Here is a 72,089-nt window from a genome sequence, read left to right on the forward strand (position 1 = left end):
AAAATGAACCAAATTTCCGCTTTTTGAAGCAGCTCTGACTTTCTGAGCACCTGTCATGTTTCCTGAGGTTCTACAATGCCCAGACAGTACAAACACCCCACAAGTGACCCCATTTCGGAAAGTAGACACCCTAAGGTATTCGCTGATGGGCATAGTGAGTTATTTTTTGTCACAAGTTAGTGGAAAATGATGATTTTTTTTTGGATTTTTTTTTTTTTACAAAGTCTCATATTCCACTAACTTGTGACAAAAAAATAAAAACTTCCATGAACTCACTATGCCCATCAGCGAATACCTTGGGGTGTCTTCTTTCCAAAATGGGGTCACTTGTGGGGTAGTTATACTGCCCTGGCATTCTAGGGGCCCAAATGTGTGGTAAGTTGTTTGAAATCAAAATCTGTAAAAATTGGCCGGTGAAATCCGAAAGGTGCTCTTTGGAATATGGGCCCCTTTGCCCACCTAGGCTGCAAAAAAGTGTCACACATGTGGTATCTCCGTACTCAGGAGAAGTTGGGGAATGTGTTTTGGGGTGTCATTTTACATATACCCATGCTGGGTGAGATAAATATCTTGGTCAAATGCCAACTTTGTATAAAAAAAAAAAGGGAAAAGTTGTCTTTTGCCAAGATATTTCTCTCACCCAGCATGGGTATATGTAAAATGACACCCCAAAACACATTCCCCAACTTCTCCTGAGTACGGAGATACCACATGTGTGACACTTTTTTGCAGCCTAGGTGGGCAAAGGGGCCCATATTCCAAAGAGCACCTTTCGGATTTCACCGGCCAATTTTTACAGATTTTGATTTCAAACAACTTACCACACATTTGGGCCCCTAGAATGCCAGGGCAGTATAACTACCCCACAAGTGACCCCATTTTGGAAAGAAGACACCCCAAGGTATTCGCTGATGGGCATAGTGAGTTCATGGAAGTTTTTATTTTTTGTCACAAGTTAGTGGAATATGAGCCTTTGTAAGAAAAAAAAAAATCATCATTTTCCGCTAACTTGTGACAAAAAATAAAAAATTCTAGGAACTCGCCATGCCCCTCACGGAATACCTTGGGGTGTCTTCTTTCCAAAATGGGGTCACTTGTGGGGTAGTTATACTGCCCTGGCATTTTCCAGGGGCCCTAATGTGTGGTAAGTAGGTAAATGACCTGTGAAATCCGAAAGGTGCTCTTTGGAATGTGGGCCCCTTTGCCCACCTAGGCTGCAAACAAGTGTCACACATGTGGTATCGCCGTATTCAGGAGAAGTTGGGCAATGTGTTTTGGGGTGTCTTTTTACATATACTCATGCTGGGTGAGAGAAATATCTCGACAAAAGACAACTTTTCCCATTTTGTTATACAAAGTTGGCATTTGACCAAGATATTTATCTCACCCAGCATGGGTATATGTAAAATGACACCCCAAAACACATTGCCCAACTTCTCCTGAGTACGGCGATACCAGATGTGTGACACTTTTTTGCAGCCTAGATGCGCAAAGGGGCCCACATTCCTTTTATGAGGGCATTTTTAGACATTTGGATCCCAGACTTCTTCTCACGCTTTAGGGCCCCTAGAATGCCAGGGCAGTATAAATACCCCACATGTGACCCCATTTTGGAAAGAAGACACCCCAAGGTATTCAATGAGGGGCATGGCGAGTTCATAGAATTTTTTTTTTTTTTGGCACACGTTAGCGGAAATTGATATATATTTTTTTTTTTACAAAGTCTCCCTTTCCGCTAACTTGGGACAAAAATTTCAATCTTTCATGGACTCAATATGCCCCTCACGGAATACCTTGGGGTGTCTTCTTTCCGAAATGGGGTCACATGTGGGGTATTTATACTGCCATGGCATTCTAGGGGCCCTAAAGTGTGAGAAGAAGTCTGGAATATAAATGTCTAAAAATTTTTACGCATTTGGATTCCGTGAGGGGTATGGTGAGTTCATGTGAGATTTTATTTTTTGACACAAGTTAGTGGAATATGAGACTTTGTAAGAAAAAAAAAATAATTTACGCTAACTTGGGCCAAAAAAATGTCTGAATGGAGCCTTACAGGGGGGTGATCAATGACAGGGGGGTGATCAATGACAGGGGGGTGATCAGGGAGTCTATATGGGGTGATCACCACAGTCATTGATCACCCCCCTGTCATTGATCACCCCCCTATAAGGCTCCATTCAGACGTCCGTATGTGTTTTGCGGATCCGATCCATGTATCAGTGGATCCGTAAAAATCATACGGACATCTGAATGCAGCCTTACAGGGGGGTGATCAATGACAGGGGGGTGATCAATGACAGGGGGGTGACCAGGGAGTCTATATGGGGTGATCACCCCCCTGTCATTGATCACCCCCCTATAAGGCTCCATTCAGATGTCCGTATGTGTTTTGCGGATCCGATCCATGTATCAGTGGATCCGTAAAAATCATACGGACATCTGAATGCAGCCTTACAGGGGGGTGATCAATGACAGAGGGGTGATCAGGGAGTCTATATGGGGTGATCACCTCAGTCATTGATCACTCCCCTGTAAGGCTCCATTCAGACGTCCGTATGTGTTTTGCGGATCCGATCCATCTATCAGTGGATCCGTAAAATTCATACGGACGTCTGAATGGAGCCTTACAGGGGGGTGATCAATGACAGAGGGGTGATCAGGGAGTCTATATGGGGTGATCACCACAGTCATTGATCACGCCCCTGTAAGGCTCCATTCAGACGTCCGTATGTGTTTTGCGGATCCGATCCATCTATCAGTGGATCCGTAAAATTCATACGGACCTCTGAATGGAGCTTTACAGGGGGGTGATCAATGACAGGGGGGTAATCAATGACAGGGGGGTGATCAGGGAGTCTATATAGGGTGATCAGGGGTGATCAAGGGTGAATAAGGGGTTAATAAGTGACAGGGGGGGGTGTAGTGTAGTGGTGCTTGGTGCAACATATTACTGAGCTACCTGTGTCCTCTGGTGGTCGATCGAAACAAAGGGGACCACCAGAGGACCAGGTAGCAGGTATATTAGACGCTGTTATCAAAACAGCGTCTAATATACCTGTTAGGGGTTAAAAAAATCACATCTCCAGCCTGCCAGCGAACGATCGCCGCTGGCAGGCTGGAGATCCACTCGCTTACCTTCCATTCCTGTGAGCGCGCGCTCCTGTGTGCGCGCGTTCACAGGAAATCTCGCGTCTCGCGAGAGGACGCGTATATGCGTCCAGGCGGAATGAATCAACCACCTCCAGGACGCGTCGCTGCGTTCGGCGGTCCGGAGGTGGTTAAAGGCCCTAGGCCCCCTAGAGGTGGCTGTAGAAGCTTCCCCTTGATCAACATCCTGGTCCCTTGACCTGATGGATCTTATTAGTCGCTGAACTTTTTCCACCGGGAATATCTGGGTGGTAGTGTCCTCATCTTACTCACTATATGAAGCAGAGGAATGGGCTTCATCAACAATCAGGTCTTCTCCAAAAGACGAATATCTCCTAGGACAGTGATGGCGAACCTTTTACAGACCGAGTGCCCAAACTGCAACATAAACCCACTTATTTATACGCAAAGTGCCAACACAGCAATTTACCTTGAAGACTACAGTCCAATATAGAATATCTTCCATGTACTTTATCATTTATTTACAATATCCTGCCTACATTCAGTGCGCTGCCTGTGCTGTTCATAGTGCGCCCTGCGCTACTGAATGGCAGGAAAAGTCTAAGGCATATTGGTACAACACAGACTTTCTCCAGGGTGCGGGGGCCCACAGAAAGGGCTCTGAGTGCCGCCTCTGGCACCCGTGCCATAGGTTCGCCATCACTGTCCTAGGAGAACTATGTCTAGGCCTTTTCTGGGCTAATGCGTCAGACATGGACTTGCCCACAAATTCTTTTACCCAGGTTATCATGTCCAGAGACTGGGGCTCAGGATCTGGAGGGGGGTGACAACTCTGACATTTGTTATAGATATAGTCGTCAGGCAGCAAGGCGCTACAGCCCCAACACGTTAGATGTCTGCGTTTGGAAGAGGACTTCCGTCTGGAAGAGAGCACCACCCCCGATCCTGGAGAAGACATTTAAATAATCCAGAAAAAATATTGAAGAAATAATGAATAGCAGCAGCAGCCGAGGCGGCTGGAGAATTAGCAGGTACTGTCGGCTCAGTCTCGTGCCTGAGCACAACAATGTCAGCACTAAGGCATCAGCAACTCTCCCAACAAGGAGTGAACGGAGAGACTGCTGAAGGAAAAATTAGCTACTTAAATAGCCAAGGTGGGAGTAGACAGTCCTCCCCTCTGATGTCAGAGCCTTACACCACCGGAAAGTGACACAGAGATAATAATTTTAAACCAGCACTTCCGGTACGGATCCGGACCAGAAGTTCGGCAGTTCCCTGATCCCCCTGCCGACCGAAGCGAGGTAAAGACGCCAAGACCACAGGCGGCGGTGGTGCAGGGTAGGTAAGAAAAACACTACCTCAACTCTCTACCCACAGGTAACCTAAACCCCTGTCTCACAAGGGGAACGTAGCCCAGAGAAACCGAACGCCGGACCTCACGGGCGACTGCAGGAAAAGAAAATAGAGAAATTGGTCTCCAAGAGACCACCACATTTCCCTTCTGTCCGCAGGACAGAAAAAAATCGCACGGTGTGTGTGTTTGGGGAGGTCTTTCTAGGGGCCTAATTGGTTAATTATCACTTTATTTTGATTTAATTAATAAAAGTTCCACATGTCCTGATAGTCCACAGGGGCAGTAATACCCCAGTTGTGCTGCTGTTGGGACGTAAGGGAACCTTTAATTCTTGATGTTAACCAAGTAGAACCTGTATTTCTAGTTGTCACATATGTAACCACTGGCGAAGCTATAGGGGTCGCAGTTGCGACCGGGCCCCTAAGCCAGAGGGGCCTACAGGGCCCCCCTTGCCAGTGGCGCTTTACTTTTCCCCTTTATAAAATGCAGTGCATAAAGGGAATACCAGTGAGCGCTTCCATTATTTAAGCTTTCACTAGTCTGCAGGAGGTGGTGGAGTGAAGCGCTGTGAGCTCTGTACTTACCCCTCCTCCCTGCTTGCTCTTCTCGGGGGCTGGACTGCTGGGTCTTGGCTGCCTACAGTGTTAGGACATACAGAGCGCACTATGACCTGACACTGCAGGCAGTCAGGTGACTGTGCAATTCGGGCTCCGAGGAGAGAAGAGAGCAGGGAGGTAAGTTACTTTATTTATTTTAAGGTCTGATATGGGGGGGTCTGAGAAGTCTAATGTGGGTGTGGTCTGAGGTCTGAGAAGTCTAATGGGGGTGTGGTCTGAGGTCTGATATGGGGGGTCTGAGAAGTCTAATGGGGGTCTGGTCTGAGGTCTGATATGGTGGGTCTGAGAAGTCTAATGGGGGTCTGGTCTGAGGTCTGATATGGGGGGATCTGACTTGGAGGTCTGATCTAAAGTTTGATAATGGGGGGTCTGATATTGGGGGGTCTGAGAGGTCTAATGGGGTCTGGTCAGAGGTCTGATATGGTGGGGATTTGAAGGTCTAATGGGGGTCTGATCTGAGGTCTCATATGGGCGAATCTGAGAGGTCTAATGGGGTCTAGTCTGAGGTCTTATATGGGGGATCTGACATGCAGGTCTAATGGGGTTCTAATCTGAGATTTGATATTGAGGGTGGTCTGACATGGAGGTCTATTGGGGGTTTGACCTGAGGTCTGATACATGGGGAGTCTGAGAGGTCTAATGGGGGTCTGGTCTGAGGTCTGATAATGGGGTTTCTTACATGGAGGTCTAATGGGGGTCTGATCTGAGATGGGGGGTCTCATCAGAGGTGTGATAAGGGATCTGATCTGAAGATCTGTTATGAGGGTCTGATCTGAAAGGTAAGGGGGTATATATATATTTTTTTTTACTGGGCCACATTATAAGGGGGTAGTTTTCGTACTGGCACACATTAGGGGCATTAAAATTTTTACATCAGGCAGTAGAAAGGCTAGGTGCACCCCTGCCCCTTGCTACAAAGGGAAGGGTGGCCCAAGCTGAACTCTTGCACCACGGCCCATGAACCTTTAGCTACGCCCTTGTATGTAACCGTCCAAGCACGTGTCATGGATGCGACTGCAAGGGGTTAATTTATTCCATTTCCTCAATCTTGAACTCATCTTCCACGCTGGTTGGGCATTGAGCATAAACTACACCCCCCAATACACTCCACACATCCCAGAACACCCTGCCACCATCTATTGTATTATGGGACAGAAGGTACCCCAACAACTCCTTGCTCTCAAGCATGCACATGGTAACACAAACCACGCACCCCAGATACAAAGCTCTCCCTGCTCTCAAGCAGGCACACTGTAACACAAGCCACATTTAAACTCTATAGACATACTGTTTTGGGAGAAGAATTAAGCGGGACCAGGAAGCGGTGAATGTTTTACTCTCTGGACGCTGTATTCACCACTTCTTGGTCCACTGCCACCGGCTGTGACTGCGCACAGTGTGAGGACGGTCTGTGACCTCACGCTGTACGCGTCAGGCAGGGCCGGTGCTACCATAAGGCAGACCAAGCGGCTGCCTTAGGACGCACCCTGGGGGAGGGCGGAAAAATTAACCTTCTTTTTTAAATTTATTTTTTATCACTTTCTTGTGAGTTGCGCCGCAGCGCCGCCGGCTGCCCCACCCTAGCCTGCGTGCGCCGTGCGGCCCCGGTCCGCACTCAGAGTGGCACGAGCACGGCAACACGGTCACGAGCTCAGGCCATGGGGGTGTGACCGGCGAGTGGCGTAGCAGCGGCTGGACTGGAGCTGATTGTATCTGTAAGGCTACATGCACACGAACGCTGTCTGTTTCCGTGTCCGTTCCATTTTTTTTTGCGGATAGGATGTGGACCCTTTCATTTCAATGGGTCCGCAAAAAACACGGATCCGCAAAAACAACGGATGCCATATGGAACGTCATCAATTTTTTTTTGCAGACCGCAAAACACATACGGTTGTGTGCATGAGGCCTAAGTCTGACTCACACACAGCCAAATTGCCGTAGCAGCAGGACAGGTGGGTAGGTGATCACTGATGAGCGCACTAGCGCCAGAGCGCACGGCATAAATGTGTTTTAAAAAATTTATTACACAAACAACAATCATAAATGGAGGGGGGGTGGTGACCGTGACATGATAGGAGGAGGGACAATGTCTGTAGTGTGTGACATGGGGCCGGGGGGGGGGATGATGTGCCATGGGGGAGATTGAAATGTGACACAATAGGGGGTAATGATGCGATCATGATATGACACAAAGGGGGTGATGTGACATGGTTTGGAGGGGGAGAAATGTGACATGGATGGAGGGGGAGAAATGTGACATGGAGGGCTGATGTGACATAGGGGGGTGATTTGACATGGAGGGGAGAAATGTGACATGGGGGCTGATGGCTTACATGGGGGCTGATGGCTGACATGGGGGTCTGATCTGAGGCATGGGGGCTGATCTGAGGCATTGGGGCTGATCTGAGGCATGGGGGCTGATCTGTGGCATTGGGGCTGATCTGAGGCATGGGGGCTGATCTGTGGCATGGGGTCTGATCTGTGGCATTGGGTCTGATCTGAGGCATGGGGGCTGATCTGAGGCACGGGGGCTGATCTGAGGCATTGGGTCTGATCTGTGGCATGGGGGCTGATCTGAGGCATTGGGTCTGATCTGAGGCATGGGGGCTGATCTGAGGCATTGGGTCTGATCTGTGGCATGGGGGCTGATCTGAGGCATTGGGTCTGATCTGTGGCATGGGTGCTGATCTGTGGCATGGGGGCTGATCTGAGGCATGGGTGCTGATCTGAAGCATTGGGGTCTCATCTGAAGTTTGGGGGTCTCATCTGGAGTCTGAACGGGTCTTATTTATATTGCAGCTTTTATCTGAGGTCTGATTGAGGGTCTTATTAACATTGGGGGTCTGATTGGGGCTGTGAGCTGAGGTCTGATTAACATTGGGGGTCTGATTGCTGGTCTGATCTGAGCTCTAATGAAGAATTTTTTTTTCTTATTGTCCTCCTCTAAAACCGTCTTGGAGGGTGAAAAATACGGTACTTTTTATTTGGAGGAAAATTCTATCACCAAACCAAACGAACTGCGATTTATGCAAATAGTTTTTTATTATGTAGCAAGTATTGTTGGAATAATTCATGGAGAGGGATATGGGACAGTTTCTATGTTTATACTATCAGCAATCACATAGACTAGTATCACTGTGTACATAGTGAGAGTAGATGTGCGTTTGTAGCTTAGTATCATATATAAACATGGGCAGGTATCTTCCCCCAATACGCCATCATTTTTGGTTCATTTTTAATTTTAAAGATAAAAACAAATCCATCAGTCCAATGTGTTTTTTTGAAAATGTTTTATGTTAACACGTCGACCAGGTTTACCCATAGCCGACATGTACCTGTCACTCTGACATCACTAATGCTGTCTTGGCATTAAAGTGCTTGACGGGGATTGGATGAAGTCCTAGGGCAATCTGAGCACTCTTGATTCAGGTTTAATTTATTTGTACTTGAATCAAATCTTCCCACTAATTTGTTACAATTGTTATGCGATGGGGTGTGGGCGGGAAGTTTGGAGTCAAATGCGGTTTCCAGCGGACCAGTACCTCGTATTCTGGGAAATTACGTGACCTGATAAATGAAACCAAGCTTCATCCATCATGAAGTCCAGCAATGGGTCCTAATGTCCTTCAGTAATCATAGTTACATAGTTAATATGGTTGAAAAAACACATAAGTCCATCAAGTTTAACCAAGGGATAGGTGTGTAGCTTCCATTCCTGGTTTTGGCTCACAGTCGCTGATGATAATCATTGATCAAAACACAGGTGTAAAAGCAGGCTTACAGAAGATGCACAAATACCCTGTGTGGGATTGACATGCTTTAAAATCTGCATTGCAGGTCATTTTACGCATTTGTGTTTTACATGACGGACGATAATCAACGATCACTAAAATCATATGCCTTTTAAAAAAATGCATTTGTGAAATCTTTTCCTGGCATTTTTGCATTGTATTTTTGGTGATTTCGCAGCATTTTCTGGTGTTTTCATAGGACTTGAAAAATACCAAAGGTGTTGAAAAGTGCCACAAAACATACCATAAAAAGTGTGACACATTTTGGCCTTTTTGAGGGTTTTTTGCAATTTTTGGTTATTTTTTTTTAATGCTTTAAGTGATTTTTATGCAAAAAGTACTTTTTAGTAGTGCTGGAAGAAATGTCAGGGAACAATACTGCTGCCAATGGGGGGGGGGGGGGGGGGGGGGTTATCTGAGGACAACACTGCCAGTGGGGGAGAGGTTGTCTGGGGACAAAACTGCTGCCAGTGGGGGAGGGGTTGTCTGGGGACAACACTGCTGCCTGTGGGGGAGTGGTTGTCAGGGGTTAATACTGCTGCCAGTGGGGGAGGGGCTGTCAGGAGACAATAATTCTTCCAGTGGAGGTGGGGTTGTCATGGACAATACTGCCAATGGGGGAGGGGTTATTAGGGGACAATAATGCTTGGTGTTTTGTACTTCTTGGGGGTATTTATTTTAGGCTATTGGGGAGATATATTTATGTTGCATGGTGGTGTTTATTTTGCACTGCTGACAGGTGTTATGTGCTGCACGGTGTTATCAGATGCTGCTGGGAGGTATTTGAATTTAACACAGCCCGTCAACTGGAATTTTATTCTTTCTGCGGTCCATATATCTGCCCGAGTTTGAGACCCCTAATGTACATGTACAGTAGAAAAGGTTTCTGCAGGTCTTTTGCTCATGTCTCAGTGTACACCCTGTCTGAAGATTTGTATTGTAGGCACATTTGGTATTTGCAAATAGGCACAAGTTTGGGACATTGTGTTGAAATTTGAAAGGTGATGTATGCCAATTCCTCTGGAGATTCACCCATGAGGATTCCACTGAGGAGATGAAAAGCCCACTCTACAATGGCCTTGATGACCAATGTAGAAGCCAAAGAGAGGGTAGTGAGCTGACCCAACGGCTTTAAATGAAGACTTAGCAAGTTGGAGTCTTTTTTTATCTCTTTGGTCGGAGCAGGAAGTTGCACCCGCCATGGGAAGAATGGTTTGTTTAGCCAATCAAGACACTGGATGATCTACAATGGGAGAATCACTTTTTAACAAGTTCTTGAGGAAAGGGGTATAAAAGGTCCAGAAGTTTGGCACAGCAAAGCATTGGTCTGGGAAATCCCACTCCTTGGACAGACAGGAATCAGAATTTGTATGGTTTGGAAAAACCTATGGAGAACGCCAGAATGAAAACCTGTTCCAATCAGTTGGTGTGGAACTACTGTGTCAACTAACCAGTTTGACTTTGGGCTAAACCTGAGGCCATTATCCTAGCAGTCCCTTGGTATTCACCCTCTAAACTTTATACAGGGATCAAGACTTTGCTTCAGGGGAGCCATCAGGCCACTAAATCCTGGAGTAGTGGTCAGAGCCAAAGGTGCAGGGCACAGAGAGATCAGAAAAAGCAATAGTCAATAACAGGCCAAAGTCCGGGCAGGCAGAGTTTTATTTGACTCCATGAAACAGGACAGACAGTACAGTATGGTGATCAGGTAGTGGTCAGGTCAAACAGCAGAGGTCAGTACACAGGCAGATAAGCAGATTATAGCACACCTTCGAAGGATCTAGCTAGCTAGTAAACCTATTGCTCAGGCAGAGAATGAGATAAACAGCATGGCATATATAGCAGAAGCTGATTACACATTAGAAACAGCCTAGTCGCTACACACAGAACCAAAGAAGGGTTAACCCTTGCAATACTGCAGAATGAGGTGAGGTTCAATGAAGAATATTCCCAGTAGACAAACAGGACACAGATGCCCAGGCCTGCTGCCAGAACGCTGACCTGTGACAGACACATGGAGCAGCATCCATGCCAGTCTGGAGTAACAAGGCAGCAGTAGGTACAAGCCACCAACATAACAAACCCCTTCTTGGGCAGAAAAAAATCAATTTCCTTGACCTGCAGGGTCTCACCAACTACCACAATTAGGCTGTTAAACATATAAGAGTTTAAATGACTTCTCCTCCTCTATAGCATGCTCTGTATCAGAAACCTTGACCCCTGAGTGGTCTCCTTCTCTAAAGGACACACAAGAAATTCCCACAGGGAGGAGGGGATGTGGAGAAGCAGAGACAGCTGCGAATGTAGGTATGTCTGCCTCTTACAGGCACTAGCATAGCACTGATCTGCTTAGTACCTGTGGCAAGGGTATAGCTGGTTGGAGGATTGAGCATTGGAGGATTTTAGATGAAGCTCGGTTAAGCTTCAGCTGTAAGATTTAAAATATAAGACATTAAGAAAATACATATCTTCCTGTACAGGATTTATCAGATGTTTTCTAGAAGCCGTCATGTGGTGTCAATGGACCTTTTATATCCAATTATACAATCTGAAATAAAAACCTAGGTAAATTACCAAGAGATACAGGATATTATTTGGCTATATTATGACCATAAAGCTGTATAACTGTGTTGCTCTTGTGCAATTATATAATTTATGTTATAGTATTATTCCCCATAGCCGGGGGATGGTGTTGTATTGAGAGATAATATAAAAAATGTACAGAAAAAAATTAGAAAAATGCATATTAAAAATGAAAAACTGCATGGTGTATTTATTATTCAACAAAACTACAAACCAAATGAGAGGGTGACCTACTGACCACAAAATACTAATAATTCAGCACCATGTCTCCATTCATGTTCTGCAGGTAATAAAGATGGAGTGAGGATACATATGAAACACATATATGAGCATCACTTTGTCACTGAATTCATGTTGGCATTATTCAGGGGTTAATTAACAGATGTGATATCACCAGCGATTCCCACCACCGATATATCACTCAGCTTCAGTATCTAGATAGGTTTACCATTAAACCTCAGGAATGTACATATGGAGTTCATTATCACAGATCACACGGTCAGATAAATCAATGATATAGTCATCATGCCACCAATATCACTGTCTCCGCACTGGATGTTTAGTCTTTAGGAGCAATGAAGGTCACAGCGCTAGGAGAGAGTATAATATGAGCCAAGAAGACAATGTCTGTCAGTGACAATGGTGACGCTGTCATGGAGCAAATAGAAGAGTTTATTTTATCTGTAAATACTGTTTGGATGAAGATGAAATATTAATATGTCCACATACGTTATAAAACTATTACATGGAGCGTCGTTACTTCTCCCCATGTCACTCTGGAGTCTCCCACAGTGTGGGTGGAGGTGTGAATACAGTGATAAGAAGCAAGGTTAATGGGGACAGTTCATCTATAATGCTCTGGAGGTAAACAAGGCTCTTCTTCTCTTCCATATATCCACAATACTTTTCCTCCATGGCTCTTGCTCATATTATTGTTGTTTGGCAGATCCAGGACAATTTCACCCAAAAAAATAAATAAATTCTTATTGGCTGTTTAAGGACCATTGATAACCTAATAGGTTGCAAAATGTGAAAATGGTTTCTTTTCAGTGTGAATTCTTTCATGTCTAATAAGTTGTGATTTATCCAAAAAACGCTCCCCACATTCTAAACATGAATACGGCTTCTCTCCTGTGTGAATTCTCACATGTCTAACAAGTTTTGATTTCTCTGAAAAGCGCTTCCCACATTCTGAACATGAATATGGCTTCTCTCCTGTGTGAATCGTCTTATGTGTAACAAGACAAGATTTTCGTGTAAAACATTTCCCACATTCCAAACATGAATATGGCTTTTCTCCTGTGTGAATTCTCTCATGTGTATCAAGATGTGATTTCTTTGTAAAACATATCCCACATTCGGAACATGAATATGGCTTCTCTCCTGTATGAATTCTCTCATGTGTAACAAGATCTGATTTCCTTATAAAACTTTTCCTACATTCTGAACATGAATACATGTTCTCGCCTGTGTGAATTCTCTGATGTACATCAAGATATGATTTTTGTGTAAAATGCTTCCTACATTCTGAACATGAATACATCTTCTCCCCTGTGTGAATTCTCCTATGTGCATCAAGATATGATTTTTGTGTAAAACGCTTCCCACATTCTGAACATGAATACATCTCCCCTGTGTGAATTCTCTGATGTTTAACAAGATGTGATTTTCGTGTAAAACATTTCCCACATTCTGAGCATAAATGCATTTTCTCTCCTGTGTGAATTTTTTCATGTATAACAAGATGTGCTTTTTGTGCAAAACATTTCCCACATTCTGAACATGAATATGGCTTCTCTCCTGTGTGAGTTCTCTCATGTATAACAAGTTTTGACTTCTTTAGAAAGCTCTTCCCACATTCTGAACAAGAATACTTCTTCTCTCCTATGTGAATTCTCAAATGTGTAGCAAGATATGATTTTTGCGTAAAACATTTCCCACATTCTGAACATGAATATGGTTTGTCTCCTGTGTGTATTCTTATATGTTTAATAAAACTTGATTTATCTGCAAAACATTTCCCACATTCTAAACATGAATATGGTTTCTCTCCTGTGTGAATTCTCTGATGTGTAATAAAATTAGATTTCTTTGTAAAGCATTTCCCACATTCTGAACAGGAGTATGGCCTCTCTCCTGTGTGAATTCTTCCAGGTGTAGAAATACTTGATCTTTTTGGGAACTCTTTACTGTACTGGAACCTTTCACCCCCTTTCTGAGCTGTACTTGTGGTAAGAATCTGTGATTGGTCAGGAGAAGGTTCTTCATGATTAGGGAGATTACATGACAGATCTGCACTGTGAAGTCCTGGATGTACATGATGATTTAATGTAGTGAGGTTTTCTCCTGAAGAGCGCTGCGTGATGTCTTCATCTTCTACTTTATAATGTAGTGATAACATGAAGTTTCCCTCTGAATTCTCATTGGGATTTCCTGTGAAGATATAAATTAGAATTTGTGAAAAAAAGAAAGAAAACACACCAAAAACTGATTTGATTGTGACTAGAGATGAACAAAGCGATCTTCGGATGTTGCATCCGAAGTCGCTTCGTTTATAACTTCGGATTAATACTATACGGAGATGGATCTCCGTACAGTCTTAAAATGTATAGGCTCCGATGAGCCGAAGTTAGTTATTCTGGAAGTCGCACGTGAACAACTTTGGTAATTGATTTTTAAAATAGAAAACCACTTTAAAACTTGAAACTGAACTCTGCATTGGTTCCATCGGGTACCTCGGAACTGGAGCCAAGTTCGGTTCGAAGTTATAAATGAAGCGACTTCAGATGAAGCATCCGAAGCTTGCTTCACTCATCACTAATTGTGACTTAAAGAGGACCTTTCATTACGATAAAAAATCTAAACTAAGTATACAGACATGGAGAGCCGTTCTCCCGGTATAGGCTCCGGTATCTTCAGATTTTCGGCTCAACCGGGAGGAGCCTGCTCTTGTTCTCCTGGACGTCTCCTTCTCCTAGGCTGTAGCGCTGGCCAATGGCAGCGCTCAGCTCATAGCCTGAGAGTTTTTTTTCTCCCAGGCTATGAGCTGAGTGCTGCGATTGGCCATAAGGAGACGCCCAGGAGAACAAGAGCAGGCTCCTCCCAGTTGAGCCGAAAATCTGAAGATACCGGAGCCTATACCGGGAGAACAGAGCGGCGCCCAGGGATAATAGTAAGTGCAGGGAGATCCCTGGGCGCTGCTCTCCATGTCAGCATACTTAGTTTAGATTTTTTATTGTAATGAAAGGTCCTCTTTAAATGAAAATAATGATTAATTAAACATTTTGCCATGGTTATTTTGTAAGCGATGTGCGGGCAGACTGCGGCCGCCCCTCTCTGCTGTTTCCATCCCTGCCTGCAGGCAGTGGTTTCTCTGGGATATATGGAGGTGCACTGGATAGCAAGCATACCCCGTAGTATCACTGGCACTGCTCCTTTTAAAGGGAGTACCGTCTGTCACAAGGAAATACGATTCTATCAAAGAGCGGTGGGAGGACCACCTTAGTGGGAGGGCAATATATATATGTGTTGTACCCTTAAGGAAACAGAAGCTGGATATGGTAGAAGTACTTCATCCAGCTTAAGCGTCGCCTTGGAGGAGACAATGCAGTGTAAAGGAGCTGGGAGCACCTTCTGTTCAGGGGGTCATGTTCTTAGCTATATATAGTGAACTGTACGGGAGATGGAATGCTTACAGCTGGATGACATTACTACCGCCACCACCATCCTGAGCTGGTCTTGGGAGTACTACCTGTCCTTAGAGGAAAAGGCTATTCCAGTGGCAGCTGGGAGTACCACCCTTCTATGCAGGGCAATACACTCAGCTATGTATAGTATCTTACATAAGAAATTGAGTGTTTTCAGCAGGATAACCATCCTGAGCTGCTTTCAAAGGCTCAACTGATAGATCTTCTTCTTCCTATACAGAAGATCCTGGGTTTGAGACCACGCAGAGTTCCCCTGGACATGCCCATCCCTTACACTGGACTAGTCATAGCACAGCACAGAATGGACTCCTTAGAGCGCAGCTGAAGGGCACCTCCCCGAGGAGTCCGCATCCCTTCCACAGGACTCCTGACAGTACAGCTGAAGGGCACCTCCCCGAGGAATCCCCATCCCTTCCACAAGACTCCTGACCCATAACCAAAATTACTGACAAGGCCACGATCAGGTCAGTTACTGAGTCTGCATTTTGGTTTCTATTATATTTCTATCAATTGCTCCACGTGTGATCCCAGCCTTATAAAGCTTTCTATACGTTCCTGACAGGATTCTGCTCTACACCCGGTCATGACTTTTATCACATACATACATACAATAAATCAGGACTTGACAAAATTCAAATAAGTGAAAAGTCTAACCATGTCTGACAACCAGCTCTGCTCTCTGCCAACACATTTTGCCCTTCAACACCATTTGGGCATCACTTTGATACAAGCTCATTTAACCCCTTAACACATAACGCCATACATATATGGCATTAGCGTGCAGGGAATGTATGTAGCGAGATTACATGGAGCTCCCTACATACATGGGCTGTATAGTACAGCAGACACCTACCGGCAGTAACCAGGATTGGCAATGATACCAATCCTCAGATGCCTTTGTCAGTAGCGGCCATGGCATCTGTGGCTTTATACAGAGGGAGGAGGCTCCCTTTATCCTCTGATCTGAGCTCCTGCGGCAAAAACGTGGGGTTCAGATCTATTGCCATGACAGCCTGGGGTCTTGTGAAGGTTCCTAGGCCTGCCATGGCTATCTGACCAACAGGCCGTGGCCCAGGCAGCCCGTAAAAATCCATTGACAATAATATTTTATTCTGTGTGGTTAACACTGTAAGGGGAAGAAAAAATAAAAATGTACGATTCGCAGATTTTGGTCACCTTGTACACCAAAAATAAAATAAAAAGTGAGCAAAAAGACAAGCGTACCCCAATAAAAACTACAGATCACCATGCAAAAAAAGAGCCCTCACAGAGCTCTGCAGATGGAAAAAAGTTATGTCTTTCAGAAAATTATTTGATTTTCCAGAACCGATGAATGCACGAGAGCGAGACGGACCGTCCACGAATTTGTCTAAAAAGGACCTTCTCCAGAGTTTTAGCTTTGCCAAAAAAAAGAAGGAACTAGGCGTTTAGTGATACAGTTTTGTAGACAGGTCTGTGGGATCGGAATGGAAACAATCAGTTCAGTCATGTTTCTGCTTCAAAAAGGAGACCTTATGGCTACCATCAAAGATGCCTCTCTCCATGTTCCATTTTTGAGGTGTCACAGGCACTTCCTCCGCGTAGCAATATCTTCGTGGTTCATTACTAATTCATTTGTCTCCTGTTCAGCCTATTCAGTGAACCCAGAGTATTTATAAAAACAGTCAGTCATCGTTGCTGCAGCCCTCAGAGTGTAGGGCATGTTTGTTGTCCCATATCTGGATGTTTGTTGTCCCATATCTGGATGACTGGCTGCTGAAAGCAGATTCAGAAGCCCTTCTATCATGTCAAGTGGTTCAAGCTGTCAGTCTTCTGCACCAGAAGATCTAGATTCAGTTCTGCGTTTATGTATTTCCACCTCTGAAGGTGCTACTCAAAGTCATAGAAGATCAAGCCTCAGTAATTGCGGAGATCCTTCCATTTAGACCACGCCAGGCCTGTTTTCCTCAGGCCCTGATTTCCTAATTTCCCCTGCTTTTTTATACTGCTTGCAATCTCCCTTTAGTGTGCTGCTGAGGGACAATATAAAAAGTAAAAATGTGCTCACCGAAATTTCTTCTTTCCATGAGTCCCGAAGCAGAACAAATTTTCCCACCCATTAAATTGTTTTTGTCTCTGCTGAATACTTAGACGTCAGAGAGGGGGCATAAGGGGCGGAAATGTTCCTTCATAGACCCTTTTAGGAGACCCCCCAGAAGACATGTTCCCGGAGAGCTGTATAGTGGGCACTAGATTATAGACATCAGCCGGTCACCGCTCAGAGAGGGGGCATAAGGGGGGAAAGGTTCCTCCATAGACCCTTATAGGAGACCCCCAGAAGACATGTTCCCGGAGAGCTGTATAGTGGGCACTAGATTATAGACATCAGCCTGTCACCGCTCAGAGAGGGGGCATAAGGGGGGGAAAGGTTCCCTCCATAGACCCTTATAGGAGACCCCCAGAAGACATGTTCCCGGAGAGCTGTATAGTGGGCACTAGATTATAGACATCAGCCGGTCACCGCTCAGAGAGGGGGCATAAGGGGGGAAAGGTTCCCTCCATAGACCCTTATAGGAGACCCCCAGAAGACATGTTCCCAGGGAGCTGTATAGTGGGCACTAGATTATAGACATCAGCCGATCACCGCTCAGAGAGGGGGCATAAGGGGGGAAAGGTTCCCTCCATAGACCCTTATAGGAGACCCCCAGAAGACATGTTCCCGGAGAGCTGTATAGTGGGCACTAGATTATAGACATCTGACTGCTGATATCACAGTCTAAGGTTGTTCTATAGACAACATGTCCCCCTGTGACTTGTGTGCAGAGTTGTCAGGAGACCTTGTGTGTTGTCAGATGTCTCCTCAGTTCTTGCCCCCAGCCTCATATATGAAATATAGAAGTAAGATGAGGAGCTTTCTTCTCCGCTGTTATTATTGGGGGATTTCTTCACTAATTTATTTGATTTAATCGTTTACAGAGGAAATCACCAAAATATCTGGATTTCTTGTAATGTCTGCTGACGAGCTCAAAATAATACTTAACCCTTTCCTGTACAATGAGGTACATGTAGGTCACTGATGTCATGTAATTCCTGCACAATGCCGTACATGTAGTCCACCATGATAGCACAGACACAAAATCTGTGCCCACATAGTCCCCAGTGGGTGTGTGGATGTGACTGACCGTCATGTCCTGCAGGAACAGCCGGGATCAGAGAAGAATCTGATCAGAGATCACCGTCAGCTGGATAAGGGGAACACTTCATGATGTGATGGGGACATCTCCGATCAGAAAGCAGCAGCCGGTGATCAGATTCTCCTCCTGCCCTGAAGACACCAAGGACAGAATCTGAAGTCACTTTCTCCATTCAGGATTCCATACCTGTGGTGACATCTCCTGGAATGTCCTCCACCTCACTCTTACACGGGGGATCGCCCATCATCCTCTCTTCTTCATCCTCCTTTTTAATATCAGTCAGATCTTCTCCCTGATTTGTCATCTGTAACAATTCAGTACAATACAGCAGACAGGTGGGAAATCTAACAGATCCACAGAAGAGACCCCCACAATCTTTGACCCCTCTATGACTGCAGGACCCCCCTATATAGATGTGTATAGGGCTCAGCTGAATCTACCTGAGGGTTCTCTGGGACCTTCTCCTCTGGACAGTCCTGAGAATACAGAGGACGGGGACATCTCTCTGGTGGATTTCTCCTCCTGGATCCATCTGTGGAGACACAAGGACACAGTGACTGAATACATGGCCTCCTGTAGATCTGTCTATAGCAAAACAACTACTCCCAGTCTCCTCTCGACCAGGCTCCGAGGTGTTGGAGAAAGCTCTACATCTATATCCCTCCAGGTCTCCTTTCTTATTCCTTTCTCCTGAGGAGCTGTTTTGGTGAATAGGGAAAATAGAAAAGTATCAGATGAGAGAGACTGCCGCCCTGCTGGACAGGAACAGGGACCTCCGAGACCACTGAAACCCCCATCCTCCTCTGTAAGAGGATTCATTAGAAGGACAGTTACGCCCTTCTCGGGTTGATCCTGCTGACAGATCCAGTGTTATTGATGTACTTTATTAAATGTACACATTTGGATCTGTTTGTTATCTTGGATCTTCGTCCGTTACCTGGGGATTTCTAGGAAACTGGATTCAGAACCAGAAGAGAGGAAAACACCCGGAGTAACACTGCTGGAGATGTGCTGCAGAATGAGGAGCTGTGACCGTGCAGCAACGAAGCAGAGAGGAATATACTGAGAAAACCAGTGCTGCAGAACAAGGGCCACATGACGTGTGATACAGTGTAAGAGGCTGGAGCTCCTCCATTACATGTCACTGCACACACGTGTATACACTGCACATGACGGCTCTTACCTTGTGATATAAGAGGCTGGTGCTCCTCCATTACATGTCACTGCACACACGTGTATACACTGCACATGACGGCTCTTACCTTGTAATATAAGAGGCTGGTGCTCCTCCATTACATGTCACTGCACACACGTGTATACACTGCACATGACGGCTCTTACCTTGTAATATAAGAGGCTGGAGCTCCTCCATTACATGTCACTGCACACACGTGTATACACTGCACATGACGGCTCTTACCCTGTGATATAAGAGGCTGGTGCTCCTCCATTACATGTCACTGCACACACGTGTATACACTGCACATGACGGCTCTTACCTTGTAATATAAGAGGCTGGTGCTCCTCCATTACATGTCACTGCACACACGTGTATACACTGCACATGACGGCTCTTACCTTGTAATATAAGAGGCTGGTGCTCCTCCATTACATGTCACTGCACACACGTGTATACACTGCACATGACGGCTCTTACCCTGTGATATAAGAGGCTGGTGCTCCTCCATTACATGTCACTGCACACACGTGTATACACTGCACATGACGGCTCTTACCCTGTGATATAAGAGGTTGGTGGTCCTCCATTACATGTCACTGCACACACGTGTATACACTGCACATGACGGCTCTTACCTTGTGATATAAGAGGCTGGTGCTCCTCCATTACATGTCACTGCACACACGTGTACACACTACACATGACGGCTCTTACCCTGTGATATAAGAGGCTGGTGCTCCTCCATTACATGTCACTGCACACACGTGTATACACTGCACATGACGGCTCTTACCTTGTGATATAAGAGGCTGGTGCTCCTCCATTACATGTCACTGCACACACGTGTATACACTGCACATGACGGCTCTTACCTTGTGATATAAGAGGCTGGTGCTCCTCCATCATGGCCTCCTTGTACAGATCCTTGTGTCCTTCTATATACTCCCACTCCTCCATGGAGAAATAGACAGCGACGTCCTGACACCTTATAGGAACCTGACAACACAATGACACCGTCATCACCCAGACCCCTCCAGTGCTGTTACTGGAGAATTTCCCAGCATTCCCAGCAGTGTCACCTCTCCAGTTAGCAGCTCCATCATCTTGTGGGTGAGCTCTAGGATCTTCTGCTCATGTATCAGGGGGTGAGGGGGAGGCTCTGTGATGGGGGGAGGGGTCCTGCTCCGCCCTCCTGACTCCTGGAGATGGATGATGGGAGTCACACAGTCCCCCGATGTCTTCTTCACTATTGTGTACTCCTGTGGATGGAGAGAGACACTAAGGGAATAAACCCTTCAGGGGCCATGTGCTCTCCTCCGGCCCTCTCCTCCTGGTACAACGTGCCTACTTACCTCCTCATGGCTCCTACAACATGACTATTGGTCACTGGTCACATGACACATCACTCACCATATTGGGGGCTGATCTTCAGGTTCTCCATCACTTGGAAGGTCTGGAGGCCATTCTCCAGGACCCTGGACTCTTCCTATCACTTCCTATGATGGATTCTCCTTCCCGATGTCTGACTTGTTACAGAATACAATAAAGAGGAAAGAAATCTAGAAACGTTTACCTCTCCGCTCAGCAGGGAGAAGATCTCCAAGGTGAGGTCTAATATTCTTCTGCTGATCTCCTTCCTGTCCATCCTTGGTGGTCGTTCAGGAGAAGAGGAGAGAACTGGAGGAGATGGAGGCTTCTAGTACTGCAGGCGCCTTTATGAGAAGAGGAGAGGAAATCATCCAGGGGACAAGACCAGATGTCACCTCCAGAACCGCACTTCCTGAGCCTGGAGGGGCCCCGCTTCTCAGAGCCCCCACCACACGGATCCCAGGGGCCCCAACATGGAGATCTCTGGTGGCTCCACAGGAGATAAATGTCTGATAGATGCAGGTCCCACCTCTGGGCTGTGCTCAGCTGTGTCCACAACTCCTAGAGAAGAGACTGGAGAGCTGAGCTCCGGGCGGGCCCCCGCTCCATTCATTCTCCTCCTGGAGGCAGGGGCCCCTCACCAGGACAGTCAGGGGCCAGCGAATGATGACAACCCCCACTATCCCCACTACTCCTCCCCCATCATACTAAGCTGAGGAGCGGAGAAGGATTCCTTGTGTGTAATGGAGGAGAATCTCCAGAGGTGACATGTCTGAGCTCTCCACCACACTGTCTCCTCACAGCTCATCTTACCTGCAGGCTGGAGGAATGGCTGATACCAGAGAGAACAAGAGCCCTGACTACCGACCAGGACCTGCCCAGTATCTGCTGCACTGCCAGAGCTGAAGGACCTGGGGTGATGTCACCGTCATGTGATCAGTGCAAGGGGCGGGGCTCAGGAGAGTAGAAGAGAAGAGGTGACATCACTGTCATTTGATCGTTGCTGATGCTGAGCCCCGCCCCCTCCACTGATCACATGACGGTGATGTCAAACTAAACGAATTTATCCCTTTAGAGATTCAACCTGGTATCTCAAAGAAGACATTGCAGGCACTCTAGGTAGGCTGAAATACACCATCACAGAAAACAAAACATGACAGGCTAAATCTACAGAAGCTTAGTCGAACGGGTCCACTACATTATTTTGAGGTCTATAGTTGTGAACCACCTGAGAGGGGAAGGGGCTACGGGAGGGAGGGAGAGTTAATATGATGTTGAGTCATGTTTTAGCTTTCTTTTGTTCTGAAATAATATTGTGAAATGAAATGTAAAAATTTGAATGTAATGTAACTATCGTACATGGAAAAGCCGAATAAACATTTTGTTAAAAAAAATATATAAAATGCTAATATGTTTGTTGGCAGAAGAGTGGTTGTTATGAAACACTGCAAGGCCCTGAAAGTTCTAGACAAGGTTTGGATCCAGGGGCGGACTGGAAACTAAAAGTGGCCCTTGAAAAAAATAAAAATAAAAGTGGACCCATATTGCAGGAGGGTCCAAATTGACAGAAGGCAAAGCAACATAATTAGTCAGGGATAACATATGTCGGCAGGGACAATAGAAGTAGGCAGGGCCAGCAATACCATAGTGCAGAGCAATATACCGCCCCAGCTGATCCAAATACCACAGTGCAGCACAAAATACTGCCTCCTGCGCCACTGTATTGAACGGTATCACTGTCCTGAGGACATCGATTCAGTTGAACTCAGGAGGGCACATGTGGCTGCTGAAAAGGTGTGTAGGAGAAAATCAGATCATTAGGAGGGCTTGGGTGGCCCTCCTAGGCATCAGCCCACAGGGAAATTTCCCTGTAGGGTTTATGGCCAATCCGCCCCTGTCTGGAACCATCCTTAGATGGGTGAGTATATCACATTGCTAGCACTGCACACAAAAAGCCTTTAATACTGTAGGGTTGAGCTGGCTGGGGAAGGTACTGTCACAGACTTTCCTGCGACAGGTGGAAGGAGATCGGTGAGACTGGCAACACGTTATTTGATCTGACAGGTTTTCCTTGTGGATCAATAGGCGTCTGTGTTGTTTCTGGTAATGGCTACACCCCTTGCCTCAGGTGTAGCGAATGTGGTCATTTAACCTTCCTTATTTATTGTTTCTTCTCCCACAATGCTGTGCAGCTTATAGCTTCATTTTTAGTTATGTTTTGCTGGTGTGTGGATCTCGGCGGAGTTCTTGGTGCTTCCATGGCCCCTTTGAAGTAAAGTCTTTCCTTTCCCTTTTTGTATTTTGTTTGGGTTCTGTGTGTTGCAGTTCCCTATTGTTTGTATTAGGCCTGAAGGAGACTCCTGTTTGTCCTTCCTTTTGGAGGAACAGGTAGTCTCGTCCCTGCTAGGGCTTGATAGGACGCGAGGTATTCCTGCGTATGAACACACCTACCTCTGGGGTCTGTTCATACTGGTAGTCAGTCAGGACTTTGGCTAGGGTTTTACTAGGGGGTGTCCATATTCCTTACCTAGTTCTCAGGCCTTATTCCGGTATCCCCTTTCCCTCTTATGCTCGGTTTGGTGTTTCCCTTTCACACCGAAGCGTGACAATATAAACCGCCAAAAACATAATTTTTTGTTTGTGTGCAGCCATGGATCCTATTGCTGCACTAGCAGGTCAGCTGCAGGGGCTGTCTTTGGATGTAACTGACCCCCGCACGATCGTCTCGCAGATGCAGAGACCACAGGCTGCTGGTCCTAGTAGTGGTTACCAGGCCTGTCTTGAACCTAAATTTGCCCTCCTGGATAGGTTCTTTGTGGGACTTGATAATTAAATTTTGTTTAGGGAGGCATGCAAACTGTATTTTAGGCTACCTCCACACTCATCTGGGGATGAGAAACAGCAAGTCGGTGTGGTTATTTCCTTGCTTAAGGGGGATGTGCAGTCATGGACTTTTTCTCTGCCGACCATATCGCAGTCTCTCTAGTCGGTAGAAGAATTTTTCGAAGCTTTGGCTCTTATCTATGATGATCCGGATCGGACCTCTCTAGCCGAAACTAAGCTGCGCGGCCTTCGTCAGGGTGATCGTTCCGCTGAGATTTATTGCTCTTAGTTTAGGAGGTGGGCTACGGATACAGAGTGGAACAAATCTTCCCTCCGTAGCCAGTTTTGTCAAGGGTTATCAGAGTGGCTGAAGGACGCCTTGGCCTTTCATGAAACCCCAGTATCTCTGGAGACTGCTATGTCTCTGGCTATATGCATGGATGTGTCACAGCCATTCATTGTGGAGGTTGACGCATCCGAGGTAGGGGTTGGAGCAGTCTTGTCGCAGGGTCCTTCACCTAGTAAATGGTGCCCATGTGCATTCTTCACTAAGAAACTCTCGGCTGCTGAGATAAATTATGACGTAGGCAATAGTGATGAGCGGCAGGGGCTATATTTGAATTCGTGATATTTCATGAATATTTGGGCAAATACTCATCATATATTCGCGAATTTGAGATTATTTTCTTGATTGCGAAAAATCGGCAATGTAATATTCACGTAATAAGCGTGAAATACCGGCGTGGGTCACTTTTGATACATTTTCCAGGCTGCTAGAAGTTTCCCGAGACTGGAGAAAATGGTTGGCATGGCAGAACATTAAAAATGGCTTTATATGCAGTTAGAGTGCTCCAATATATTGCGATTGCGCTAATCGGCACTAATGATGTGAATATTTTGGCGCAATACTTGAAACTTCTAATTTTTGCAGGTCTGCATATATGTATAGGCAGAACCTATCACACTACCTAACACACTGCACTGTAACAGCTACACTAGATCAGGATATAACCTACACTGACTATCTGTATTATATATATAAGCTATCTAACTATCTATCTAATGTAGTGTGGAAAGCACAGAGCACAGCAACGACACTGCTCTCTCTCTCAGAACTTTAATAACTGTAGAAAATGGCTGCTGGGGAGGTTCTTATATAGTAAGGGATAGGCAACTTTCCTATTGGTTACTAGGGATGTTGCTAAGCTCAGACAAAGACATTGCAGCCTTCTCATTGGCCCACAAGCAAGAAGGGAGGTTACTGATGAAAAAAAAATCTAGAATATTTGAAATTCCGAATATATATCACTATATTCTAAATATTCGCGATATTTAAGGTTGAGCGAACTCGAACTGTAAAGTTCGGGTTCGTACCGAACTTTAGGATTTTTGGACCCCGAACATTTTTGTAAAATTTTGGGTTCGGGTTCGGTGTTCGGCGCTTTCTTGGCGCTTTTTGAAAGGCTGCACAGCAGCCAATCATTGATCAACAAGCGTCATACTACTTGCCCCAAGAGGCCATCAAAGCCATGCCTACTGATGGCATGGCTGTGATTGGCAAAACTGCAGCATGTGACCCAGCCTCTATATAAGCTTGGGTCACGTAGCGCTGCACGTCACTCTGCTGTTACAAGTGTAGGGAGAGGATGCTGCTGGACTTGTGATTTCAGGTAGAGCATAGGAGAGAATCTAACTCAGCGATCTACAGACAAATAGTTGTGTGGGTGCAGGGCACTATCGTTTTACCATGCCCTGAGCTCATTGACCAAAAATACTAACTTTAGTTAGGTGGGTGGCGGTGGCGGCCATTTTATGCATGCTTAGTGCACCAGCACTGCATCTGAGCTTTTGGGACATTGCAAATCACCATTTTTTGGGGGCAAACTACAACATCTGTATTAGTCAGTGTGCAATTTAAGCTAGAAATACACCCATCATTTTCTGGGGTTTGAAAAACACACTTATTTGACAAAAAACACTATTTTCAGGCCTTGCAGCATCAGCACATGTGAAATTACAGGCTTATATACTGCTGTCAAATTCAGTTGTTAAACAAACAGTTGTTTGGGCTCCATAAATTTAGTTGGCAGCCTTTGATGCAGATGTCATTGTGAGATACACCCTTAATACATTTGGGTTACATTCAAAGATTTTAAATACCACCATTTGGTGCACCAATATTGAATTCAGGCCTACACTGGTTCAGGCCCTGTGAGATCCCACCTCTACATACAGCGGTTTGAATCAGGCATTTGAAATACAGCCATTTGAAATACTGCCATTTTGTGCAAATAAATCTTTAATTGAGGCCTAGTCTGGTTCAGGCCGTGTGAGATACACCCTTTACATACTGTCGTTCTTTTTTACTATTAATTAAACACCCATTTAGGGCAAGATCCTAAATTCAAAAAATATGAGGAGAGCGTCAAATAAGGGACGTGGCCCAGGTCGTGGTGCTGCTGGTGGAGCTCCTGTTGCAGGGAGAGGACGTGGTCGATCTGTGCCAGCTACAAGCAAAAGTGAAACCCCTTCCTCAGGTGCGAGTAGGCGACAAAACCTGCAGCGGTATTTGGTCAGGCCTAATGCTGCTCTACGAATGGTGAGGGCTGAACAAGTACAGGCGATAGTAGATTGGGTTGCTGACAGTGGATCCAGTTCCTTCACATTGTCTCCCACCCAGTCTCCTGCTGAAAGACCACAGTTGGCACCTGCAGCCGATGTCCATCAGTATTTCACCCCACCCCCTTGCAAATCAGCCAAGCAGTCTGAGCCCCAAGTCATGCAGCAGTCTCTTCTGCTTTTTGTTGACTCTGTTAGCAGGGTTTCCCAGGGCCATCCACCTAGCCCTGCCCCAGAAGTGGAAGAGATTGAGTGCACCGATGCCCAACCACTTATTTTTCAAGATGAGTACATGGGAGGACCATCGCAGCACGTCTCAGATGATGACGAAACACAGGTGCCAACTGCTGGGGCTTTCGAAAGCGTGCAGACCGACAAGGAAGGCAGGGGTGAAGACTGGGTGGAAGATGATGTGGAGGACGATAAGGTCCTCGACCCCACATGGAATCAAGGTCATGCGAGTGACTGATGTAGTTCGGAGGAAGAGGCGGTGGTTGCACAGAGCCACCAGCACAGCAGAAGAGGGAGCAGGGTGCAAAAGCAGAGCGGCCGTCCTCTAGACAGTACGCCTCCTACTGCCCACCGCAGCAAGGGACCGAGCACACCAAAGCCAGCTCCAAGGAGTTCCCTGGCATGGCAGTTCTTCAGACAATGTGCTGACGACAAGACACGAGTGGTTTGCACGCTGTGCAATCAGAGCCTGAAGCGAGGCATAAATGTTCTCAACCTGAGCACAACCTGCATGACCAGGCATTTAAGTGCAAAGCACGAGCTGCAGTGGAGTAGACACCTCAAAAACCAAGAAAGGTCTCTGGCTCCTCCTGCTTCCTCTTCTGCTGCAGTCGCGGCCTCTTCATCCACCTCTGGAGTGACAGTGCTACCTGGCACCCCACAAACAGAGGATCTGCCAGCAACACCAACACCTGGGTCACCAAGCATCTCCACAATGTCACACGGAAGCGTTCAGCTCTCCATATCACAAACGCTGGAGAGGAAGAGGAAGTACCCCCCTACCCACCCAAGATCCGTAGCCCTGAATGCCAGCATTTCTAAATTACTTGTCTTTGAAATGCTGTCATTCCGTCTGGTGGAGACGGATAGTTTTAAAGGCCTTATGGCTGTGGCTGTCCCACAGTACGTCGTGCCCTTCCCTTCACAACCAAGTAGGGGACAAAATCAGGTATGCACTGCGCAACGCCATTGGTGGCAAGGTGCACCTGACTACGGATACGTGGACCAGTAAGCACGGTCAGGGCCGTTATATCTTTTATAACAGCACACTGGGTAAATGCAGTGGCGGCTGGGCCTGAGGCGGATAGCAGTTTGGCGCATGTCCTTCCATCACCGAGGATTGCAGGGCGCTTCAGTTTGCCTACTGTTGCTTCCTCCTCCTACTCCGCTTCCTCATCCTCTACCAGCTCCTCATACGGTCAGCGTAACACCTTCACCACCAACTTCAGCACAGCCAGGGGTAAACGACAGCAGGCAGTTTTAAAACTCTTCTTAGCTGTTTGGGGGAAAAAACCCTTGAACAACAGACCGATGAGTGGTTTGTGCCAGTCATCCTCAAGCCCGGCCTGGTGGTGTGCGATAATGGGCAAAATCTCGTAGCAGCTCTGGGACTAGCCGGTTTGACGCACATCCCTTGCCTGGCGCATGTGCTGAATTTGGTGGTGCAGAGATTCCTTAAAAATTACCACTAAATGTGAGAGCTGCTGCATAAAGTGTGCGCCGTCTGTGCACGCTTTCGGCGTTCTCACCCTGCTGCTGCTCGCCTGTCAGCGCTGCAGCGTAACTTCGGCCTTCCCGCTCACCACCTCATATGCGACGTGCCCACAAGGTGGAACTCCACCTTGCACATGCTGGCCAGACTGTGCGAGCAGCAGCAGGCGATAGTGGAATCTCAGCTGCAGCACGCACGGGTGAGTCGCTCGGCGGAACAGCACCACTTCACCACCAATGACCAGTGTTCCTTGTTGCGCTGTTTCGAGTACTCCACCAACATGGCCAGTGCCGATAACGCAGTTCTCAGCATTACTACCCCACTTCTATGCCTCCTTGAAAAAACGCTCCTGGCGATGATGGAAGATGATGTGGCACAGGAGGAGGAGGAGAAGGAAGAGAGATCATTTCATAGGGTTTCCGGCCAGTCATTCCCAAGTGGCTCAGAGGGTGGGTTCCTGCACCCACAAACCCAAGGTACACAATTGTCCAGCCAGGGCACAGTTCTGGAGGATGAGGAGGTGGAGGATGAGGAGATGGAGGAGGAGGAACCATGTTCACAGCAGGGTGGCACCCAGACCAGCTCATGGCCATCACTGGTGCGTGGATGGGGGGATACAGAGGACACAGACGATACACCTCCCACAGAGGACAGCTTTTCGTTGCCTCTGGGCAGCCTTGCACACATGAGCGATTACATGCTGCAGTGTCTCCGCAACGACCGCAGAGTTGCCCACATTCTAACTTGTGCTGATTACTGGGTGGCCACGCTGCTGGATCCCCGTTACAAGGACAACGTACTGTCCTTAATACCGTCACTGGAGGGTGATCGTAAGATGCGCGAGTACAAGCGCACGCTGGTAGACGCGCTGCTGGTGGCATTCCCACCTGACAGCGGGGGCACAGTGGAAGCACAAGGCGAAGGCAGAGGACGAGGAAGAGGTCGCCAACGCAGCTGGGGCACCGCCAGCACCTCAGGAGGCAGGGTTAGCATGGCCGACATGTGGAAAAGCTTTGTCAGCACGCCACAACAACCAGCACCACCAGCTGATATGGAACGTCTTAGCAGGAGGCAGCATATTACCAACATGGTGGAGCAGTATGTGTGCACACGCCTACACGTACTGAATGACGGGTCTGTCCCCTTCAACTTCTGGGTCTCCAAATTGGGCACATGGCCTGAGCTTGCCCTTTACGCCTTGGAGGTACTGGCCTGCCCTGCAGCCAGTGTATTATATGAACGTGTGTTTAGCACGGCAGGGAACGTCATCACAGACAAGCGCAGCCGCCTGTCCACAGCCAATGTGGACAAGCTCACGTTCATTAAAATGAACCAGGCTTGGATCCCACAAGACTTGTCTGTACCTTGTGCAGAATAGACATTTATACCACCATCAAACATACATTCTTGTACTCAAGTCAAGTGCAATAATTCTTTTTTTTATTTTTTTTTTATTTGTCACAATATTTTGGGGGCTACCTACCCCAATAAAAAATATAAAAAAAACATTGTTGGCTACCTCCTCCATTGCTGCCTCTACCTACAACACCACATTCACCGCCTCCTCAACCTCCGACTCCATATCCACCTCCTTGTCCGAGTTGCAGGTTAATAATTTGCAATATTTTGTTATCTTATTTTAAGTTATTTCCCTATCCACATTTGTTTGCAGAGCAGTTGCCATGTTCTTAAGCACATTTTACTGCCTTTTACATCCCTCTAGCCTTTTCAAGGACTATTTTATAGCCATTTTAATGCAAAAAAGTGCCATTTTTCGTGCCCTAAATTGAAAAAAATCTTATTTTTAATTGTCGGGTGACATTTTACCATTTTTGGCATATGCAAACCCCTGCTGAGCCTGGGTGACAGGGGCCTAAATCTCTCAAAATCCTCTGTTCCATTGCTGGGTGACAAGAACCCCCTTTTGCCGTGAATGAACCCCTGCTGTGCCTGGGTGACAGGGGCCTAAATCTCTTAAAATCGTCTGTTGTATTGCTGGGTGACAAGAACCCACTTCTGCCGTGAATGAACCCCTGCTGTGCCTGGGTGACAGGGGCCTAAATCTCTCAAAATCGTCTGTTCTATTGCTGGGTGACAAGAACCTCCTTTTGCCGTGAATGAGGTCGCCAACGCAGCTGGGGCACCGCCAGCACCTGAGAAGGCAGGGTTAGCATGGCCAAAATTTGGAAAAGCTTTGTCAGCCTTGGAGGTGCTGACCTGCCCTGCAGCCAGTGTATAGTGTGAACGTGTGTTTAGCACGGCAGAAAGCATTATCACAGGCCGCAGCCAATGTGGACAAGCTTACGTTTATTAAAATGAACCAGGCATGGATCCCACAGGACTTGTCCGTACCTTGTGCAGAATAGACATTTATACCAGCCTCAACCATCCATTCTTGTACTTAAGTGCACTTAGCCTTTGTTTTATTTTGTTATATGTCCCAATATTTTGGGGGATACCCCAATTTAAAAATAAAAAATAACACAAATCAGTGTTGGCTACCTATTCCTCCTTCACCGCAGCTTCCACCTACACCACCACATCCACCGCCTCCTCAACCTCCTACTCCTAGATCCAGATTGTTATTTTTAATTTTTCTGTATTTTATGTTATTTTAAGTCATTTCCCTATCCACATTTGTTTGCAGAACAGTTGTCATGCTCTTAAGCACATTTTGCAGCCCTCTAGCTCTTTCCAGGACTATTTTAGAGCCATTTTAGTGCCCAAAAGTTCGGGTCCCCATTGACTTCAATGGGGTTCAGGTTTGGGGTCAAGTTCGGGTCCCGAACCCGAACTTTTTTTTCAAGTTTGGCCGAACTCGTCGAACCCCGAACATCCAGGTGTCCGCTCAACTCTACCGATATTCGCTATTAATATTCTCAATTCAAATATCTGCGCCCAACACTAGCAGGCAATAGAGAATTGCTGGCCATTAAGTTGGCTTTTGAGGAATAGCGGCATTGGTTGAAAGGAGCGATGCATCCTATGACGGTAATTACTGATCACAAAAATCTGGCTTTCCTGGAGTCGGCTAAACGTCTGAACCCGAGGCAGGCCAGATGGTCGTTGTTTTTATGTTTACTTGATTTTATTGATTTTAAGACTTACACAGGGCATAAAACAAGCCAGTATAATATGCACAATCAATATAGGAAGTCGCAGGAACCTCGACAGTCAATACCAGAATGTCAAAGCGTAATTGTACATATTAAAATCTTGCCTGACTATCTTATGAAACAGTCTAGCCTGGAGTGTTGTTGAAACTATCACTAAAACTCTTCATAATGGCTTGTACATAACTTGCCCCAATATGCTAAAGTGAGGAACGATACAAGGGAAAGGAAGGGAAAGGAAAGGAGGGGAGATAGGGATGAGGGAAGGGTCTACCATAGGTTTATAGCCAACATATTTTATTCTGGCAGTAAACTGAAGTCAAATGGTCATTGTTTTTTACTAGATTTAATTTCATTGTCACCAATCGCCCTGGGATTAAGAACGTCAAGGCGGATGCCTTGTCGAGTAGCTTTTCTGGGAGGGGGGAGGGGGTGATTCGGAAGATCCTTGTCCTATCTTGTCTGAAGGGGTAGCAATATCCGCCCTTTATCCTGATCTCGATGCAGAGGTGTTGGAGGCCCAGGGAGATGCACCGGATTCTTGTCCTCCGGTAGAGTTGTTTTTTCCTTCGGAATTACGGCACAAGGTATTCGAGGAACATCACTGTTCTTTTCTTACAGGACAACCTGGAAACCTGAAGGCAGATCCACGATCGATCTCATCTCTCGTAGATTCTGGTGGCCAGGGTTGCGTAAATGTGTGGAGGGCTGTGTCAGCCTGTAGTACTTGTGCACGTGCTAAGGTGACACATACTCGGCCTTCAGGATCTCTACTTCCGTTGTCCATCCCGTCCAGACCTTGGACTCATTAAAAACTGTGATTCTGGTGGTTGTTGATCGCTTCAGTAAAATGTCTCACATTATAGCATTACCAGGGCTACCTAATGCTAAAACTCTTGCACAGGTGTTTGTTGAAAACATCGTGAGGCTACATGGTATTCCCTCTGATGTGGTGTCTGATAGGGGGACTCAGTTTGTTTCCAGATTCTGAAAGGTGTTCTGCTCTCGCTTGGGGGTACAATTGTCCTTCTCTTCTGTCTTTCACCCTCAGTCGAACGGACAGACTGAGCGCACTAACCAGAATCTGGAGATTTATCTGAGATGTTTTGTCTCAGAGAATCAGGAGGAGTGGTCTTCTTTTTTGTCTTTAGCCGAGTACGCCATAAATAACCGTAGACAGGAGTCCACTGATAAGTCACCGTTTTTTGGAGCATATGGGTTCCTTCCGAAATTTGGCACATTTTCTGGTACCAAGACTTCTGGTATACCTGAAGAGTAAAGATTTTTCTCTTCTTTGTCATCTATTTGGCGGAAAATTCTAAATAATCTAAAAAAATAAAAATTAGCAAGAAGTATAAACGTATGGCTGACAAGAGACATATGAGTGGTCCGGACCTGAGAGTGGGTGATTCTGTGTGGCTGTCCACAAGAAACATTAAGGTACCTTCTTGGAAGTTGGGTCCAAGATTTTTTAGTCCATATAAGATCACAGCCATTATTAATCCTGTAGCTTTTCGTCTTGAACTTCCTTAGGCCCTGAAAATTCATAATGTGTTTCATAAATATTTGTTGAAGAGATATGTTGAACCTTTGGAGCCTTCCTCCTTGCCACCCGCTCCTGTCATGGTGGACGGTAGTTTGGAATTTCAGATCGCCAAGTATCTTCTTGGAAGTTGGGCCCAAGATTTATTGGTCCATATAAGATCTTTCATCTTGAACTTCCGCAAGCTTTAGGGTACTTTCACATTAGCGTTTTTATTTTCCGGCACCGAGTTCTGTCAAAAGGGCTCAATGCCGGAAAAGAACTGATCAGGTATATCTCCATGCATTCTGAATGGATAGCAATCCATTCAGGATGCATCAGGATGTATTCCATTCAGTCATTTTGACTGATCAGGCAAAAGATAAAACCGCAGCATGCTACAGTTTTATCTCCGGCCAAAAAAACTGAAGACTTGACTGAATGCCGGATCCGGCATTTTTTTCCATAGGAATGTATTAGTGCCGGATCCAGCATTCAAAATACCAGAATGCCGGATCTGTCCGGTGAAAAAAATAAATGACGGATCAGTTTTGCCAGATGACATGGGAAAGACGGATCCGGCATTTCAATGCATTTTTCTGACTGATCAGGCATTTTTAAGACTTATCAGGATCCTGATCAGTCTTACAAATGCCATTGGTTGGCATACGTTTTGCCGGTATTCCTGCGTATGAACACACCTACCTCTGGGGTCTGTTCATACTGGTAGTCAGTCAGGATTTTGGTTAGGGTTTTACTGGGAGGTGTCTATCTTCTTTCCCTAGTTCTCAGGCCTGATTCCCTGTTTCCCCTTAGCTCTAATGCTCGGTGTGGTGTTTCCCTGACAGGTACAAGACAAGACGAGCGTTTGGGGTAATTTCAGAGTCTTCATCTCGGACCTATATGAAATTTTCAGTTTGAATTTATACTCAAGGCTTCTTTCTCAATCATGTAAAAGTAACCAAGAGAATAACTCAGAATTACTCCCTGTCACCCTTACTATGTAATGTTGCCTTAAAACAACTGATTTATCTTGAGGACTCATCCCTTTAACAGGGTGGTGTTCTTCATCAATGAGCACTGTCCACCATTGACAATAAATTTGAACAAAACTAGTATTACAGCTACAGAAATTGTTGTGTCTAGATATGGCATACGTGGAACAACAGACCGAAACAGCAAAACTTCTTTGACAAAGGAAACCCTTTTATTGTTAAACATTGGTCGAGGACAAAAATAGTTCAGTCTATGACAATCCACCAATACAATCAATGGTTGTTACAGAGAACTTTGGTGAACTCGGAGTGTCATTAATCTACAGGCTTCCTTGAACACAGCTTCAGGTGGGAGAACATGGAGCAAGTCTGAGCAATAATCACACAGGATTTCACTTCAGGGCAATGCTACATGACATTATCTTCAATATCATTAAAACAGCAATCTCAGAATTTTTTTGGCATATGCTGCGTCCTTGGGACCTGCAGGTATCTGTAGAACGGGGAACCCCTCACCCAGCCCACTGTATCCAGGTTTCAGTGGAGGCTTGGTTACCAAGAAATAGCCAAGATTACTGTCCTATTGTTTACGTAAACCAGACCTCTTCTCGCAGCCTTATAAATGTCTGAGACGAGAATACCTCTTTAATTGCAAAGTCAGTAACCCTTTAATGACCAGGCCTAAAAAGGTCTTTGTGACTGGACAGTTTATTTTTGTGATTTAAGGCGGATGTGATGGTTTAACAATTCTAACTTTATTCCCCCAGTTCAGCCTATTTTATTGCAAAAGTTGACCTGGAGTGGCTTAGGCTACTTTCACATCTGTGACAGGGTGACGTGGCTGCCAGTTCTGGCAGAGAAGGCCAGGAATCAGCCGGACAAATACCGCAGTGTGCAGCAGTTTGTGTCCGGCCAGTTCTCTGCATATCTGCCAGGCCCCACTATAGTTAATGGGGCCAGCGAGCATTCTGGTTGCATTGGGCAGTGCAGGATTCAGAGAACTCCAGCAGGCTGTTCTATGCAGGAACAGCCTGCCGGAATTGCTGCAGTAGATGTGAAACTGCACTCATTAAGCGCTATGCAGCAAGGAAAGGAGAAGCCAGAAGCGGTAATAAATCAATTCTGTCTACTCCTCCTGGTTTTCGGCTGTCAGTGACAGGCAAAGACAGGGCCTGTTCCTGGCTAAATTGTAGGAGCAAAAACTTTAATCCTGCACTGTACATGCACAGTGCTCCAGATTAAAGCCCAGCACCAGCGTTTGGTCAAAAACTATATATCTTCTTATACAGAATTTATCAGATGTTTCCTGGAAGCCACCAACATCAATTTTGAATCTAAATGTACAACCTCTAATGAAAACTGTGAATCCCCCAGAGATAAATAGTTTGATTATATTGTGACCATATAGCTGTATAACTGTATTGCTCTTGTGCAGTTGTATATTTTACATACTTTTCTTATACTTTTATTACTTCTCACACCCGGGGTCGGAATTGTATTGAGAAAATCTAATAAAATATGTTAAAAATAAGAAATTGTATTACATGTATTAGATCTTCAATCTACAAGCAGAGAATAAATGAGCGGGCGACCTATTGGCCAGTACTTCTCTGAGACATACAAAATACCAATAATTCATCAACATGTCTTTGCGCAAATATAAGATCTCCTTTTATCTTTATAGGGGTTCTCCTGTTTTTTTTTTTTTATTAAACCCGTCTTTTCTTCTGTGTCATGGAAGACAGTTTAGTACGAAAAGCAGACTCCCCTGCACTCCCACAGGCTGAAGATCCTGACTGGATATGTTCCTTTCCTGTTCACTTGCATTTAATATTATGCAGCAGAACAGGAATAGAAAGGAACACATCTGGTCAGGACATAGGAGGAAGAGCCCGCAGCCTGTGTGAGCGAAGCAGAGACTGCAGCATTGGCGGCACAACGAGTGGACAAGTGCTAACTAAAACATCTTTCTTCCACAGGGCAGAAGAAAGGATTGATCTCCCAAAAAGCCTGGAGAGTCCATTTAAATACTGTTAAAACAATTCCATGGAGCGTCGTTACTTCTCTCCATGTCACTCTGGACTCTCCCACAGTGTGGGCGGAGGTTTAAATACAGTGATAAGAAGCAAGGTTCATGGGGACAATTCATGTTCACTGCTCTGGAAGTAAACAAAGCTCTTCTTCTCTTCTATATATCCACAATGTGGATCTCAGTCACAGTTTACATCAGAGAAATATTAATTTGGTCATCTGGGAGATCCAGAATAATTCCAACCAAAAATAAAAATATTCTTATTGGCTGTTTAAGGTCCATTAATAACTTGATGATATGTTAAAATATGTGAAAATGGTTTCTCTCCTGTGTGACTTTTCTCATGGTTAACGAGACCTGATTTTTGTGTAAAACATTTCCCACATTTTGTACATGAATATGGTGTGTCTCCTGTGTGAATTCTCTCATGAGTAACAAGATGTGATTTATTTGTAAAACATTTCCCACATTCTGAGCATGAATATGGCTTCTCTCCTGTGTGACTTCTCTCATGTGTAATAAGATGTGATTTCTGTGTAAAACATTTCCCACATTCTGAGCATGAATATGGCTTCTCTCCTGTGTGACTTCTCTCATGTGTAATAAGATGTGATTTTTGTGTAAAACATTTCCCACATTCTGAACACGAATATGGTTTGTCTCCTGTGTGAAATCTCTGATGTTTAACAAGATTTGATTTCTGTGTGAAACATTTCCCACATTCTAAACATGAATATGGTTTGTCTCCTGTGTGAAATCTATGATGTTTAACAAGGGCTGATTTTTGTGCAAAACATTTCCCACATTCTGAACATGAATATGGCTTCTCACCTGTGTGAAATCTCTGATGTTTAACTAGATCAGATTTTTGTGTAAAACATTTTCCACATTGTATACATGAATATGGTTTGTCTCCTGTGTGAAATCTCTGGTGTTTAACAAGATCTAATTTTTGAGTAAAACATTTCCTACATTCTGAACAAGAATATGGTTTCTCTCCTGTGTGAAATTTCCGATGTGTAACAAGATTTGATTTCTGTGTAAAACATTTCCCACATTCTGAACAAGAAAATGGCTTCTCTCCTGTGTGAGTTCTCTTATGGTTAACAAGATCAGATTTTTGTGTAAAACACTTTCCACATTCTGAACATGAATATGGTTTGTCTCCTGTGTGAAATCTCTGATGTTTAACAAGAGCTGATTTTTGTGTAAAACATTTCCCACATTCTGAACATGAATATGGTTTCTTTCCTGTGTGACTTCTCTCGTGTATAACAAGACTTGATTTCTGTGTAAAACATTTCTCACATTCTGAACATGAATATGGTTTCTCTCCTGTGTGAATTCTCTCATGGTTAACAAGATCTGATTTTTGTATAAAACTATTTCCACATTCTGAACATGAAAACAGCTTCTCTCCTGTATGACGTCTCTCATGTTTAACAAGATCTGATTTCTGTGTAAAACATTTCCCACAGTCTGAACATGGATATGGTTTCTCTCCTGTGTGAATTCTCTCATGAATAATAAAATGTGATTTATATGTGAAGCACTTCCCACATTCTGAACAGGAGTATGGCTTCTCCTCTGTGTGAGTTCGTCTTTGTGTAGAAAGGTCCAAGATTTTTGTGAACTGCTTACCACACTGAAGTCTTTTACCCCCTTTCTGAGCCATACCTGTGATAACAACATGCGATTGTTCAGGAAAAGGTTCCTCATTATATGATAATTCTGTACTGTGAAGACCTGGATGTACATTAAGGTTTTCTCCTGAAGAGCGTTGCATTATATCTTCATCTTTCACTTTATAATTTCGTAACATGAAGTTTTCCTCAGAATTCATACTGGGAATTTCTGTTAATATAAAAATTTAAATTTGAGGTTTTTATTTTACCAAACTGTTAAGCAGAAAACGTATAAAGTTCCTGTTAGGCTGGAAGTGGATCCAGCAGGAAGGAGCAGTAAAATCCATTCATTCCAATCATTGTGGCCAAAAAAAAAAAAGCCCCAAAAACTGCATTTGTTATTCCATCTTATAAAGCTTTCTATAACATTTTCTGACGTCCTGATAGAGTCCAAGCTTTTGGTTTACACCTGATCACAACTTTTATTATATACAGTAAGTCAAGATTTGATAAAACTCTGAACAGCCCATGTCTGGACACCAGCCTCGCACTTTGTCAACACATATATGACAGACAAGCATCCACGTTCCTCAACATAAACTGTAATGATTATAAATAGATCTTAGACCTGATGATGCTGATGTCCTCACTAGAAGAATCCATGTCATAATACCCACCTAAAGCTTAATTCACAAGCTCTTTTAAGTGTACCTCCTCGTCTGCTGCTGCTGAAATCTCACAATGCTCAGAACAAGCTTCAGACTCCCTGGCTCTTTAGTGAGAATGTGCCCGTCTTCCAGCAGGAGATTCAATGTAAAATTACAGCTTTAATTGCATCTGCTGCTTTTCTTTACTACACAGCTATGGGGACTGCAGCCTATCAGAAGCATCAGTGGGAAGAGACTGAGTACAGCTTGTAAATATAGGACTCGTGAGCGATCTTACTTTCTCACTTTAATATTAGCATTCTAACATGGAATTTCAAAACAAGTTCACCGGCCTCATCAGGTCTAAGAGATCTGTTTAATACTACAAGCAGTTTGTATTGTGAAATCTTGGGAGAGCCTCTTTAACATTGTTATCAACAATTTAATCATGGCCACAGTCTACATTTAACAAGATGATATGTCATGATGTTCTGTAAAGCGCACGTCTCAGGCTGAATTCACGGACATGACAATGCGGTCTGTATGACCTAGGGGCTGCACAGTCACCAGACCTCAGGTTTATAGACATCTGTAGGATGCAGTGGAATAGACATAGTGAGGTCATCAATCAAAACCTGTAATAAAGGTTTCCAGCACCTTGTTGGGTCCATTACACTAAGAATTCAGGATGTTCTAAGGGGAACGAGGGTCCTATCAAGAATTAAGAAGGTGGAGCTAGTGAAGTGTCCTGTGAGTGCAGGTGACCATCACTGAGACGTCTGTGTCTGTACAATAATCACATATGACATCGGAGCTTCCTGATAATTAGAGTTGAGTGAATCAAGCTTTGGATCAGAGATCCAAAGTCGATTGGTTGGAACACTTCAGTTTTAATGCTGTCTCTGTAACGCATTAAAATGTATTGCCTCCATGTAGGCAAAATTCATCTCACCCGAAGTCGTGTGAGACTTTGTGAATGAATTCGGTAATCTACAAATTCATCTACAAATTTGATTAATAAAATTGCTCAAAAATGGCATCCAACATTTTACATTTCACAGTACAGCAGTGAGCACAGCAGAGCAGGGGTGATTAATAGAGAGGATCACAAGACCCTGCGAGAGTCCCTGCCCTGGGGGACTCTCCCATAATGCCTTGCAGTCAGCCTCAGCCAATCAGAAAGAACGATATGGACAGGTCATAGGTACTATGATCACAAACAAAGAAACTATTCTGAGCTTAGACATGGATGAGGCAGGACCTCTCAGCAACTCGTAAAAAGAAAGTTATCAGCGAGTTCAGGGTCTGATGGGAAATCATTTAGACATTTACTTAGATGGATTGATTTCATTCATTTATAGAGAGAGGTTTTAGCTGCTGAGAGTAAAAGGGTCATATAGGGTTCTGTGTGTTGCTTTCCTATAGTGTGCAAGCAGGACTACCACTGATGGATTGCAGGGTAGTCGTAACCATGGAAACGAGCAGTGTATAATGTGATGGAAAAAGGAATCCAGCCAGCGAAGGAAGCAATATGGATAATAACAATACATTAGTAAGTGGCTTGTATTAACTTTCTCTACATGCTATTTGCTGAAGTGAGAGGACCACTTTAATGATCCTAATTGAGAAAGCCAGTCAGAAGATTAGCAAAACGTCTTCAAGAGAAAATAGTCCAGTAAAGTCCAATTGCGCTGACTTATAACTACCAATATGATGGGACAGTTCTTTCAAGCGCTGCGCCAACCGGATGCACATCAGCAAACGGATACAAACCGCCTGAACAACCAGGTTCACTCGTACCTGGGCTGTGCCCTTTCTCTGTCAAATACCCTGTTCCATAACCCCATGGACATCTGGGTCAGCAGACTGTAACAGGGCTGGAACTGGACTAGTTTGCCATTAGTGTACTGCCTTGTGCAGCCTCCAGTGTACGGTCAGAGAGTGCGCAGCACTGCAGATGGGGTCTTCATACCAAAGCAGAAAAAAAAAAATCGAGCATGGATTGGTGAGGATATTCACACACATCCCTGGCTAATGCCAATTATGCAGATTCACATCTCCTGTCCGTCAGGTTCCACACTGTACTGAGGCCAATACTGCCATTACTACTACCCCTACACAGCCTCATAACTCCTGCTTTGTCCGTCAGGTTCCACACTGTACTGAGGCCAATACTGCCATTACTACTACCCCTACACCGCCTCATAACTCCTGTCCATCAGGTTCCACTGCTGCTGCTCCTGAAAAAGGGAGATTCTTGGACCGCTTGTTCAGAACAAGTCATTGCGTCTTCTGCTACTACTGTATGAGCAGGGGTAGGTATCTTCCTCCAATAAGGGATCGTTTTTGGAATGATTTTTAATTCAATACATAACAAACCAAACAGTGCCGTGTGTTATTAAACAGGCTATTCGTTAACAATGCCAACCATTCCTTTATCCACAGCCATATATCTCAGTCACTTTGACATTACTAATGCTGCCTCTGCTTTAAAGAGCTTGCAAAAAGGTATCTCCTAAGGTATCTCCCAGTTCCACGTATTTGAAGTGGCTTCCCTGAGTCAAAATGTGGCTTTCCAACAAGTCTTGGAATTTGACAAGGGAATATAGCCAGGCCAGATATCCATTTGTAGACAGCAATTTCAGGGTGCTTGCTCTTAGTACAGAGTAGGATTCTGACCGGCTGGGTGCGATACCTTGAACGTGGCTTAGGGAGGTGCTGAATCTCCTTAAAGTGACCAGTTCTGTATGGAGATTTACTGGTATTGGCAATATGCAATGGGCAACAAACATGCAAACAGGTATCTATCTCCCAAGGGAGAGAACCATCTCGCTAGCGCCACCTTTTACCTTTTGGAAGTGACTCCCTACGAGTCAAAATCTTACTGTACAACAAGCCTTGGGATTTGACAAGAGAACATAGCCAGGCCAGATATCCATCTGAAGACAGCTGGTTTGGGAGCTTACCCTTCATCAATACGGAGTAGGATTCTGGCTGGGTGCGATGCCTTAAATGCAGTGTAGGGAGGTCGCTGAATCTCCATAAAGTGGGGTTACTTTATGTACATTTTGGGGTTTCCTCTTTTTAATAAGATTCTAATTTACTTTTAATATGAAGAGAATCTTACTTTTTTCTCCTCCAGGGGACCTGAAGCTGCCATTCTTTGATTGTTTGTATAATATTTTGGATTATGTAAAAATTGAAATATAAGTGGCTCACCTGCAAAAACGGAAATGGAGAAGGTGCACACCCCACTGGCTCACCCAACGGCTGTAAACAACAAACCTAAATATATAAAATTACTGGGGGGTCCTCAATATCAATGCCATATGGACCACTGAAATCTTTTATTGCATATACTCAAATATATAAAAATAATAAAACCAAGCTCGAATATACTAAAAACACTAAGCTCAAATATTATATGAGCATGCCCATAAACGGTACTAGACAGTGGTGGTAGACAGTCAATGTGCTACAGTACCGCGAGCATAGACCGCTATATTCCTATCTCTATAGTTCAATATTCATGTCCATAGACGGTAGTAGACAATCATTTATAGGTACGATGCTGATCCAGATCATAATCTTACATTATTCCACGTAATTAGAGGGCTCCTCTTCTAGTTCTCAAACTGTGTCCACAATCTCTAATAGTCGGTTACTGCTGTGTCAGACCGCGCGTTCACCTCATCAATCCCCGTATAGAAGCCGCCATTTAGCTGAATGCAACAAATCGATAGAATGAGATTTCAGCGCCAGTGTTTGTACTTTACCACTCTATGTTGTGCTTGTTCGCGTTCGGTCTTGTGTCTCAGTAGTTCTTCCTCTTTTGGCCTGCCAGGACCTACGCGGCGTCCCACGTGATTCCGCCGTCTCCTCGTGGCGTCCCACGTGACGGAGGCAGGTAGCAGAGCGTATCCTCTGGGTCCTAACTTTTCGCCACTCCGGTCCGGATTCCCACAAGCTACCCCTATGTTGGGGCCACACGAGTGGAGTATAGGTTCCTCACTGTCCCAAACGCGTTTCAGGGCTACAACATGCCCCTTCCTCAGTGGTTAGACAGTAATAGAACCGGCATTCCTTTTATAGGGTAAATACCCTCTATCGCAATCTTCGCTGGGATAGTCAGCAGTCCTCAGGATATGGATCCTAGGTCCCGATCCTGGCCCACATTCACGGCTATAGCTCCATCTTTCCCACTATATTATTTACATCATTTGCTCTCTTTGTTGGGCGCGATCAGTGCACATTACTGCATTATACAATGTATATAAGGTTCACATAAAATCCATATAAGACTATATTCACATAAAATGCAGTTCTTGACATGATTCCTATATCACGATCATACAAAATATCACATATAAACCATATCTGTCCGAAAAACGTGCATGCGTTATCTGTGCGTTTTTCATGCGTTTGTTCATATATCGATACATTCACGTTTCTACTTTCCCCTTTATCAGGATTCGTGATCTAACATACATTTAATAGGTACTAATTAGTCCTAAAAGCAACAATGTCAACGAAATATAATGACACGTGATCTCGAGGATGTCTGCATGGAGAGATGAGGGGAAGTGCCGAACCGGGGAGAGGAGATCGGGGGCTGATAAGCAGCCAGACACCCCATGACCACAACCCCGATCTATAGAAACCCAAATATTTCCATTCCAGCGTTCAAACCTCTTGGTATCAGGGTGTCAAATTCAAAAATCCTTTTAGACTCCAATCTTGACATGTGCGCGATATGGTTTCCTCCTCTCCAGGGTTTTTTACCCTTTCGAGTGCCACATATATAAGACTAGAGGGGTCACCACCATGATCCTCTTTGGAATGGAATTCATATCCCTTCTTTATATTGGCCACATCTTCGGCTGCTCTCTTCCTCAGCGGTCTTGTTGTTCTCCGCACATACTGTTTAGAGCAAGGACACTGTAGCGGGTAAATCACATCTGCGGAGTCACAGGTTAACCCTTCGTTGATGTCTAGACTAAATGTATTTTGTGTGGACTGCACTTTCATTGTTTTCAGTTAGAGCAGTGTTCCCCAACTCCAGCCCTCGGGGCCCACTTTCCGGTCAGGTTTTCAGGATTTCTTTAGTATTGAGCAGGTGATACAATTAGTGTTGATGCATCAGGACTTACTTCAGGCATTCCTTCTGTGGGATATTCTCAAATCCTGACCGGTAGGTGGGCCCTGAGGACTGGAGTTGGGGAACACTGAGTTAGAGCATCGCCCGCACCTGTGAAAACCTTTAAGTGTTAACCAATTCTGTTCGATTACGGGCGTCTTATTTCTTACAGACGGGGCTACTTTCAGTCCCAAATTGGGGACCTTGGTATATGAAATTTGTGGTATTTTAGTCAATTGAGATCCTATGACTTTATCATTTAATAGCTGGTACCAGTGTTTATTCATGGTTTTCTCTATGGCTCTGTATTGGGGGTGGTATGGCAGAATCAGTCTAATGGTCTCATCCTGTTCTTTCTCCTGTTCAGCAATGAAATATTCAGTCCTCGTCACGGCTTTATCTCTGTTTGATGCTCTCTAATATACAGTACAGACCAAAAGTTTGGACACACCTTTTCATTCAAAGAGTTTTCTTTATTTTCATGACTATGAAGGCATCAAAACTATGAATTAACACATGTGGAATTATATACATAACAAACAAGTGTGAAACAACTGAAAATATGTCATATTCTAGGTTCTTCAAAGTAGCCACCTTTTGTTTTGATTACTGCTTTGCACACTCTTGGCATTCTCTTGATGAGCTTCAAGAGGTAGTCCCCTGAAATGGTCTTCCAACAGTCTTGAAGGAGTTCCCAGAGATGCTTAGCACTTGTTGGCCCTTTTGCCTTCACTCTGCGGTCCAGCTCACCCCAAACCATCTCGATTGGGTTCAGGTCCGGTGACTGTGGAGGCCAGGTCATCTGGTGCAGCACCCCATCACTCTCCTTCATGGTCAAATAGCCCTTACTTTCAAAGTTTTCCCAATTTTTCGGCTGACTGACTGACCTTCATTTCTTAAAGTAATGATGGCCACTCGTTTTTCTTTACTTAGCTGCTTTTTTCTTGCCATAATACAAATTCTAACAGTCTATTCAGTAGGACTATCAGCTGTGTATCCACCTGACTTCTCCTCAACGCAACTGATGGTCCCAACCCCATTTATAAGGCAAGAAATCCCACTTATTAAACCTGACAGGGCACACCTGTGAAGTGAAGACCATTTCAGGGGACTACCTCTTGAAGCTCATCAAGAGAATGCCAAGAGTGTGCAAAGCAGTAATCAAAGCAAAAGGTGGCTACTTTGAAGAACCTAGAATATGACATATTTTCAGTTGTTTCACACTTGTTTGTTATGTATATAATTCCACATGTGTTAATTCATAGTTTTGATGCCTTCATAGTGATGAAAATAAAGAAAACTCTTTGAATGAGAAGGTGTGTCCAAACTTTTGGTCTGTACTGTATATTGTGGATAATCTTCATCTAAGAATTGCTGTTTCTCGCACTGTTAGTTTTCAGTACAGTTCCTTTGACCCCCTGAACTGGCTGGTGGGGATGTTTGTGAGCCCCCTGGGTAGGTGGCAGTTAGAGAACCGGATGAAACTCTTCCTCATCACCGGCTTAAGGTGGGTACTACAAACGAGTCTTTGTCTATCTGCCCTAATATTTAAGTCTAGAAATTGTAGATCTGTCTTGCTAATGGTCGACGTAAACTTTAGATTCCTATTAATATCCTGCAAGAAACAGTCCAGCGATTCCGCCGTGTCCGTCCAAATAAACACTATATCATCCATATAACGACGCCACAGGAGCAGATCCGTCCCCAGCCTCGGTTGGATCATATCTGCCTCCCATTGCGCCGTAAATAAATTTGCATAGCTGGGGGCAAATCTGGTCCCCATGGCAGTCCCTTTCTGCTGTACGTAAAATTCTTTGACAAACACGAAATAACTGTGGGCGAGTTCACACCTCACTCCTTAAAGTAGAAAGGAGAATTGCTTTTTTTCTCTTGGGCTGTTTGTCGGTAATTGTTTCTGAAGGGCTTCGAGGCCTAATGAGCGATCTATGATCGTATGGAGAGAACTTCCATCCAATGGGCCTAGAATCCATTCTTCATTCCACTCCATAACTATATCTGTAGTATCCTTATCCTGAGGACTGCTGACTATCCCAGCGAAGATTGCGATAGAGGGTATTTACCCTACAAAAGGAATGCCGGTTCTATTACTGTCTAACCACTGAGGAAGGGGCATGTTGTAGCCCCGAAACGCGTTTGGGACAGTGAGGAACCTATACTCCACTCGTGTGGCCCCAACATAGGGGTAGCTTGTGGGAATCCGGAGATTAAGAAGTCCGGCACACCGATTGTGTTTATTATTGCAGCAGAGCGGCGAAAAGTTAGGACCCAGAGGATACGCTCTGCTACCTGCTTCAGTCACGTGGGACGCCACGAGGAGACGGCGGAATCACGTGGGACGCCGCGTAGGTCCTGGCAGGCCAAAAGAGGAAGAACTCAGACGACACAAGACCGAACGCGAACAAGCACAACATAGAGTGGTAAAGTACAAACACTGGCGCTGAAATCTCATTCCATCGATTTGTTGCATTCAGCTAAATGGCGGCTTCTATACCGGGATTGATGAGGTGAACGCGCGGTCTGACACAGCAGTAACCGACTGTTAGAGATTGTGATTGACACAGTTTGAGAACTAAAAGAGGAGCACTGTAATTATGTGGAATAATGTAAGATTATGATCTGGATCAGCATCGTACCTATAAATGATTGTCTACTACCGTCTATGGACATGAATATTCAACTATAGAGATAGGAATATAGCGGTCTATGCTCGCGGTACTGTAGCACATTGACTGTCTACCACCACTGTCTAGTACCGTTCATGGGCATGCTCATATAATATTTGAGCTTAGTGTTTTTAGTATATTCGAGCTTGGTTTTATTATATTTAGATTTTTATATAGTTGAGTATATGCAATAGAATATTTCAGTGGTCCATATGGCCTTGATGTTGAGGGCCCCCCGTACTTTTATACATTCATGTTTTGGATTATGCAGCTCTCCACAGCAGCACAGCCTGGAAGCAGTACACTGACCGGCAGCCTGGTAAGCTGTGCCTCTGGCATGGCCCGACAGGCAGACACTAATGACAGGTCTGGGTGCCATCATATCGGATCAGTACCAGGCAGTCACATAGCAGACTGTAGACGGCCTGAAAGAGGGAAGGAACAACTACTTCTTATCAAGGCAGAAGGTAAAACCAGTCAGATGTTTCCTCACGTGATGTGAATATCCTGTGAGCAGAATAAATAGCGGGATCTGTCCCCTGTGTATCCGCTGTAGTGATTTTATAACTTCGAATGTAGAACCACATCCAAATGATCCCAACATGACACTTAACCCTTTTCTGTACAATGAGGTACATGTAGGTCACTGGTGTCATGTAATTCCTGCACAATGCCGTACATGTATCCACCATGATAGCACAGACACAGAATCTGTGCCCACATAGTCCCCAGTGGGTGTGTGGATGTGACTGACCGTCATGTCCTGCAGGAACAGCCGGGATCAGAGAAGAATCTGATCAGAGATCTCCGTCAGCTGGATAAGGAGAACACTCCATGATGTGATGGGGACATCTCCAATCAGAGAGCAGCAGCCGGTGATCAGATTCTCCTCCTGCCGTGAAGACACCAAGGACAGAACCTGAAGTCACTTTCCCCATTCATGATTCCATACCTGTGGTGACATCTCCTGGAATGTCCTCCTCCTCCTCACTCTTACACGGGGGATCGCCCATCATCCTCTCTTCTTCATCCTCCTCTTTAATATCAGTCAGATCTTCCCCCTGATTTGTCATCTGTAACAATTTAGGACAATACAGCAGACAGGTGGGAAATCTAACAGGTCCACAGAAGAGACCCCCACAATCTATGACTCCTCTGTGACTGCAGGACCCCCCTATATAGATGTGTATAGGGCTCAGCTCCATCTACCTGAGGGTTCTCTGGGACCTTCTCCTCTGGACAGTCCTGAGAATACAGAGGACGGGGACATCTCTCTGGTGGATTTCTCCTCCTGGATCCATCTGTGGAGACACAAGCACACAGTGACTGAACACATGGCCTCCTGTAGATCTGTCTATAGATCAAGCAAAACAACTACTCCCAGTCTCCTCTCGACCAGGCTCTGAGGTGTTGGAGAAAGCTCTACACCTATATCCCTCCAGGTCTCCTTTCTTATTCCTTTCTCCAGAGGAGCTGTTTTGGTGAATAGGGAAAATAGAAAAGTATCAGATGAGAGAGACTGCCGCCCTGCTGGACAGGAACAGGGACCTCCGAGACCACTGAAACCCCCATCCTCCTCTGTAAGAGGATTCATTAGAAGGACAGTTACGCCCTTCTCGGGTTTATCCTGCTGACAGATCCAGTGTTATTGATTAATACGACATAAATGCAGATGAAAACGAAGAGAAACTCAGGTTGGGCGTTTTCACAGACTCCATGCGGCCTCCGCACTGTAGATGTTCTGTGAAATGTTATATTGTAAGTGTAACAAACATATCATTGGAAACTGTTCAGACACTGCCACGTTCCTGCACTGGAGGGGATGAAGCAGTTCCAGGCCGGTACTGACTAATGTGATGTGCAGATTCTATTTGGATCTGTTTGTTATCTTGGATCTTCGTCCGTTACCTGGGGATTTCTAGGAAACTGGATTCAGAACCAGAAGAGAAGAAAACACCCGGAGTAACACTGCTGGAGATGTGCTGCAGAATAAGGAGCTGTGACCGTGCAGCAACGAAGCAGAGAGGAATATACTGAGAAAACCAGTGCTGCAGAACAAGGGCCACATGACGTGTGATACAGTGTAAGAGGCTGGAGCTCCTCCATTACATGTCACTGCACACACGTGTATACACTGCACATGACGGCTCTTACCTTGTGATATAAGAGGCTGGTGCTCCTCCATTACATGTCACTGCACACACGTGTATACACTGCACATGACGGCTCTTACCCTGTGATATAAGAGGCTGGTGCTCCTCCATTACATGTCACTGCACACACGTGTACACACTGCACATGACGGCTCTTACCTTGTGATATAAGAGGCTGGTGCTCCTCCATTACATGTCACTGCACACACGTGTATACACTGCACATGACGGCTCTTACCTTGTGATATAAGAGGCTGGAGCTCCTCCATTACATGTCACTGCACACACGTGTATACACTGCACATGACGGGTCTTACCCTGTGATATAAGAGGCTGGTGCTCCTCCATTACATGTCACTGCACACACGTGTACACACTGCACATGACGGCTCTTACCTTGTGATATAAGAGGCTGGTGCTCCTCCATTACATGTCACTGCACACACGTGTATACACTGCACATGACGGCTCTTACCTTGTGATATAAGAGGCTGGAGCTCCTCCATTACATGTCACTGCACACACGTGTATACACTGCACATGACGGGTCTTACCCTGTGATATAAGAGGCTGGTGCTCCTCCATTACATGTCACTGCACACACGTGTACACACTGCACATGACGGCTCTTACCTTGTGATATAAGAGGCTGGTGTTCCTCCATTACATGTCACTGCACACACGTGTATACACTGCACATGACGGCTCTTACCTTGTGATATAAGAGGCTGGTGCTCCTCCATTACATGTCACTGCACACACGTGTATACACTGCACATGACGGGTCTTACCTTGTGATATAAGAGGCTGGTGCTCCTCCATTACATGTCACTGCACACACGTGTATACACTGCACATGACGGCTCTTACCCTGTGATATAAGAGGCTGGTGCTTCTCCATTACATGTCACTGCACACACGTGTATACACTGCACATGACGGGTCTTACCTTGTGATATAAGAGGCTGGTGATCCTCCATTACATGTCACTGCACACACGTGTATACACTGCACATGACGGGTCTTACCTTGTGATATAAGAGGCTGGTGCTCCTCCATTACATGTCACTGCACACACGTGTACACACTGCACATGACGGCTCTTACCTTGTGATATAAGAGGCTGGTGCTCCTCCATTACATGTCACTGCACACACGTGTATACACTGCACATGACGGCTCTTACCTTGTGATATAAGAGGCTGGTGCTCCTCCATTACATGTCACTGCACACACGTGTATACACTGCACATGACGGCTCTTACCTTGTGATATAAGAGGCTGGTGCTCCTCCATTACATGTCACTGCACACACGTGTATACACTGCACATGACGGCTCTTACCTTGTGATATAAGAGGCTGGTGCTCCTCCATTACATGTCACTGCACACACGTGTATACACTGCACATGACGGGTCTTACCTTGTGATATAAGAGGCTAGTGCTCCTCCATTACATGTCACTGCACACACGTGTATACACTGCACATGACGGGTCATACCTTGTGATATAAGAGGCTGGTGCTCCTCCATTACATGTCACTGCACACACGTGTATACACTGCACATGACGGCTCTTACCCTGTGATATAAGAGGCTGGAGCTCCTCCATTACATGTCACTGCACACACGTGTATACACTGCACACACGTGTATACACTGCACATGACAGATCCTACCTTGTGATATAAGAGGCTGGTGCTCCTCCATTACATGTCACTGCACACACGTGTATACACTGCACATGACGGCTCTTACCTTGTGATATAAGAGGCTGGTGCTCCTCCATTACATGTCACTGCACACACGTGTATACACTGCACATGACGGCTCTTACCCTGTGATATAAGAGGCTGGTGCTCCTCCATTACATGTCACTGCACACACGTGTATACACTGCACATGACGGCTCTTACCCTGTGATATAAGAGGCTGGTGCTCCTCCATCATGGTCTCCTTGTACAGGTCCTTGTGTCCTTCTATATACTCCCACTCCTCCATGGAGAAATAGACAGTGACGTCCTGACACCTTATAGGAACCTGACAACACAATGACACCGTCATCACCCAGACCCCTCCAGTGCTGTTACTGGAGAATTTCCCAGCATTCCCAGCAGTGTCACCTCTCCAGTCAGCAGCTCCATCATCTTGTGGGTGAGCTCTAGGATCTTCTGCTCATGTATCAGGGGGTGAGGGGGAGGCTCTGTGATGGGGGGAGGGGTCCTGCTCCGCCCTCCTGACTCCTGGAGATGGATGATGGGAGTCACACAGTCCCCCGATGTCTTCTTCACTATTGTGTACTCCTGTGGATGGAGAGAGACACTTAGGGAATAAACCCTTCAGGGGCCATGTGCTCTCCTCCGGCCCTCTCCTCCTGGTACAATGTGCCTACTTACCTTCTCATGGCTCCTACAACATGACTATTGGTCACTGGTCACATGACACATCACTCACCATACTGGGGGCTGATCTTCAGGTTCTCCATCACTTGGAAGGTCTGGAGGCCGTTCTACAGGACCCTGGACTCTTCCTATCACTTCCTATGATGGATTCTCCTTCCCGATGTCTGACTTGTTACAGAATACAATAAAGAGGAGAGAAATCTAGAAAAGTTTACCTCTCCGCTCAGCAGGGAGATGATCTCCAAGGTGAGGTCTAATATTCTTCTGCTGATCTCCTTCCTGTCCATCCTTGGTGGTCATTCAGGAGAAGAGGAGAGAACTGGAGGAGCTGGAGGCTTCTAGTACTGCAGGCGCCTTTATGAGAAGAGGAGAGGAAATCATCCAGGGGACCAGACCAGATGTCACCTCCAGAACCGCACTTCCTGAGCCTGGAGGGGCCCCGCTTCTCAGGGCCCCCACCACATGGATTCCAGGGGCCCCAACATGGAGATCTCTGGTGGCTCCACAGGAGATAAATGTCTGATAGATGCAGGTCCCACCTCCGGGCTGTGCTCAGCTGTGTCCAGAACTCCTAGAGAAGAGACTGGAGAGAGCTGAGCTCAGGCCGGGCCCCGCTCCATTCATTCTCCTCCTGGAGGCAGTGGCCCCTCAACAAGACAGTCAGGGGGCAGCAAAGAATGACAACATTATCACTGGCTCCCCATTGCCCAGCGAATTCACTTCAAAGTACTAACAAATACATACAAGGCCGTCCATAACCTGTCCCCTTTCTACATCTCTGAGCTACTTTCCCGATACATCCCCACACGCACTCTCCGATCCTCACACGACCTCCTTCTCTCCTCTCCTCTTATCACCTCTTCCCACAATCGCCTCCAGGATTTCTCCCGTGCATCCCCCACACTCTGGAACTCGCTACCCCAACATATCAGACTCTCACCTACAGGGGAAACCATCAAAAGAAACCTGAAAACCCACCTCTTCAGACAAGCCTACAACCAGTGACCCTGCTGCCTCTATACCGCCATGACAGAGAAACATAGAATGTGTCGGCAGATAAGAACCATTTGGCCCATCCAGTCTGCCCAATATACTGAATACTATGGATAGCCCTTGGCCCTATCTTATATGAAGGATGGCCTTATGCCTATCCCATGCATGCTTAAACTCCTTCACTGTATTTGCAGCTACCACTTCTGCAGGAAGCAGACCTGCTTCACCCTCTCCTACTGTGTCCTTCTCCCATACCATGTAGATTGTAAGCCCTCACGGGCAGGGCCCGATCTCCTTCTGTAACTCGTCTTGTTTATGATTAGTGCATTTGTCTGTATTATGTATGTGCACCGCTCATCATATGTACAGCGCTATGGAATGAATGGCGCTTTAATAATAAATAATAATAATTATCCCCACTACTCCTCCCCCCACTCTCCCCACCATACTAAGCTGAGGAGCGGAGAAGGATTTCTTGTGTGTAATGGAGGAGAATCTCCAGAGGTGACATGTCTGAGCTCTCCACCACACTGTCTCCTCACAGCTCATCTTACCTGCAGGCTGGAGGAATGGCTGATACCAGAGAGAACAAGAGCCCTGACTACCGACCAGGACCTGCCCAGTATCTGCTGCACTGCCAGAGCTGAAGGACCTGGGGTGACGTCACCGTCATGTGATCACTGCAGGGGGCGGGGCTCAGCATCTGCAAGGATCACATGATAGTGACGTCACCGCAGGTCCTTCACCACCTCTTCTCCTCTTCACTGCTGAGCCCCGCCCCCTGCACTGATCACATGACAGTGACGTCACCGCAGGTCCTTCACCACCTCCTCTCCACTGCTTAACCCCGCCCCCTGCACTGAACACATGACGGTGAGGTCACCCCAGGTCCTTCAGCTCTGGCAGTGCAGCAGATACTGGGCAGGTCCTGGTCGGTAGTCAGGGCTCTTGTTCTCTCTGGTATCAGCCATTCCTCCAGGGTTGTGTCTAATCTCCATGCACCATGGTCCTTGCCAAGTATGGGGAATAGCGGACTCTACAGCAGCTGTCTATTTCCCATGCCCCGTACGGTCTTCTCTGCCCCCTGGTGGTCAGGTCCGGAACTATGATGGGGTTTAGCCTGCTCACAGTGAACTGTCTATTTCCCACACACCAGACGGACCTTTTCTATGTGTTATATACAGAGAGGTTCTCCTGCTGGTGAGGTCTTCTTCAGACATGGAGTTTAAAGGGATTCTGTCATCAGATTTTACCCCTATAACCTAAAGATATCCTCATGTCCGGACTAATAAGAATCCTAAGCTGGCCTTATTAAACCTCACTGTGGCTCTATTTGTCCAAAAAACAGGTTTTTATAACCTGCCAATCACTTACTTAAGGTGCCCAAGGGGAGGTCCGTTAATACAGGGTGCCCGGCCGCACCCCTCGCCGTCCGGTGCCCAGCGCCGCCTTCATCACCGCCTTCCCTGTCTTCAGCACCGCCTCTGCAATCCTCCCGTCCCTCTGCCAGATCCCGCGCCTACGCACTAGGCTCGGCCTGATGAGCCCGTGCGGACTCCTGGCAGCGGCTTCATTGAGCGAAGTGCGCATGCGCCGGCCTGATGCGCACTTCGCTCAACCCTAATATGACCTGCAGATTGGCTGAGCTTAGTGCGCCAGCGCGGGATCTGGCAGAGGGACGGGGAGGATTGCGGAGGCGGTGCTGAGCTGTAGAAGGTGGCGCTGAAGACAGGGAAGGCGGCGATGAAGACAGAAGGCGGCGCTGGGCACCGGACGGCGAGGGGTGCGGCCGGGCACCCTGTATTAACGGACCTCCCCTTGGGCACCTTAAGTAAGTGATTGGCAGGTTATAAAAACCTGTTTTTTGGACAAATAGAGCCTCAGTGAGGTTTAATAAGGCCAGCTTAGGATTCTTCTTATTAGTCCGGACATGAGGATATCTTTAGGTTATAGGGGTAAAATCTGATGACAGAATGCCTTTAACTTGCTCACAGTGAACTCTCTATTTCCCATACACCAGACGGACCTTTTCTATGTGTTATATACAGAGAGGTTCTCCTGCTGGTGAGGTCCTCTTCAGACATGGGGTTTGGCCTGCTCACAGTGAACTGTCTATTTCCCATACACCAGACGGACCTTTTCTATGTGTTATAGACAGAGAGGTTCTCCTGCTGGTGAGGTCCTCTTCAGACATGGAGTTTGGCCTGCTCACAGTGAACTGTCTATTTCCCATACACCAGACGGACCTTTTCTATGTGTTATATACAGAGAGGTTCTCCTGCTGGTGAGGTCCTCTTCAGACATGGAGTTTGGCCTGCTCACAGTGAACTGTCTATTTCCCACACACCAGACGGACCTTTTCCATCTATTATGGACCAGGGATGATTCGTACTGCTGATGTGATTTAGCTGTCTCTCACATTGAAATGGCTTTTATCCATACTCCGAAAGGACTTTTTCCATCTATTAAGAACTAGGAAGTTGTTACACAAATTTGCTAAAAATTTGGTGGCTGTGATCGCGATTATTTTTTAAAAATTGAAGTGTGATTTTTGTTTTTTTTAAATGGCTTTCCAAGATGTTTTCCTATATGAGGCGCAGATCCTGGATGGGTGTTGCCTACATTTCCCATACAGAAGAGATCAGGACAGACATAACGGCGACAGATAACTGCTGTGTGATGGGGATAGCGGCAGTGACGAGTTGTCATCAGCGGCAATACAGTTTGAAACATGATGCGGGCAAAGCAGCAGATGTCTCGCTGTGTAGTGGTGGAAGCAGCAGTGGTGCGTCAACATAAATGGCTGTACAGTATGGAACATGACGGACAAGGCTGGATTTGAATATCAAATAATGTCTGGCTGTGTAGTGAGAATGGTAGAGGCACTAGTGGTAGTAGTAACTGGTGGCAGCAGCGGCAGTGCAGTATGGAACATGACGGACAAGGTGCAGGAGATTAAGTCTGGCTGTGTGGTGGTAATAGTTGGTGGCAGTACACTATGGAACCTGACGGACAAGGTGCAGGAGATGTCTGGCTGTGGTGGTAGTAGTTAGTGGCAGCACAGTATGGAACATAACGGGCAAGGTGCAGGAGATGTCTGGCTGTGGTGCTAGTAGTTGGTGGCAGTACACTATGGAACATGACGGACAAGGTGCAGGAGATGATGTCTGGCTGTGTGGTGGTAGTAGTTGGTGGCAGCACAGTATGGAACATGACGGACAAGGTGCAGGAGATGTCTGGCTGTGGTGGTAGTAGTTGGTGGCAGTGCAGTATGGAACATGACGGACAAGGTGCAGGAGATGTCTGGCTGTGGTGGTAGTAGTTGGTGGCAGTGCAGTATGGAACATGATGGACAAGGTGCAGGAGATGTCTGGCTGTGGTGGTAGTAGTTAGTGGCAGCACAGTATGGAACATAACGGGCAAGGTGCAGGAGATGTCTGGCTGTGGTGCTAGTAGTTGGTGGCAGTACACTATGGAACATGACGGACAAGGTGCAGGAGATGATGTCTGGCTGTGTGGTGGTAGTAGTTGGTGGCAGCACAGTATGGAACATGACGGACAAGGTGCAGGAGATGTCTGGCTGTGGTGGTAGTAGTTAGTGGCAGCACAGTATGGAACATGACGGACAAGGTGCAGGAGATGTCTGGCTGTGGTGGTAGTAGTTGGTGGCAGTGCAGTATGGAACATGATGGACAAGGTGCAGGAGATGTCTGGCTGTGTGGTGGTAGTAGTTGGTGGCAGTACACTATGGAACCTGACGGACAAGGTGCAGGAGATGTCTGGCTGTGTGGTGGTAGTAGTTGGTGGCAGTGTAGTATGGAACCTGAGGGACAAGGTGCAGGAGATGTCTGGCTGTGTGGTGGTAGTAGTTGGTGGCAGTACAGTATGGAACATGACGGACAAGGTGCAGGAGATGTCTGGCTGTGTGGTGGTAGTAGTTGGTGGCAGTGTAGTATGGAACCTGAGGGACAAGGTGCAGGAGATGTCTGGCTGTGTGGTGGTAGTAGTTGGTGGCAGTACAGTATGGAACATGACAGACAAGGTGCAGGAGATGTCTGGCTGTGGTGGTAGTAGTTGGTGGCAGTACAGTATGGAACATGACGGACAAGGTGCAGGAGATGTCTGGCTGTGTGGTGGTAGTAGTTGGTGGCAGTACAGTATGGAACATGACGGACAAGGTGCAGGAGATGTCTGGCTGTGTGGTGCTAGTAGTTGGTGGCAGTACACTATGGAACATGACGGACAAGGTGCAGGAGATGTCTGGCTGTGTGGTGGTAGTAGTTGGTGGCAGTGCAGTATGGAACATGATGGACAAGGTGCAGGAGATGTCTGGCTGTGTGGTGGTAGTAGTTGCTGGCAGTGCAGTATGGAACATGATGGACAAGGTGCAGGAGATGTCTGGCTGTGGTGGTAGTAGTTGGTGGCAGTACAGTATGGGACATGACGGACAAGGTGCAGGAGATGTCTGGCTGTGGTGGTAGTAGTTGGTGGCAGTGCAGTATGGAACATGACGGACAAGGTGCAGGAGATGTCTGGCTGTGGTGGTAGTAGTTGCTGGCAGTGCAGTATGGAACATGATGGACAAGGTGCAGGAGATGTCTGGCTGTGGTGGTAGTAGTTGGTGGCAGTACAGTATGGGACATGATGGACAAGGTGCAGGAGATGTCTGGCTGTGGTGGTAGTAGTTGGTGGCAGTACAGTATGGGACATGATGGACAAGGTGCAGGAGATGTCTGGCTGTGGTGCTAGTAGTTGGTGGCAGTACACTATGGAACATGACGGACAAGGTGCAGGAGATGTCTGGCTGTGGTGGTAGTAGTTGGTGGCAGTACAGTATGGAACATGACGGACAAGGTGCAGGAGATGTCTGGCTGTGTGGTGGTAGTAGTTGGTGGCAGTACAGTATGGAACATGACGGACAAGGTGCAGGAGATGTCTGGCTGTGGTGGTAGTAGTTGGTGGCAGTGCAGTATGGAACATGACGGACAAGGTGCAGGAGATGTCTGGCTGTGTGGTGGTAGTAGTTGGTGGTAGTACAGTATGGAACATGATGGACAAGGTGCAGGAGATGTCTGGCTGTGTGGTGGTAGTAGTTGGTGGCAGTGTAGTATGGAACCTGAGGGACAAGGTGCAGGAGATGTCTGGCTGTGTGGTGCTAGTAGTTGGTGGCAGCACAGTATGGAACATGATGGACAAGGTGCAGGAGATGTCTGGCTGTGTGGTGCTAGTAGTTGGTGGCAGTACAGTATGGAACATGACGGACAAGGTGCAGGAGATGTCTGGCTGTGGTGCTAGTAGTTGGTGGCAGTGCAGTATGGAACATGACGGACAAGGTGCAGGAGATGTCTGGCTGTGGTGGTAGTAGTTGGTGGCAGTACAGTATGGAACATGACGGACAAGGTGCAGGAGATGTCTGGCTGTGTGGTGGTAGTAGTTGGTGGCAGTACACTATGGAACATGACGGACAAGGTGCAGGAGATGTCTGGCTGTGGTGGTAGTAGTTGGTGGCAGCACAGTATGGAACATGACGGACAAGGTGCAGGAGATGTCTGGCTGTGGTGGTAGTAGTTGGTGGCAGCACAGTATGGAACATAACGGGCAAGGTGCAGGAGATGTCTGGCTGTGTGGTGCTAGTAGTTGGTGGCAGTACACTATGGAACATGACGGACAAGGTGCAGGAGATGTCTGGCTGTGGTGGTAGTAGTTGGTGGCAGTGCACTATGGAACATGACGGACAAGGTGCAGGAGATGTCTGGCTGTGGTGGTAGTAGTTGGTGACAGTACACTATGGAACATGATGGACAAGGTGCAGGAGATGATGTCTGGCTGTGGTGGTAGTAGTTGGTGGCAGTACAGTATGGAACATGATGGACAAGGTGCAGGAGATGTCTGGCTGTGTGGTGGTAGTAGTTGGTGGCAGTACAGTATGGAACATAACGGACAAGGTGCAGGAGATGTCTGGCTGTGTGGTGGTAGTAGTTGGTGGCAGTGCAGTATGGAACATGACGGACAAGGTGCAGGAGATGTCTGGCTGTGTGGTGGTAGTAGTTGGTGGCAGTACAGTATGGAACATGACGGACAAGGTGCAGGAGATGTCTGGCTGTGTGGTGGTAGTAGTTGGTGGCAGTACAGTATGGGACATGACGGACAAGGTGCAGGAGATGTCTGGCTGTGGTGGTAGTAGTTGGTGGCAGTACAGTATGGAACATGATGGACAAGGTGCAGGAGATGTCTGGCTGTGTGGTAGTAGTAGTTGGTGGCAGTACAGTATGGAACATGATGGACAAGGTGCAGGAGATGTCTGGCTGTGTGGTAGTAGTAGTTGGTGGCAGTACAGTATGGAACATGACGGACAAGGTGCAGGAGATGTCTGGCTGTGGTGCTAGTAGTTGGTGACAGTACAGTATGGAACATGATGGACAAGGTGCAGGAGATGTCTGGCTGTGTGGTAGTAGTAGTTGGTGGCAGTACAGTATGGAACATGATGGACAAGGTGCAGGAGATGTCTGGCTGTGTGGTAGTAGTAGTTGGTGGCAGTGTAGTATGGAACCTGAGGGACAAGGTGCAGGAGATGTCTGGCTGTGTGGTGCTAGTAGTTGGTGGCAGCACAGTATGGAACATGATGGACAAGGTGCAGGAGATGTCTGGCTGTGTGGTGCTAGTAGTTGGTGGCAGTACAGTATGGAACATGACGGACAAGGTGCAGGAGATGTCTGGCTGTGGTGCTAGTAGTTGGTGGCAGTGCAGTATGGAACATGACGGACAAGGTGCAGGAGATGTCTGGCTGTGGTGGTAGTAGTTGGTGGCAGTACAGTATGGAACATGACGGACAAGGTGCAGGAGATGTCTGGCTGTGTGGTGGTAGTAGTTGGTGGCAGTACACTATGGAACATGACGGACAAGGTGCAGGAGATGTCTGGCTGTGGTGGTAGTAGTTGGTGGCAGCACAGTATGGAACATGACGGACAAGGTGCAGGAGATGTCTGGCTGTGGTGGTAGTAGTTGGTGGCAGCACAGTATGGAACATAACGGGCAAGGTGCAGGAGATGTCTGGCTGTGTGGTGCTAGTAGTTGGTGGCAGTACACTATGGAACATGACGGACAAGGTGCAGGAGATGTCTGGCTGTGGTGGTAGTAGTTGGTGGCAGTGCACTATGGAACATGACGGACAAGGTGCAGGAGATGTCTGGCTGTGGTGGTAGTAGTTGGTGACAGTACACTATGGAACATGATGGACAAGGTGCAGGAGATGATGTCTGGCTGTGGTGGTAGTAGTTGGTGGCAGTACAGTATGGAACATGATGGACAAGGTGCAGGAGATGTCTGGCTGTGTGGTGGTAGTAGTTGGTGGCAGTACAGTATGGAACATAACGGACAAGGTGCAGGAGATGTCTGGCTGTGTGGTGGTAGTAGTTGGTGGCAGTGCAGTATGGAACATGACGGACAAGGTGCAGGAGATGTCTGGCTGTGTGGTGGTAGTAGTTGGTGGCAGTACAGTATGGAACATGACGGACAAGGTGCAGGAGATGTCTGGCTGTGTGGTGGTAGTAGTTGGTGGCAGTACAGTATGGGACATGACGGACAAGGTGCAGGAGATGTCTGGCTGTGGTGGTAGTAGTTGGTGGCAGTACAGTATGGAACATGATGGACAAGGTGCAGGAGATGTCTGGCTGTGTGGTAGTAGTAGTTGGTGGCAGTACAGTATGGAACATGATGGACAAGGTGCAGGAGATGTCTGGCTGTGTGGTAGTAGTAGTTGGTGGCAGTACAGTATGGAACATGACGGACAAGGTGCAGGAGATGTCTGGCTGTGGTGCTAGTAGTTGGTGACAGTACAGTATGGAACATGATGGACAAGGTGCAGGAGATGTCTGGCTGTGTGGTAGTAGTAGTTGGTGGCAGTACAGTATGGAACATGATGGACAAGGTGCAGGAGATGTCTGGCTGTGTGGTAGTAGTAGTTGGTGGCAGTACAGTATGGAACATGACGGACAAGGTGCAGGAGATGATGTCTGGCTGTGGTGGGTTTGCAGTGGTGGCAGTACAGTATGGAACATGACGGACAAGGTGCAGGAGATGTCTGGCTGTGGTGCTAGTAGTTGGTGACAGTACAGTATGGAACATGACGGACAAGGTGCAGGAGATGTCTGGCTGTGGTGCTAGTAGTTGGTGACAGTACAGTATGGAACATGACGGACAAGGTGCAGGAGATGTCTGGCTGTGGTGGTAGTAGTTGGTGGCAGTACAGTATGGAACATGATGGACAAGGTGCAGGAGATGATGTCTGGCTGTGGTGGGTTTGCAGTGGTGGCAGGAGCGGACACGTTACTAGTGGACGGACCTAGAAATGACTGTCATTTTCTTTTGCCAAACACTTGCTAACCAGATATCCCTCTGTCTACCACACACCAGATCTGTCTGTGATGTAAGAAGTGGACTTTTATTTAAATCCACACATAAATGGGGTTTGTTCACAGCCTGAGGCAAGAAATTGAATTTCCACTGAAAATACAATTTTGAAAAATAAGTTTTTCAAATACTCAGATGATTACCTGCTGTATAAAATGCACAAAGAATAGAAAAGGCCATTTTTGTCGTCACTGCACTAAATACAGAGCGCGCAGTCTCTACGGGGTCAGATTTCTTTTGCGCAGATTGTGTGGGAATCTGTGAATGTGACGCAGAGCCGTCAGTGACACGCACAGCCTGTGTAAATGGCTGCTACGACCCGGCCTGGCACACTGTGCAGAAACTGCAGGTGCGACAGTGTAAATGGCTGAGACTCCCCTCCCTAAGCACACTTGGGGTCATTTATCAAACTGGTAGAAAGTAGAACTGGCTTAGTCGCCCATAGCAACCAATCAGATTCCACCTTTCATTTTACACAGCTCCTTTGGAAAATGAAAGGTGGAATCTGATTGGTTGCTATGGGCGACTAAGCCAGTTCTACCTTACACCAGTTTGATAAATGACCCCAATTATTTTTACTCTCTAAACCTATCTAGCTCTTAATAACGATCTCTTCTCATGATCTCTGTCCGCTCTGTGGATGCTTTATACTGATTGCTAGCAGAAGGACCCGGCGTCGCACGACTATATTTAATCTATTTTATTTAGTGTTTGTAAGTATCCCCCATAACAGTGACCTCTACAGCACCCCACCCCTTAACACTGACCTCCATAGCGGACCGTCCCCTTAACTGTGACCTCCACAGTGCCCGCCCCCTTATCAGTGACCTCGACAGCCTCCCACCTCCTTAACAGTGACCTCCACAGCCGCCTGCCCCTTTACCAGTGACCTCCACAGCCGCCTGCCCCTTTACCAGTGACCTCCACAGCGGCCTGCCCCTTTACCAGTGACCTCCACAGCGGCCTGCCCCTTTACCAGTGACCTCCACAGCCACCTGCCCCTTTACCAGTGACCTCCACAGCGGCCTGCCCCTTTACCAGTGACCTCCACAGCCGCCTGCCCCTTTACCAGTGACCTCCACAGCGGCCTGCCCCTTTACCAGTGACCTCCACAGCCGCCTGCCCCTTTACCAGTGACCTCCACAGCGGCCTGCCCCTTTTCCAGTGACCTCCACAGCCGCCTTCCCCTTTACCAGTGACCTCCACAGCGGCCTGCCCCTTTACCAGTGACCTCCACAGCGGCCTGCCCCTTTACCAGTGACCTCCACAGTGGCCTGCCCCTTTACCAGTGACCTCCACAGCGGCCTGCCCCTTAACACTGACCTCCATAGTGGACCGTCCCCTTAACTGTGACCTCCACAGCAGACTGCCTCTAAACTTCTAAGCCTTGTAACGTCCCCCAAAAAATTAAATGTCATTTTCAAAATGATCCAAACATGAAGTAGACATATGGGGAATGTAAAGTAATAACTATTTTTTTGAGGTATTACTATGTATTATAGAAGTAGAGAATTTATATTTGGAAATTTGCCATTTTTTCCAAAATGTTTGTAAATTTGGTATTTTTTTATAAGTAAAAATGAATTTTTTTTTACTTCATTTTACCAGTGTCATGAAGTACAATATGTGACGAAAAAACATTCTCAGAATGGCCTGGATAAGTCAAAGCGTTTTAAAGTTATCACCACATAAAATGACACTGGTCAGATTTGCAAAAAATGGCCTGGTCCTTAAGGTGAAATTAGGCTGTGTCCTGAAGGGGTTAACCACCTCACATCCGCCCATAGGATATAAACGTCCTATGGGTGGATGTTTAACTCCGAATGGACGTTCTGGAACGACCATTCGGAGATCGCAGCTGCACGCTAATCGTGTAGCTGCTGTGCCGGGGTCCCATCTCAGTGACAGCAGGGCAACCCAGAGAGAAGGCAGGGACAGTTCCCAGGTGTCCCTGCCTTCTAGATCGCTGCATACACAGCGCTATACGCTTACTGTCCAGGCCCGTTGGTCATGTGACCGCCAGGGCCGGGTGAGTGCAGGAGCTGTCGGGTCTTCCATAGACCTCGATCAGCCCTGCACTGAGGCTGTACAGCGCCGTATACTGCTGTACAGCCTCTCTGGGGGGTGTATTTCCCCTGTAACTGGGGCTACTATGTCAGCCCCAGTTACAGAAGAAATCAATGGTGAAAAAAAAAGTGAAGTTAAATGTCCCCCAGAGGTCTTGTATGACCTTATGGAGGACACAAAGTGTAAAATAAAAAAAAATCAAGTGTTTTATAAAAAAAATAAAGGTTTCGCATGTAAAAAAAAATATATAATTCCCCAATTAAGTAATAAAAAAAAATATAAAAATAGGAAAAAATAAATAAAATAGACATATTTGGTATTGCCGCGTCCGTGACGGCCGGCTCTATAAATATATCACATGATCCACACCATCCAATAAACACCATAACATTTTTTAAATAAAAACTGTGTAAAAATAAAAAGCCATTTTTGTCAACTTACATCACAAAAAGTGCAACACCAAGTGATCAAAAAGGCGCATGTCCCACAAAAAGGTAGCAATAAAACAGTCACCTCATTCCGCAAAAAATTAGCCCCTACATAAGAAAATCGCAAAAAAAAACAAAAAAAACTATATCATCTCATCCAGCAACACCAAGCAATCAAAAAGGCGTCTGCCCCCCAAAATATTACCAAACTAACAGTCACCTCATACCACAAAAAATGAGCCCCTACCAAAGACATTTACCCCAAAAAAATATATATATGGCTCTCAGAATATGGAGACACAAAAATATTTTTTTTGTTTCAAAAATGCTGTTATTGTAAAAGTTAAGTAAATATAAAAGTATACATATTAGGTATCGCCGCGTCCGTAAGAACCTGCTCTATAAAAATATCACATGACCTAACCTCTCAGATAAACACCGTAAAAAAAAAAAAACACGGTGTCAAAAAAAGCCGCAAAAATGACACCCTACTTAAGACAATCGCCCAGAAAATAAAAAAAACTATGGCTCTCAGACTATGGAGACACTAAAATGATTTATTTTGTTTTAAAAAAAAAGGATATTATTGTGCAAAATCTAAATAAATAAAAAAAAGTATAGATATTAGGTATCGCAGCATCCGTAAGAACCTGCTGTATAAAAATATCATATAATCTAACCTGCCAGATGAACACTGTAAATAACAAAAAAATTTAAACTGTACCAAAACAGCAATTTTTTGTCAACTTGCCTCACAAAAAGTGTAATATAGAGCAACCAAAAATCATATGCACCCTAAAATAGTACCAACAAAACTGCCACCTTATCCCGTAGTTTCAATAATGGGGTCATTTTTTGGGGAGTTTCTACTCTAGGGGTGCATCAGGGGGTCTTCAAATGTGACATGGTGTCAAAAAACCAGTCCAGCAAAATCTGCTTCCAAAAACCATATGGCGTTCCTTTCCTTCTATGCCCTGCCGTGTGAACATACAGCATTTTACGACCACATATGGGGTGTTTCTGTAAACTACAAAATCAGGGCAATAAATATTGAGTTTTGTTTGGCTGTTAACCCTTGCTTTGTTAGTGGGAAAAAAATGATTAAAATGGAAAATCTGAAAAAAATGTGAAATTCAAAAATGTTATCTCCATTTTCCATTAATTCTTGTGGAACACCTAAAGGGTTAACAACAATTGTAAAATCAGTTTTAAATACCTTGAGGGGTGTAGTTTCTAAAATGGGGTAATTTTTGGGTGGTTTCTATAATGTAAGCTTCACAAAGTGACTTCAGACCTGAACTGGTCCTTAAAAAGTGGGTTTTGGAAATTTTCGGAAAAATTTCAAGATTTGCTTCTAAACTTCTAACGTCCCCAAAAAATAAAATGACATTCACAAAATGATCCAAACATGAAGTAGACATATGGGGAATGTAAAGTAATAACTATTTTTGGAGGCATTACTATCTATTATAAAAAAAAAAGAGAAATTGAAATTTGCTAATTTTTTCAAATTTTTGGTCAATTTGGTATTTTTTTATAATTAAGAATGAAATTTTTTGACTCAATTTTACCACTGTCATGAAGTACAAAATGTGAAGAGAAAACAATCTCAGAATGGCCTAAATAAGTAAAAGCATTTTAAAGTTATTACCACATAAAGTGACACATGTCAGATTTGCAAAAAATGGCTCTGTCAGGATGGGGGAAATGGCCCGGATGTGAAGTGGTTAAAATATGTGAAAATGGCTTCACTCCTGTGTGACTTCTCTCATGTGTAATAAATGTGATTTATTTGTAAAACATTTCCCACATTCTTTTTTTTTTTAATCAGATATTAGTTTATTTTTTATAACTTAATAAAACATGACCTCTCACAAGTTTTCGTGTCAATTGCTTCGTCCTGTACAATGCAATGATATTGTTTGCAATACTCAAAGCAACCGACAGACAAATATTTCTTTGTATACAAACCCCAACAAAATACCCCCCACCCCCAAAAATTTAGACATTCGTTATAAAATGTAAACATTTATCATATACCTAGGGACAAAGTCCCGACCATGAGACAGACAATACAGAGTAAGGAAAAATATAAGTAGTGCCAAACTAATATACCATTTACTAAAGATGCTGGCAGGTAAGAACCAAATAGATACCCCCAAACAACCTTTAATGCCCCTTTCACACAGGCGAGTATTCCGCGCGGATGTGATGCGGGAGGTGAACGCATTGCACCCGCACAGAATCCTGACCCATTAATTTCTATGGGGCTGTTCACATGAGCGGTGATTTTCACGCATCACTTGTGCGTTGCGTGAAAATCGCAGCATGCTCCTCTTTGTGCGTTTTTCACGCAACGCAGGCCCCATAGAAGTGAATGGGGTTGCGTGAAAATCGCAAGCATCCGCAAGCAAGTGCGGATGCGGTGCGATTTTCACGCACGGTTGCTAGGTGACGATCATTATAATTTTCCCTTATAACATGGTTATAAGGAAAAATAATAGCATTCTGAATACAGAATGCATAGTAAAACATCGCTGGAGGGGTTAAAAATTTATAAAAAATAATTTAACTCACCTTAGTCCACTTGATCGCGTAGCCCGGCATCTCCTTCTGTCTTCATCTGATCTCTGTGCAGCAATAGGACCTGTGGTGACGTCACTCCGGTCATCACATGATCCATCACATGATCTTTTACCATGGAGATGGTATCATGTGATTGTATCCATGGTGATGGATCATGTGATGACCGGAGTGACGTCACCACAGGTCCTGTTCAGCAAAGGAGACAGAAGGAGATGCCGGGCTTCGCAAGCAAGTGGACTAAGGTGAGTTAAATTATTTTTTATTTTTTTTTGTTATAAGGGGAAATAATACAATCCACAGAACACCGATCCCAAGCCCAAACTTCTGTGAAGAAGTTCGGGTTTGGGTATCAAACACGCGCGATTTTTCTCACGCGAGTGCAAAACGCATTACAATGTTTTGCACTCGCACGGAAAAATTGTGCGTGTTCCCGCAACGCACCTGCACATTTTCCGAAAGGTGCCTAAGTATCCCCACTAGCGTCACCCCATAATAACCCTGAGCCCACTATAAAGGGTCAACCATGGGCTACAGACTCCAGACTTGTCTATCCAAGGGCCCCAGATATTTTCAAACTTAGAAAGGCAGTTACGCTTCATATATATCCCCCTTTCTTGCCTGATAACCAAATTCATCCTTGCAGTAAATTCAGAGATGCTCAGGGGAAGTGGCCGCATCCACTTAGCAGCTAAAGTTTTACGTGCCTGATACAAAAGTCTATTGATTCCAACCATGATAAATTATTGCAAATTATCTGATTCGAATATCCCAAGGAGGGACATTTTGGGATGCAGCGCATAACTAGCACTATATATTTTATTTATCAGATTAATGACACCTGTCCAATATCCCTGTAAGACCTTACAACTACACTTTCCCACATTCTTAACACTAATATGGTTTGTCTCCTGTGTGTAATCTTTGATGTGCAACAAGATGTGATTTCCGTGTAAAACATCTCCCACATTCTGAACAAGAATATGGTTTGTCTCCTGTGTGAATTATATGATGTTTAATAAGACATGATTTATTTGTAAAACATTTCCCACATTCTGAACATAAATATGGCTTCTCTCCTGTGTGAATTCTCTCATGTACAATAAGATTTGAGTTCCGCGAAAAACATTTCCCACATTCTGGACATGAATATGGTTTGTCTCCTGTGTGAAATCTATGATGTTTAACAAGATCCGATTTATTTGTAAAACATTTCCCACATTCTGAACATGAATATGGCTTCTCTCCTGTGTGAATTCTCTCATGTGCAATAAGATTTGTGCTTCGTGTAAAACATTTCCCACATTCTGGACATGAATATGGTTTGTCTATTGTGTGAATTCTTTGATGATTATAAAGATCTGATTTTTGTGTAAAACATTTCTCACATTCTGAACATGAATATAGTTTCTCTCCTATGTGAATTCTCTCATGGTTAACAAGATCTGATTTTTGTATAAAAGTATTTCCACATTCTGAACAGGAGTATGGATTCTCCTCTGTGTGAGTTCTTCTTTGTGTAGAAAGTTCCAAGCTTTTTGTGAACTGTTTACCACACTGAAGTCTTTTACCCCCTTTCTGAGCTGTACCTGTGATAACAATGTGCGATTGTTCAGGAAAAGGTTCCCCATTATATGATAATTCTGTACTGTGAAGTCCTGGATGTAAATTAAGGTTTTCTCCTGAAGAGTGCTGCATTATATCTTCGTCTATTACTTTATAATTTCGTAACAACATGAAGTTTTCCTCGGAATTCTTACTTGGAATTTCTGTTAATATAAAAATTTAAATTTTAGGTTTTTATTTTACCAAACTGTTAAGCAGACAAATTTATAAAGTTCCTGTAAGGTGGGAGTGGATACAGCAGGAAGGAGCGGGAAAATCCATTCATTCCACTAATTGTTGCAAAAAAAAAAAAAAAAAATGCCCCCAAAACTGCATTTGTTATTCCAATCTTATAAAGCTTTCTATAAGATTTTCTTACGTCCTGATAGAGTCCAAACTTTTGGTTTACACCTGATCACAACTTTTATTATATACAGTAAGTCAAGATTTGATATAACGCTGAGTTTGAATAGCCCATGTCTGGACATCAGACTCGTACTCTGTCAACACATATATGACAGACAAGCATCCATCACTACATTCCTCAACACAAACTGTAATGATTAGAAACCTGATGATGCTGATGTCCTCACTAGAATAATCCATGTCATAATAACCACCTAAAGCTTAATTCACAAGCTCTTTTAAGTGTACCTCCTCGTCTGCTGCTGCTGCTGAAATCTCACAATGCTCAGAACAAGCTTCAGACTCCCTGGCTCTTTAGTGAGAATGTGCCCGTCTTCCAGCAGGAGATTCAATGTAAAATTACAGCTTCTAATTGCATCTGCTGCTTTTCTTTACTACACAGCTATGAGGACTGCAGCCTGCACTGCGCATGTGTGAGATATCAGGAGCAACAGTGGGAAGAGACTGAGTACAGCTTGTGAATATAGGACTCGTGAGCGATCTTACTTTCTCACTTTAATATTCGCATTCTGACATGGAATTTTAAAACAAGTTCACCGGCCTCATCAGGTCTAAGAGATCTGTTTAATACTACAAGCAGTTTGTATTATGAAGTCTAGTGAGAGATCCTCTTTAACATTGTTATCAACAATTTAATCATGGCCACAGTCTACATTTAACAAGATGATATGTCATGACGTTCTGTAAAGAGCATGTCTCATGAAAATGTGGTCTGTATGACCTAAGGGCTGCACAGTCACCAGACCTCAGGTTTATAGACATCTGTAGGATGCAGTGGAATAGACAGAGTGAGGTCATCAATCAGAACCTGTAATAAAGGTTTCCAGCACCTTGTTGGGTCCATTACACTAAGAATTCAGGATGTTCTAAGGGGAACGAGTCCTATCAAGAAATAAGAAGGTGGAGCTAATGAAGTGTCCTGTGAGTGCAGGTGACCATCACTGAGACGTCTGTGTCTGTACAATAATCACATGACATCGGAGCTTCCTGATAATTAGAGTTGAGTGAATAAAGTCGATTCGTTGGAACACTTCAGTTTTAATGCTGTCTCTGTAACGCATTAAAATGTATTGCCTCCATGTAGGCAAAATTCATCTCACCCGAAGTCGTATGAGACTTCGTAAATTAATTTGGTAATCTACAAATTCATCTTCTACAAATTTGTTTAATAAAATTGCTCAAAAAGGTATCCATCATTTTACATTTCACAGTACAGTAGTGAGCACAGCAGAGCAGGGGTGATAATACAGTGGATCACAAGACCCTGCGAGAGTCCCTGCCCTGGGGGGCTCTCCCATAATGCCTTGCAGTCAGCCTCAGCCAATCAGATAGAACGATATGGACAGGTCATAGGTACTATTATCACAAACAAGGAAACTATTCTGAGCTTAGACATGGATGAGGCAGGACCTCTCAGCAACTCGTAAAAAGAAAGTTATCAGCGAGTTCAGGGTCTGATGGGAAATCATTTAGATATTTACTTAGATGGATTGATTTCATTCATTTATAGAGAGGTTTTAGCTGGTGACAGTAAAAGGGTCATATAGGGTTCTGTGTGTTGCTTTGCTGCCTCCAGCCATGGGCAATCCTGTGCTAGCTTTGTTGTAGTATGCCTTTTTTCAGGTGTGCAGGAGCCATGTACTGGCTGCTCATTTTTTTGTTCACATCATTGCAGTGGACATTTTTCAACTACACATTTTTTCCAGAAAGTTGTTGCACAGCTTTTTCAAGTTTCAGCATATATATTTGCTGCAGACTGTCTCCAACAGGGCATTTAAAAAAAAAAAATAATGGTTAAAAACGTTATTACAAAAATTCCATTCATCAGTCATACAAGTGGACCAGCTGCGTTTGGCTTAAGTGTTTTAAAAGTTTTTTCAAAATGTAACCACAAAAATTCCATTCATCACAGACTAGTGTACCGGACATTACATTCTGTGTCACTCACTGTTATATTGTAGTTTGCTACGTCCAATCAAAAACTTTTTACTACAGAACTGCTGCTTGGGAGAAGGCGATGCCGCTGCTGTGGGTACAGGTTCAAAAGCTGTCAGAAGTAGGGCAAGCTGGTGGCATAAATGTTAGCGTTGCTGGTGATAGCTCTGTCTGGGTAACTGCTTTGTGGGAATGTTTCTGCACCGTGATGGCAGACATTGTAGTTTTATTTATTTATTTTTTTTTTACAAAATTGAATTACAAAGATTCCATTCCTCAGGCAGCCTAGTGTAAGTGACATGTTTTTCTGTGTCACAGTTATACTGGTGTTTCTTCCCTTCTTACATTTTTTCCTAAAAAACTGAATTTATTACAAAAATTCCATTTAGCACAGGCTAATGTACCACCTGACTTATATTCCTGCATCACAATTACCATCTATTGTAGTAGACTGTCCAAATGACAATTTTTTTCTACAAAACTATTGCGGAAGAAGGCGATGTCGCTGCAGTTGTTGGTGCAGTCTCAACAGCTGTCAGACCCAAGTCAAGCTTGGATAGTGGTGACTTTGCATGGCCATCTTCCTTGTGGGAATTTTTCAAAACATTGGTGCCAGCTACCAAAACCATTGCAGTGAGCAAGCTCTGCAGGCCACAAATAAGATGTGGTCAGAAAACTGGCCACCAATGTGAGCAAGACAGTCCTCCTTCTCCCAGTCATCATTCTAGTAGCCAGGCCACATCCACAAGCAGTACGGTGTTGTTGTCATCATCAAAAACATCATCGGCTATTTCTTGTCCTGCTCAAACAACTCCTCCTTCCTGTTCGCTGCTTTATCGTCAGTCATCCATAACAGAAAGTGTGAGCAGGTAATAATCATATGTGCCTAGTGATCTGCTTGTGTGCAAACTGAACGTCCACCTGGCCAAGCTGCTGGTGGTGCAGCCGCTGCCACACCACTTAGTGGATTTCACTGCCTTCAGGCAAATGATTTATTGATGGAGGATGCAAAGCCACCATTATTTCTAAAAAAAACAACATCCGTCCTGTATACTCTCAGGAAAAGGAAGGAAAAATCACTGTATTACCAGGTTACGCTTTCTACCCACCTTGACTCAGATTTTGGTAAGGAGATGCCTGACACCCATGTGTCTGACCAGGAAGCCCGTCTCCATCCCTAATGAGTCACCACTCTGCTGCTGTCTCGGTTTCCTCTCCTGAGGTAGCTTAATCACATCTTATCGTTTCAGTTATGCAAATGCAATCAACATGAGATCCTTGACTTTGTGTTGATTAATGATAAACATATTATGCTGAAGCAGTATTTAGTGCCGCAGACTCCTTGTGGTTCTAAGAATCCTTAAAGGGGTTGTCTCACTTCAGCAAATAGCATTTATTATACAAGCCACTAATTGTTATTATCCATATTGCTTCCTTTGCTGGCTGGATTCATTTTTCCATCACATGATACTGCTCGTTTCCATGGCTACAACCAGCCTACAGTCGTGCTTGTGATGGAGATGTGGATATCATCCTTTACCCTACAAGATGGCTCCCATATACTCCAGCTCTCAGACAACGCCTTATCTTCTCCAAAGCATGAAGGTTTCTCCCTCCCCAAGAGGACCCGCCTTCCTGATGTGTTACATATGATGTATGGCGCTTGCTTATCGATATTTACATAATTTGCATACCAAAGTTAGTAAAACAATGCACAATGCGCAGATGCCAAGTGTTATTTATTTTCTTATTTTTGTATTTTAGACAATGGAACAATGCCAAGAGCCTCGGGGGGTGGGGGCCCTCTCTGATGTCCTTATAAACTGCTTCACTTCCTTAAATAAATGAGAAATTTCTTTCACCCTTGCCAGGTGGCAGTGTGACTTCTTCCATGCATGTAAAATCCTAGGATTACACTACTAATTTGGAGCAGTAGAGCAAACACAATTAGCCATGATTGAGGGCATCTTTAACATTTTGGCACCCAACGTGGGGCTGCGGGAGAAAGGAGCATTGCAGCCGAAGGCCGGGATTCCCGGAGCACGGTGGAAGACGCTTGAGGACAGGGACTGCAGCTCCAGAGACAAGGTAAGAAAACTGGTTATCTTGCCTGCCTCCTGTCATACTGCACCGTGCTGTGGTTATCTGTTCTGCTGCTGATGGTTCATGTGAGTAGCAGCTTCGGCTGATGTTGAAATCCTGCAGCCTTTAGAACCATAGACTGAAAGAGGAGTTTACTCTGCTGTGGATTTGTGTGTTGTGTTTTTGTGTCAGGCACCTACACAGTTAAACAATTAAGCAGAGCAAGAGAATTCCCCTGGCATAGAGGGGAGCTCAGAGTACAGGGGCTATTATACATTCTTGCCTGCAGTGGCGGATGGAGTAGTCCCCGGGGAGCTCCGGGGGACTATAATATAATCCTGCTTGCGGTGGCAATTTTTGCTGCAGGGCAGGGGGAGGAGTCCCGGCTAGTTGTATCTGTTTTGTTTGTGTTCAAGTGGCTTAGCTCATGGAACAGTCTCCATCCCTGCCCGAGGGCGAGTATATCGCCCCTCAGTTGGTGGACCGAGAAGAAGGAAGCAAACATGTGAAGCATTATAGAAAGCTAATGAAGATAGTTGGTGGTCATGGAAATGGAGAGCTAAACTCTGAAATGTTGAAAAATGAGTTAACGCAGTGTCGTGGAAAGTTGTGTGATGAAAGTTTACTTGGTGCAGCACAATCCTGGCACCGGATGGCAGATCGTCTGGCTGCCGGGGAAGGGGGGGTCAGAGAGATGGGATGAAGGTTTGAAAGCGTATGTCTATATGACAGAAAGTGGAATGCCGCCGCCCTATAATGGCGAAGTGTCTGATGAAGCAGTGTCTGATAATCCACACTTTGAGAGGCTCCGCCCACTGAGTCGGGTGCCAGCGAGGGGACCAGCAGGATGGGCGTGTGCACATTGTGGGTAGCAGAATCCAGATTCCCGAGATACGTGTCTTGCTTGTGGTGCCCCCCCGGCTACACCCTTCCAGAAGTGGGAGGGCTTCTGTGATGATGCAGCCTCAGTCCGTAGATACCCACTCCCCAGTACAAACGGTCGTCTTCCCTGTCCAGCCCCCATCGCAGGGTGACAGATAGACCACTCTGAGTTGCCCCAATCCTCTCCTGATAACATTCGAGGAGACAGCACAACCCTGTGAAGACTCAGTCAGACTGCAGAGAAAATGCTAAAACGAGCACGCCAACCCTGTATCTTGTGTTGAATCCGGATGGCACCCATTATGTGCCAGGGGGGCTGGTTG

The 72,089-nt window shown here is 45.5% G+C and overlaps 1 pseudogene; it reads right to left on the minus strand.

The window, feature by feature from the left end:
• Positions 1 to 12,107: 12,107 nt before the first annotated feature.
• Positions 12,108 to 46,806, minus strand: LOC120992029 (annotated as a pseudogene).
• Positions 46,807 to 72,089: the final 25,283 nt, after the last annotated feature.

This window comes from Bufo bufo, chromosome 2, assembly GCF_905171765.1.
Source record: "Bufo bufo chromosome 2, aBufBuf1.1, whole genome shotgun sequence".
Classification (NCBI taxonomy): domain Eukaryota; kingdom Metazoa; phylum Chordata; class Amphibia; order Anura; family Bufonidae; genus Bufo; species Bufo bufo.